General features: G+C 37.2%; 2 protein-coding genes and 2 pseudogenes across 3 annotated transcripts; all 4 read left to right on the plus strand.

Moving 5' to 3' along the window:
• The first annotated feature begins 2,779 nt into the window (after nucleotides 1-2,779).
• On the plus strand, nucleotides 2,780-4,596 carry LOC143573116 (protein LIFEGUARD 2 pseudogene; annotated as a pseudogene).
• Nucleotides 4,597-23,575: 18,979 nt separating this feature from the next.
• Nucleotides 23,576-27,534, plus strand: LOC143573117 (protein LIFEGUARD 4-like). Its single transcript, XM_077058081.1, has 5 exons — nucleotides 23,576-23,702; nucleotides 25,318-25,434; nucleotides 25,519-25,676; nucleotides 26,546-26,695; nucleotides 27,505-27,534. Exons 1-5 carry the CDS (start codon nucleotides 23,576-23,578, stop codon nucleotides 27,532-27,534), a joined length of 582 nt encoding a protein of 193 aa, XP_076914196.1.
• Nucleotides 27,535-28,827: 1,293 nt separating this feature from the next.
• LOC143573103 (protein LIFEGUARD 2-like) lies at nucleotides 28,828-31,624 on the plus strand (annotated as a pseudogene). Its single transcript, XR_013142369.1, has 4 exons — nucleotides 28,828-29,337; nucleotides 30,337-30,450; nucleotides 31,097-31,254; nucleotides 31,336-31,624. The product of XR_013142369.1 is annotated as a protein LIFEGUARD 2-like (transcript).
• Nucleotides 31,625-33,221: 1,597 nt separating this feature from the next.
• Nucleotides 33,222-35,365, plus strand: LOC143573104 (protein LIFEGUARD 2-like). Its single transcript, XM_077058073.1, has 4 exons — nucleotides 33,222-33,534; nucleotides 34,558-34,671; nucleotides 34,865-35,022; nucleotides 35,108-35,365. Exons 1-4 carry the CDS (start codon nucleotides 33,288-33,290, stop codon nucleotides 35,312-35,314), a joined length of 726 nt encoding a protein of 241 aa, XP_076914188.1. The 5' UTR covers nucleotides 33,222-33,287; the 3' UTR covers nucleotides 35,315-35,365.
• The last annotated feature ends 36,724 nt before the right edge of the window (nucleotides 35,366-72,089 follow it).

The following is a 72,089-nucleotide window of genomic DNA, read 5'->3' on the forward strand; positions in this document are numbered from 1 at the left end:
CATTGACTTATGTCGAAAGTCATAAGTAGGTAAAATAAGGAATTTCAAACACCGGTGATGTAAACGGGCCAGATCTAACTCGATCCAAGCATCCTGAAGCCCATATCTACAAGCCCATCCATTGCCTTTTGTGCTTCCATGCTCTAAGCCCAATCTCTTATAACACCAGCTCGGGTTTGCATAATAAATAAACACAAAAAATAAATAAATTAATATTCCATTAGAGTATTGAATTGTAAGACAAATAATACAATCACATGTTTTAACACCCCTCCACATCAATGCTAAGAAATATCAACCAACCATAAACTTACACAAATCATAACGTGGTAGTAACTTGTAACAACATGAGTTTTAGAAAATGTGTACGTTCAAATATGAAGCATAGAACTGACCAATGTAAGCTAGCTTGTTTAAGTGTGCATTTCAGGAGGTATGAGGCCTCAACTAGCGAAGGCGTGCAAGGTCGTGCTTGATCAGTGACACTATAGCTTGTTTAAGTGTGCATTTCAGGAGGTATGAGGCCTCAACTAGCGAAGGCGTGCAAGGTCGTGCTTGACCAGTGACACTAGATCGGCTATGACATTTGGTGAAGACTTGGCATAGACTATTATAAACATTTGTTTCATATTTCGTTTAGGTGGTTGAGATCCAATAGTTTGGTTTTGTATTTACTTTAAAACTTCTATTGTTCGTGTAATTGGTTTTGGATAATGGTTTGTTGTGTAATTTCTTCAAAGTCATATGCCCGGATCTTGAGACGTGACACTATTCTATAATATGTATGATGATCTATTATAATTGTGAAGTACATCCCAACAAAAATATTTTTTTTTTGTCTCCCCAAGTTATTTTTCAAATCTAGTTCTCATCTTGCCAGATTCATAAACTGAAACAATTGATTAGTTCCTTTTAGCAAGTTATTATCTAATTAAGTTGAGCACCAAATAAATATAAACTCGAACTCTATATAGAGTTCATGATGAGAGAGTGAAGAATAAAAAAATGATCAGCATAACTCGTAGTTAAAGAAAAAAAACTTAAGATGATTCAAAGTTGAGATGAGTCATGATGATTGATGAACACGATTAAAGAGGATGATGATGATTCGATGCCTCTTTGTCAATTTTGTGAACACGTTTAAAAAGTTACTTTTTTTACATGATTCGATGCCTCTTTGTCAATTTTGTGAACATGTTTAAAGAGGTTACTATTTTTACAATACAAACGAAATGCGAGCGATGCGCCATGGATGACACCCCACTCCGCAAAGTATTATAAAAGCAAGTCATATCATATAGATGGCTTGAAGAGTAATGGTGTACCATGTAGGTATGCTATCAAGTAATTGCAAGAATTGACCTCTCTTTCTAAAGTCTTAACATGAAACAATACTTCCAATAATTTTCATATTTTCCACATTATATTTCAAAACTAAAACTAATGTAGAAGTAGAACCATGTATTATATTTAAGCATAACTACTACTAATAATATTATTATATATAACAATTTAGAAGTTTGGTGTCGCAAAGTTTTCATTGGGCCCTTTATAGCATCATATTGGTGGTATTTTTGTTTTGTTTTGGTTTATTGTGTTCTATTTTAGTTTCGGCATTAATGAATTTAACGAAAACTGATCGAGTGTCAATTTTATTTTTGTTCCTTTTTATTTTCTCTTTGATTTAGTTACCTTACCATGACGCACGTGACAGAAACCGACCGATTCGCGTAGATTCACTGCGTTTTATTTTAGTTCTCTTACCGTAACTAAAGCCGACCGAATGTAGATTTTTTTTGTTTTAGTTCGGTACCGTAACGAATACGACGAAAACCGACCGAATTCACGTAGACTCACTGCCTCAACATCCGGGATCGATAACCGTTGGATTTTATCAATGATCGAGTTTTACCGACCGACGCAACACCATTGGTCCACCCCAACTTTTATAATTTTTTTTGTCTTAGTTCTAGTACAATAACACACGTAACCGAAACCCCAAATTCATATCGACTTACCACATCAATGCTAGGGTTTTACCATTATCTGGGTTAAACACTAGCTTATTAACATTATTCAATAACACAAACTTTATAAACTGAAATGATATATTTTTTTGAATGACCAACTAAAATATGTATATATATAAACAGAGTTCGGAGACCCAAAGATACACCCAACAAAACACCAACTCACCAAAAAAACACCAAACAAACATTATACGAAACTACAAATGAAACCTCGTCCAATCTTCCCACGAAATGTTAAGCTTTTTTGAGCGGTTCTTAATCCAAAGAAAACTAAGAGATTTGATTTCCCCCATCACCCTCGCAAGTTGAATCGGCTTCCCATTAAACACCGCATCGTTTCTCAACTTCCAAATACTCCACATAGTTATAAGATAAACCGCGTGGAACGCCTTCTTGTTAGGAAAAGTAAACCCCGAATATTTAAATAGATCTAGCTGATCTTGTATACAAAACGCGTAAACTGAAATGATATTGAACTAATATTTTTATTTACAACATTAATTTAAGAAATATATATATATATATTAAAGGTATTTTGCATGCCATTTTTAGACCACCTTACAAACACTCATCTTACAAACTTCACCAAAAACAGAAACAACCATCATCATTATTATTATTATTATTATTATTATTATTATTATTATTATTATTATTATTATTATTATTATTATCATCACAAGAATCCAATTTCTTTACCTTCTCATCACTTCAATCACAACCCTTACTTTCTCACTTTCATCAAGAAGATGCCAAACAAACCGCGGTTTGCGAAGACCGACGTGGAGACCGGACAAGCTCAACCACTGTACCCGAAGATGTCCAAGTCTGCTGACCTCCGTTGGTCGTTTATTCGAAGGGTCTACTCGATCATTGCGATGCAATTACTTCTCACCTTCGCTTTCGGTGCTGTTATCGCCTTGTGTCATCCGATCAACGCTTTCTTGACGACTACTAGAGTCGGATCCATTTGTTGTCTACTTGCCTTCATCACTCAATTGATCAGTATGTGCTTTATTCCAAGGATGTAAATGAGCCAAGCTGATGAGTCTAGCTCATTGTCTCAAGCTCGGCTTGTTTTGACTTATGAGAGCAAGAGCTCGAGCTTATATATATTTATTAACTATTATATATATATATATATATATGTTATTAGTATTTTTATATCAACTTGAGAAAACCTTAAATGTGGCTGCTTTGTTCATTCATTTCTGAATGAACCTCTGTCCCATTCAACAACAACAATATGTCTGAATGATTCAGACCTAATTTAAACCATTCAGATATTTTTCTGTTTGGAACCAAACAATCTGAAGTCTGAATGAATCAGATGGAAACATCTGAATGGTTCCATTAAGATGTAAACAAACAACCCCTAAGATTGGATTTAGCTCAAATAGATCTTAAATGAGCCAAAGTTTGGCTCGAGCTTTGTTGTGCATTAGAAACCGATCCGAAACTGAAAACCCAAAAAAATAGCAAACTGAATAAATGAATCGAAACAAAAACCAACAGTTTGGTCTTGTGTTTTGGTAAAATACCAATCTTACGGAGTTACGGTTCAGTTTTGGTTTTAGATGTAATAAAAATCGGAAAAATCAAACTAAACCTAAACTTCTGGATTTTCATTTTCTATTATAAAAAATTTATAAGAATCTGATAAATGTGTAACTCAATTATTTTAGCCCAAACGTATATAATAATCAGTTACTTATTAATCAACAAAATGATATAGGCCAATAATTATTTTTGGGCCAAATTTTTTTAAAAAAATGTCAAAACTGAAACCAAATCTAAACAAAAATGAAAACTGAACGGTTTCAAAAATCCAAGAACCAAAGTTTTGGCCTTTGGTTCGGTCTTAGGCAACTAACCTAAGACTAATCATGCACATCCCTAGGGCATTGTGAAATTAATACATAGATGTCCAAGAGATATAAAAGTTGAAAATACACAAGACTTGTGTTAAGGCTCGATTAGATTAAACGAGCTTCCCATACAAGGCTCGAGCTCAGGCTCAATACCTAAACGAGCTTTATTGAAGGGTCAAGCTCGAAAACACTTGGCTCATTTCGAGCTTTTGATCAATGTGATCTCGAGTAACTCCTTAACAGCTCGGCTGGTTTGCACCCCTACTTGATTCATATGAATTGATGATAATACTAATTTTGTGTCATTAACTAATGTGTTTGTACAGTCGCGTACCCGTTGTATTACTATCGTCAGCGTCGTCCTGTGAATTATGTGCTTCTAGCGATCCTCACCGTCTGTGTGGCCTTTTTTGTCGGGCCGGCATGCGCTATCGCTAGCCGTAATATTCCTACTCTCCATCAGTTCATGTTTACTTTCAAATTTTCAAAAGAAAATAAACTATTGAAGAATAAGTTGTTTAATGTTTGTAGGTAAGGTGATACTTGAAGCTGCTATTTTGACTACAGTAGTGGTTGTAAGTCTCACTTGGTTCACATTTTGGGCTGCAAAGAGAGGTTATGACTTCGGTTTCTTTGGTCCATTTTCGCTCATGGTGGTTCACGTCTTCTGGCCTCATTCTGGTTCGTGTGTTTAAGTCAGTTTTAGGTCCAACCCTCAAATGTGTTTAGCTAAATTGGTTGTGTTCGTGTCGGCTGGAGTGTTTGTGGGCTGACCTCTTAGCCCATCTATTTTTAAAATAATAAAGAATATTTTTTTGACATAACTTAAACCATTTAGATAGTGTTTATGCCAACATTTATAAAATATGATATAAATTAGTACCATGTTTTATAGTTTAAAATTTGTAAACGAATCAAACTCGATCTAGCCTAAGCTCGAGCTCAGCTCATAATTTTGCTCGGCTCGACTTGGTTGTTATATATATATATAATATAAGTTTTATGCCTTTATAGTTATTTTTATGTATGATTTAACTATAAATTTTTATGACAATTTTATAAATAATAACAGTTATATAAATATATGTTTAATGTTTTAAATCAAAGTTGTATAATAACAGGTTCGTTTATATATGCTCGCCAGCTTGAGCTAGATAGGTGAAGCTCGAGCTCTGACTCGTTTATTAGAAACAATTTATTTTTAGGCTTGAGCTTGTTAAGCTCGGTTTGATTCGAGCTTTTAGTGAGTCCATCTTGTAAAGAAGAAGATGGTTGTAGTGAAAGTAATGTTTATTACTTGAATGTGTGAATAATATAAAGACAACTACATCTATTTATACACAAACAAACCCTAGCTTTCAACCCATAAAGGCCCATGGGCTTTAACCAACTACATGGGCTAAAACCCTAATTATAACTAAATACAACTAACACTCCTCCTCAAGTTGGAGCATAGATGTTAATCATGCCCAACTTGTTACAAATAAAATCTATCTGAGCTTTCCGGAGCGGCTTAGTTAGAATGTCTGCTAGCTGAAAATTTGTCTTCACATGAACTGGTTGAATAGATGGAGGATCAGTTTGTGTGCCTACTACTCGATCTCTGATAAGGTGGCAGTCGACCTCAATATGTTTTGTCCTCTCATGAAATACTTGATTCTTGGCTATGTGAATGGCTGATTGACTATCACAGTATAACCGCATCAAGTCATTAGAAACAACCCCGAGTTCTATGAGAAGACGACGTACCCATGTCATCTCTGATGTTACATCTGCCATGGCTCTATACTCCGATTCGGCACTCGACCGGGAAACCGTGTGTTGCTTCTTACTCTTCCATGATACAAGATTTCCTCCAACAAACACACAATATCCGGTGGTAGATCGTCGAGAAATCGGACAACCTGCCCAATCTGCATCTGAGAACCCTGATATCCGACCATCTCCTTCTTCCGTGAAGGCACCCACACGACAATGACCCTGATCAGAGTATAATATACCCAAACCAGGTGAGGTCTTAAGATATCTTAAGACACGAATGACAGCATCCCAGTGACCGGTGTATAGCGCAACCATAAATTGGCTCAGAACACTAACAGTAAAGGAGATATCCGGTCGTGTGACGGTTAAATAATTAAGTTTACCAACCAACCGTCTGTATCGCTCAGGATCTTTCATTGGATCTCCTTCCTTTGGGAGGAGTTTCTTTGTAGGAAGCATCGGGGTATCAACATGTTTACAACCCAGTAAGCCACATTCAGTCAACATATCAAGGACATACTTTCATTGGGAGAGAAGTATTCCTTGTGGAGATGTAACATCCTAAAATATTCTAATATTAAATAAAGAAAGTCGTGTTTAGTTATCGTGTGTTAATAGTTAACTTATGCCTAATAAAGAAAGGACCATGGACTTGGATTAATTAAGATGGATTAAGGGTAATGGGCCTTAGGTCCATGGGCTTTAAGGGATATAAATATCCCCTTAAACCATCCAAAAACCCTAACTATCATTCCATCTTTCATAAATCTCTACACACTCCAAAACACACACACCACACACCACCTCCTATACGGACGAGAGAGAGAGAGACGTCCGAGACCAAAATTAAGCCAACCATTATTAGATCTTCGATATACGAGCTGGATACGAGATAACCACGCAAACCGAACACATAAAGGTAAGATTTCGATCTTAAAGTTCATGTTTTTATAGACGGTTTGCCATGAAACTTGAAACGATAATAGATCGGATCTAAACGAAGCGTAAAGTAGCGAACTTGATGCTAGGACGAACCTAATAAACCCATAAACATGTACGGTTCGTTTAAGATAACTTGTATTGAACGTTCCTGAAATTAAAGGTCCAAAATTTACGTATTTTCGGGTCAAATCTTAACAAAAAACGACTATAGGAATAGTCGCGGGTTAGTTAAATACCATATTCCTGGATTTTGTGTTAAACGATTATGATTAAGAGGTTTTAGAGCGAACAGTAACCACTGCTGAACAACTTCGCCTGCAAGCTTAACCTCGCCTGCAAGCTAAGTTCGCCAAGCCTTAACTTCGCCTGGTGATAAGTTCGTTCAAATGCTAACTTCGCCTGAGTTAAGTTCGCTGAATGCTTAACTTCGCTGAAAGATAAGTTCGCTTAGATAATAAGTTCTCTTAATGTTAAGTTCGTTTAATGTTAAGTTCGCTTACAGTAAGTTCGCTTAATGTTAAGTTCGCTTATTGTTAAGTTCGCTTAATGATAAGTTCGCTGGAGTTAGCAAATTAGAAAATAAATTAAAAACCTAACGGAAAAATGTATTAAGACAGTTAATGGAAATAAAATTTTTCCAAGCTGACCTGGCAGCTCGACCCCAGCCAGGGGCTCTGCCCCTTGGACCCTGCTAGGGGCTGCCGCCCCTAGACCCCGCTGCCAGGGGCGCTGCCCCCGGACCCCCGTTCGTTGTGGGTTATATAAAGATAGAAAATACAACATGAGTAGTAGTAGTTAATTGATACATATAAATATTATACAGTTAGCCGTGCACAGTTCAAGAAGGGAATAACGATTAACGGAGAGCGTAACAGGATTCAGGTGAGTTTCTAGCCTCATTTATGTGTTATGTTTTCGGGGCTGTGTGCATACTCAATATGTTTGTTAATACGCTTATCCTAAGAGATAAGTGTATGCCTTATGTGAATAATGTGAAATGTATGAATGATTGCTTGATGGTACGTGAACGATCTTCGGATATTGCACGTACTGTCAGGTTGTAACGCTATATATATAAGGTAAGTATGATATGTATGCTTATGTGTATGAACGTGATAAAGTTAATAAAAGAAGGAAAGGATGGTTGTATGGTTGTATGGTCACGAAAAGGGTACCGAGCCCTAATAATACTCGAGGTATGATGTATGGTTGTATGGTAACGAAGAGGGAATCGAACCCTACTAATACTCAAGAACTAGGGAATCGAACCCTACTAATATTCGAGGAAAGAGGGTACCGAGCCCTAATAATACTCGAGGAATATAAATTATGTGAACAGTTTTAAGTAAATTTCATAAATATAAACAGTTTTATTGGTAACATTTTTGTTTGATGTTGTGTAAATAATTATGTTTCAAAATGCATCATAAACATATAAAGGGTGAAAATGAAGATAAAGAGGGAAAAAACAAAAAAGAATGGTCTGTATAATAACAGCCATATTTCTATAGTTATACCATATTTCCTTTTTGGATGAAAGATAGATCAATTGTTACCATAAGAGATGTGTTGACTCTTTGATAGTCAAACTTGTGTTGAAATATTGGTTCGAATAAAAAAGTATTATTGAACACTTTTGATTTTATGGATCATGGTTTGAGACGGTATGCACATAATTTATAACATGTATTTTTTATTTTAGTTTAACTTAAAATATAATAGTAAAAACGTAACTTTTATTTCTTTTCCTTCCAAACTTGGAAACATTTAAAATGTTTATATCCTTTCCTTTGTTTTCATTAAACTCGGGAACACGAAATAAGTTCACAACTTTTCCTCTCTTTTCTCTCTTAATAATATTTCCTTCCCCTTCCCTCATTAAATGAGACTCGGGAACACAACGGTAGTAAAGACTTGGTATAGGGTATTATAAACATGTGTTTCATGTTTTTGTTTAGCTGGTTGATATATATGCATTGTTTTCTAGTGTAAACATCCATGCTATATTTAGTTGTTTTTCATGCAAACACTCATATTCCAAGCTTAACAAAAAAGAGTATATAACATCACCTATACACCAATATCATTCATTAGAATCTTTCACATTTCTTCAATTTCAAGCTCAAATGGGTCACCGGAAGATGTCGCCGGAGCTCACGCGGTGTAGGGTGTACTCGATCGTAACCCTTCAGTTAATTCTAACTATCTTTACTGCTGCTGTTAGCGCTTTATCTTATCATCAGATTGCTGCTCCCTTGATCGGCGGATTCAATTGTTTTCTACTCCCCTCCTTAACTGCCATATTCGGTATGTGTTTGATTTTAGCTATGTAAACGAACCGAGCAATGCAAGCTTGAGTCATGGGTTGTTTTTTTAAGCTCGTGCTTGGCTCGGGCACAATTGATTTTCAAACTAATTTGTACATGGTTTTTAGTAACTTTTATATATTTTAAGAAAACCTTAAACAAGCAAAAGCTCGGCTCGAGCTTGGTCGTGAGTTGTGAAACTAATACATAGAGTTCCAAAAGAGAAAAAACTTAAAATTACACAAGATCGGTAAGGCTTGATGAGCATAAACGATCTTTACCAAACAAGGCTCGACAAAAACAAGAGAATAAACGCATGATTTAGTGACCAAATAATATTATTATGGTTCGAGAGAAAATACAGTTGAGTTGTGTTAAATCAACAGTAAGCGTCTTTTGTATGATAACTAAACGAGCTTTTTCGAGCTTGGAAAAGTTATGCTTGTTTCGAGCTTTTTATCGATCTGATCTCAAGTAGCGTGCAAGCAGCTTGGCTCATATGCAAATTGCACCCCTACTTGATTTATTCATGTGAATTGATGATCCTAATATTGTGTAATAATCTCTGCATAACAATTATTTCGTAAATATATTATCATCAATTCGGTTTGTATTATTATTTAGTTTGGTTTGATCACATATATATTTTTTGAATTGATGTGTTTGAACAGCCGTATACCCGTTGTATTGCTACCGTCAGCGTCATCCTGTGAACTATGTGCTTCTGGTGCTCTTCACCGTTTCTATGGCTTTGGTAGTCGGATTCTCATGCGCTGTCTTAGCTAGCCGTAATCCTACTCTTCATCAACTCATGTTTAATTTCAAAATTTTATAACAAGATTGTTGAATTCTTGGAGGATTTTGCAGATAAGGTACAAGTAGTAATCCTGGAAGCTGGTATCTTGACAACAGTGATGGTTGTGAGTCTCACTTTGTTCACATTTTGGGCTGCCAACAGAGGTTATGACTTCAATTTCCTCACCCTATTATGGTTCGGTTTGGTTTTGTTATTTCTCGTCTTCGTCCTCATTCAGGTTCGTGTGCTTAAGTTTAGTCTAAACAGTTTTAAGGCAGTTTTGTATCAAACCCTCAAATGTGTTCTGTTAAATTGGTTATGTTTTTATGTCATAACTTGAACCAATGAGATAGTTTATGCCAACGTTTTAAAAATAAAACGAGCCCATTAGTATCATATTTTATAGTTTTAACGAGCCAAGCACGAGCTCGGCTCATGTACCTTACAAGGGCTCGACGTCGGCTCGATTGTTAGATATTATATATAATTTTGAACACTCTTTTATACATATTTATAACTATAGTATTTACATATGGCATAATGTATATTATTTAGTCATTGTTATCATAATTTTATATTTTATGTGAAAATGGTAATTACATAAACATGTATTTACTATTTCATAACAAAAGTAATATGAATAACATGCTCGTTTATGCTTTTGAGCCAGCTCAAGGTCAATAATTGAAGCTTGGCTCGTGTGTATCGCCTCATTTATTTAATAAGTATTAATGTAGAGTACTATAATAATAATAATATAATAATAGGCTAATTTTATGCTCACGAGCCAACTTGAGTTTGATAAGTGAAGATTGAGCTCGGGCTCGTATATCAAACAAACTGATTTTGTGGCTTGAGCTTGTGTGTAAGCTCTGCTCGATAAGTCAGTCTCGAGTAAATGAGTAATCAACTTGCTGCTTAAGTCGTTTACACCTTGTTTAAACATGACTATTTTCTATATATTTGGTTTTTTGTTCTAAATATGTAATTTTAGAGTGTTCGTGTGCACCAACCCATAAATTAACAATGTTTATGCGTTTATAAATTTTATTTGTTTTTCAGATAATCTTTCCTCTGGGTGAAACTTCGGTTATGATATGGGGGTGTTTCTACGCTATAATCTTCTGTGTTTGCATACTCCTCAACGGTGAGGTGATCACGGGGTCCACATATGACGAGTACGTCTGGGCTGCGTGGGTTTGTATGATGACGTCCTCAGGCGTTACATGGATTTTCATACCGCTGCTGGAAATCGTTGATGTAATTTGATTTGATACTAAGATGTCGCATATGGGATATATATAATAACTTTAATAAAGGTCCAAAGTAGTAGTTTGGGCTGGTATTCAGACTTCCAAGTTTGTAAGCTGTTTGATTTATGAGTTATGACAGTTTATATGATTATGTAAGACTTTATTTATATTAATTGGTAGCATATGGAATTATATATATATTTATGTTTGTAGAAGATGAAATAGAAGCCTGAAACAGGAATCAACCCAAGGTTTAACATTTTATACAAAATTGTTGTTACTATTATTGGTAAAATGTTAGCTGTACGTCAAATATGGTTGAAAAAGATATAAAAGATTGTCATAGTGATAATCTAATAAGCTATGACTTGTAACCGGAGCGTCCACATTGGCCAATTGAGTGTAGAAGAATTTTAGGGTTTTGACAATAAGTAGAGGTGTTGCGAAAATTGTTTAGTCGGGCATTGGAAAAGTTCAAGATAAACCACATAAGGGTTACGGTTATCTTGAAAGACGTTGGCAAGGGCATCCCATGCCCGATTGGCTATGAATCCGCAATGACATTTAGTGAAGACTTGGCATAGGGTATTAACGTATTATAAACATTTGTTTCATGTTTTATTTAGGTGGTTGATATAAAATGGTTTCTAGTGTAATTTCTCTAAAGTCATTTGCCCGGATCTTGTTTGGACTTTTGCCTGTTTGGACAAAACCTGCCGAAAACGAATACTGTTATATTAATCCTTGGGCAACGACTAAGACGTCAGGTTGGTCTCTACTTGGGTCGATTCGGTCTTGGGTTTGATACACATAATACATTCTTAAAATCACATCACATCCTTTCATATGTATAGGTGAATAACTTGGTAGGTCGGCCATCAATTAATTGGAAAAAAATGGTCCCGCTTAAAGTTAAAGATCATGTGTAATGGAGTAACTAAATAAACTAAATAATATAAAAAGAATTGGACACTGGTTAACTTTTCATCAAAATACGTGTAGCGTAAAGATAAAGTAAAACTTTAACTTTACAGTTATACATATATTTGAAATGTATACATCCCATGCTGTTTTTAGATGTCCTTCATGCAAAGACTCAAATTCCAAGCTTAACCAAAAACAGAAAACCACCATCATCTATACACCAATATTATTCATATTATTAAGAATCTTATACCATTACTTTCACGTTTCTTCTATCACAATCTCTACTTTCTCAACTTCATCAAGATGCTGAACCAACCGCCGGTTGCGAACACTGACATGGAGACCGGTCCAACTCCAACAGTGCACTCGAAGATGTCAGAGACTCCGGAGCTCAGGTGGTCGTTTATTCGTAGGGTCTACTCCATTGTCATCCAACAGTTGCTTCTCACCATCGCTTTTGGTGCCATTAGCGCCTTGTATCTTCATCCGATTGTCGCCCCCTTGATAGGTGGATTCGCTTGTTTTCTACTTCCCACCTTGACTTCGATACTCGGTATGTTATTGATTTTAGGGATGTAAACGAACTGAGCAGAGCTCGAGCTTGAGTCATGGGTCCTTTTTTGGCTTGACTTGTTATTGATTTTCAAACTAATCTGTATATTGTTTTAGTTACTTTTATATATTTTAAGAAAACCCTAAACGATTTTGCTCGCCTCAAGCTCGGTTGTGCATTGTGAAATTAATACATTGAATTCCAAAAGAGAGAAAACTTAAAATTACACAAGATCATGAAGGCTTGACAAAAACAAGAGAATAAATGCATGATTCAATGACCAAATAATATTATTATGGTTCGAGAGAAAATAAGAGTATCCACTCGGACACTACAGTTGCATTGTGTTGAATCAATAGTAACCGTCTTTTGTATGATACTAAACGATCTTTTTCGAGCTTGGAAAAATTATGCTTGTTTTGAGCTTTTTATCGATCTGATCTCAAGCAGCTCGCAAGCAACTTGGCTCATATGCAAATTGCAACCCTACTTGATTTATTCTTTTGAATTGATGATCCTAATTTTGTGTAATAATCTATGCCTAATAATTATTTCATAAATATATTATCATTAGTTTGCTAGAGTTTTTGTGTCATTATTATTAGTGTAATCTTGCGTAAGTGCGGGAACCTAGTTGTCGTACTTATAAACCTAGGGGGTTTTTGAGTTAGTTTTTCTCCTATTATTGTCTAACAAGTAATTGTATGGTTATAAATAGGGGTTATTTGTAATCAAGTAATCACACCAACAACTTATTAATCAATACAATAAAGGTTTAGACTTGAATCTTATTGTCTTCAATTGGCATCAGAGCCTAAATATCGATCAAGAAGTTCCGGCGGCACAAGGCATCTCCGATCGTAGGCGAGTCCGGCAAGGAAGGCAATCACATCTAGTTGCAAGACCTCTACGACAGGTTCTAAGATCGATCGAAGATCAAGAGCGGCAACCGGAAAGAAAGATTCGGAGTTCGTCTGATTTCCAGCAAGGTTGGAGTTTAGTCTCCGACGTGGTTCGCATCTAATCACCAACGAACACTGATCGATCGGTCGGTAGGTTTCAAGAAATTTGTTTCGGGTTCTTGAACGTGAAGCGTCGTAAACAACCCCGTCACGGCGAAAGTGTTTTTGTTGGTCGGCAGAAAGCAAAAGACGTATTTGTAGACTGTAGTTTGTGATTCAATTGATTTAATTGGTCACAAAAGTCAAAGGATAATATATCCAGTTTGGTTTCTTTGGCAGAAGCAATCTTTTTGTTTCGGTTTCCTTTTGTTCCTTTGGAATTTTGTTGGTGGACAGGAGGCTACGAAAAGAGAAATTATTATTTCTATTCTTGAAGCAATTAAAAGGGTTAAGATTAAACCCAACAATTTTCTTTTGTTTTTAGAAAATTGAATCAAGATTTTAATTTAAGTGCCAACGAACAAGATAGAAAAGATGGGTGATCAACCAAATAATCAAGTTGGAGGGTCTAGTAATCAAGTCGGTTTTCCCAAAGAACCGAGTTCCATGTCGATTCAGTTTTCGATTCTTACGGCCACTAATTACACGATTTGGACGGTAAAAATCAAGGCCATCTTCATGGTTCAAGGGTTGTTGGAGGCTATCGAACCAAGAACGGGAACGGTGGTTGACTCGAAGATAGACGGGTTGGCGATTGTGTATCTTTATCAAGGCATGCCGGAGACTTTGGTGATGCAAGTGGCTCACCTTTCCACCGCTAAAGAGATATGGGATGCACTTAAAACTCGTTTCGTTGGGGTTGATAGGGTTCGAGAAGCACGTATTGAGTCTCTTCAACATGAGTTCGATGTACTCAAGATGAAAGAAACGGACACGATTGATGACTTCTCGACCAAGATTAGCCAAATAGCTTCCAAAGCAAGCAATCTTGGAGAACCGTTTGAAGAAAAGACCCTTGTGAGAAAGCTTTTGAAGTCCGTTCCAAGAAATAGGTATATAGCGATTGTTGCTACTATTGAACAATTTGCCGACATAAAGACCATGACGTTCCATGAAGCCGTTGGACGCCTAAAAGCGTCTGAGGAACGATCTGGAGATGAAGACAAACCCGTGTCCGGTAAGCAAGAACAACTCCTATATACGTATGAAGAATGGAAAGCTAAAAGCAATCAAGAAAGGCGTCATGGGAAAGGCAAGATTGGAACTGAATCAAGTCAAAAGAACAAGGGAAAGGGTAAGGTTGTGGATCGGGAAAAGAAAGAACCCCGAGTGAAGAAGGATCGGTCAAAGATTAAATGTTATCGGTGTGATGAACTAGGACACTTTGCCACATCATGTACTAACCGAAACAAGGAGACGGACGATCAAAGTAACCTCGCTCAAGATGGCGGATCGGTTCTAAACATGATGACGGTAGCTCGGAGTAAGGAAGATGTCGTTTTTCTAAAAGAAGACCGGGTTGATCCGAAGCAATATGCTTCAGCCCCATGTGATAAAAACACATGGATTCTTGATAATGGGGCGAGCAACCACATGATGGGAAATCCGGAATGGTTTTCCAACATCGATCGTAACAAGACCGGTAAAGTAAGTTTCGGTGATGGTTCGTGTGTCGAAATCGAAGGTCGGGGCACGATAATAGTAGAAGGTCAAAGGGGAGAACAACGAGCCTTGAGTGACGTTTATTTTATTCCATCTCTCAAAAATAATATTATAAGTCTCGGGCAATTAGACGAAGGAGGATGCAAGATCGCGATCCAAGACGGTATCTTATGGATATTCGAACAAGATGGACGACTTATAATCAAGGTACCGCGTTCCTTTAACCGGGTTTATAAAATTAATTTAAAGGTTGTTTCTCCGGTTTGCTTACAAGTCAATTTGCATAATGTTGCATGGATATGGCATGCTCGGTTGGGGCATTTGAATTTCGATGCCCTTCGGGGTCTCTCGAAACTCGCGGATGGAGTGCCAAGAATTGAACACCCGATGCAAATTTGTGATGCATGTATGCTAGGCAAACAAACAAGATCGGATATCCCGAAAGAATCTAATTATCGTGCAAAGTTACCGCTCGAGCTCGTTTATGCCGATGTTTGTGGCGTGATTACTACCGAAACACATGGTGGCAACCTGTATTTTTTGCTTGTTGTTGACGATTACACCCGCCATACGTGGGTTTTCACGATAAAGACGAAAGACCAAGTTGCGGGTTTACTCATAGATTTCGTGAAAATGGTGGAAAACGAAACGGGCAAGAAACTTAAAACCATACGAACCGACAATGGGGGTGAGTTTACATCCCATGTGTTGGAAGATTACTTATCAAGTATAGGTGTGGTATATCAGTTTACGGCCCCGTACACCCCACATCAAAACGGGGTGGTTGAAAGAAGAAATCGAACCATACTTGGTACGACTCGAAGTTTGTTAAAGGCGATGTTACTACCACAAGATCTATGGGGAGAAGCGGTTCATCACTCGGTTTATTTACTAAACCGGTCACCAACAAAATCTTTGAAGGATTCGACTCCGTACGAGCGTTTTAAAGGAAGAAAACCGAACCTTTCACACGTCAAAGTGTTCGGATGCACGGGGTATGTAAAAGTCTTTGGTACCGGTCAAAAGAAATTGGACGACCGAAGTATTGTGATGATTCACTTAGGTACTCAACCTGGAACAAAAGCCTACCGTATGTTTGATCCGATCAAAATGCAAGTACACGTTACGCGGGATGTCAAGTTTGACGAGTGTAAAAGGTACGCGTGGGCTGATCTTGACAAACAAGAGGGCGAAAAGGGTCCTGAATGGACTGAGTTTATTGTAAGGTGCGATATTGAACCCGAATCGGAGCAGGTGACATCCGGGTTTGACACCGAGTCTGCAGATCGTCATGATACCGGTGAGTTGGTTCGTATCAGAAACGGAAGTGAGTCGTCAAATTCAGAAGGTGGCAGCCCACCTGTAAGCCCGACTAGGCCGAACATTAGCCTAAACGAAGAACCGTTACAAGTCATTCAGCCGCGTCGAACTACTCGAAAGACTGTTTTACCCAAGAAATTTAGCGACTTTCCGTTTGGACCAAACTTGCCAAAACGATTACTATTACATAAATCCTCGGGCAACGACTAAGAAGACTTGAGACATCAGGTTGGTCTAGGCTAGATCAGGTCGGTCCGGTCTTGGGTTTCTCAGGTTGTCAAGTATGATGAGTATGATGCTCACATTATATAAACTCTTTGAAGCACAACCTTCCATATGGATGGCTAGGTGAGTAAAGTATATATGGTGGATCAGTAGGTAGGCTATCAATTAATCGAAAAGAAAACGAATGGTAAAAATTATATAGCGGAGTAACTAAATAATGTAAAGAGTACCGTCAATTAGACATGTGGATACTTGTTAACTTTTTCACTCAAAAATGTTATAGTTTAATTAAAAAATTAATTATTATTTATTTATTATTATTTTTTTTGTAAGTGTGTTACTAGGAATATATATCCAACTACAATATATAGAAACATAGATATTACATTAATATAGCAGGTAGGCGGGCAACAAGCTGCGCCGCCACCCATTTCTGAATTGCAAACCCTAACCTGCTAAAGACATACCCCTGCCCCTTTGGAATCGACACATTGCTATGCACAACCTGTTGGACCCTGGTTAGGAAACGGATAGCTTCCGGTGCCAAGGAGCCAAATGTATCAAAAGCCAGAGGGACAAAAACATGTTGGTTCTCTTCGCAGGCTTTAGCATGTTTCTCCACCTTCTTCATTTCAGCCCTTTTCATTGCTTGCCCAGCTACAAACCCATTATCCCTCAAACCAGCTAAGGGAGATACCCCTGTGAGGTCAACACAAAGCGTGTTTTCCCCCGGCCCAACCAAAGACGAGCAAATCTGCCGGTCGTAGGGTGGATCTCCCATCTGTGGGGTCTGTAAGGAAGTTTACGGGGGCTTTCTTTTTAGCTGATATCCCAGCTCGCCTTAAGATGTCCCAAAGAACGTCCCGCACCCAATCATGTCGGTATTTGAACCTAGGCATCTCCTTGCAATGAACCGCATGCTCTCCGAATTTATCCAGGCAAGCCTTACGGCAGATCGGGCATGTTTCGTCTTCTGGGTACATTGGGATCATCAAACGGTACTTAATTATGGCCCTATACTCGACCGCAGACATGTTTTGGCCCAAGTCATCAATCGGGATAACGGTCAGAAAATCTTAAGCATGAGGACCTTGTAAGCATTCAATAACCGCCTTCTGTCGGTGGGACAATCCAAAAACTTCACCCAGGCTCTGAGCGATTTTGCCAAAAAGGGCATTCGGCAAAGTTTTTTGAGGCTTTGGTGGGGCGGTGTCCATATTAGAGAAACCGCCAACGTCAAAGTCTGGGAGAGCGCCATTTAGGCGTTCCAGGGCCTACACGTAGTCTGAGTCCAGGTCAACAACTCCGCTATTCCTTAAGATGTGATTCTGTAGCTTCCAAGACTGAGCCCTCGACGCTGCAAAAGCGTAAACCCCAACATCATGAGCCGAAATAAGGCCTAAACCCCCTAAGCGCATCGGTAAAGATGCAAGTCGCCACTGAAGATCACCAAAGAACGGGCCTCCACATACAACTATGTCTTCGATGGCTTCTCGTAGCCCCTTATTAAAACAGGATACCGCATCATCCATCATATGGGGGTGGCATGTTCGTAACCCAAAAAGCAACTTAGCAACCCCCATGCAAGACCTAAGCAGGAGGAGTTCGCTCTGGGATCCCTAAGGCAATGTAAGAGTTTCATAAGATCAACCGCTCGAGATGCTCTCCGCCTCGCCAACTCCTTAATAAAGTAGGGATCTCGACTAACAGCCCCTCCAATGAGCTTTACCCCTCTCTCTGGTCTACCAATCCCACTAGGGAAGAGCCCATCTTTGACTTTCACCCCATTACATGCTGACCAAAAAACCTCGGTTTTCTTAATATTAAGTTGCAGCCCCAATGATGGCCATTCCGAGTTGATAATGTCCAGGGCTTTAGCGACTTCGTTGGCACCACCAATAATAGTCCCATCATCCAAGTACCAAGCATGAAATGGGAGGTTACAGTCATTTTGTACCCGGAGAACAAGAGGGTGTAATGCTAAGGCAAAGAGGAGGGGCCCAAGGGGGTCTCCCTGCTGAACCCCAGTAGTAGCCCCTATACAGTCATCACCAACATACAACCTAGCCGGCTGGGCATAAAGGAACTGGACCCATAGATAGATAGACGGGCAATGATGATGAACCTCCCAGAGAAGGGCTGTGCGGTCGACCATATTGAAGGCGTTGGAGAAGTCCACGGTAAGCATAGCTAAAGAGCCGTCCGCGTGAAATGAGTTAAGAAACCGATTCGCGCTGTGAAGCACCACCTCTGCCCCATTAGGGGTCCCCACCCCAAACTGAAAGTCCTATAAATACTGAGTCATTTCCTTCCCAACCATCTTCATAGCCACTTTAGAAACCAACCTACGCCAGATAGCCCCCACAGCAATGGGCCGAATCCCATTATCCGGCTTTAATAAAGGGGTAAGGGGGCCGAAGCAATAAACTCAGCGAGCACCTTGGGGCACAGACCCCCTAGCCATAAGTTGCCGACTTCAATGATGGCTGAGAGCAGACCCATGGAAGTCACTGATCCCTCACCACTAAGAGCGTCCAACAAGTGTTGCGCCTGCATCCCGTCTCTCCCGCATGAGGTCCCTTTAGGAAATGATCGGATACATCTAAGCACACAGTCCCCATCCACAGAGAGAGTAGGCGGGGCGACAGAGCTAGAAGGCAATGACGGAGGCGGCACCACTGGGTGTTTATCAATGAGGGCTTTCATGGTTGAATCTCCGAGAGGGGCAACCCCACTTGAGCATAATACCTTGACTGCAGCTGTGAAATGACCATCCCTGACTTTCCTGAGACATTGTTTAATATTGAGGCTATTTTCAGAACCCTCCTCCACTCCCACCTCTCTTTTAGAAAAAGTGATCCCCCCCACGTTATCAAAGAGAGAAAGAACCAAGTCAGCAAAACCAGATCCATCTTTCCACACCGCAAGTGCTTGCTGAATGCTACTACATTGCAAAGACTTTCGATTCCCTGACCTGCGTTCCTGCCTAGTGGAAGGTTTCACCACCTTTAAAGTACAACGCAGCAACAATAGTTGTAAGGCCCCGAACCCGGTAGCCTTACTTTAGCGTCGGATTTACTCATAAACACAGTTCTTACAAATCAGAGTTCATTAAAACTTTCGCGGAATATAAAAACTTTCATGAAACGTTACAGCAATCCAAAACTTGCCTTAATTAAACATTCTTGTCTTTCAAAATAAACGTCAATTACATTAAAACATCTTGAGTCTTCAGATGCCAGTCTCCTATTCGCCCACCATGTGCCCGCTCTTTCTTGTCTTTCAAAATAAACGTCAATTACATTAAAACATCTTGAGTCTTCAGATGCCAGTCTCCTATTCGCCCACCATGTGCCCGCTCAAGCTAGCTGTCTCATTCTACTCACCTGCGTGCATACTAAAAGTCAGCTACGCTGAGTGAGTTCTAGTTAATCGGACGCCATACAATACATACACATACATACATATCCGAAGATACATATCCATACTTAACTAGTTACCCTTCTGTTCTACATACATACTTACTACCATACATACATACATATCTACAATCACTAACCTCAGTCTACCGAGAGTACGTTCATAGTCCGCCGTCTATACCTGTACTCAAGGTCGTGAACACGTAAAAGGTCCGCAGTCCTTACCTATGTTCACCGTTTAGGGTACGTGCAAGGTCCGCAGTCCTTCCCTATACCATCCTACATCCACAACACGTACAAGGTCCACAGTCCTTCCCTATGTTGCAACCTAATTCATAGCACGTACGAGGTCCGCAGTCCTCCCCTACGCTACCACAACACAAATACAGCATGTATAAGGTCCACAGTCCTTTCCTATGCTGATGCCTATCTGAAGTACGTATAAGGTCCACAGTCCTTAACTACGTACTCAGCTATCATCTATAACACGTATAAGGCCCACCGTCCCTATCTACGTTTACATCTATCATCTACATTACGTATAAGGCCCGCAGTCCTTAACTACGCCATCACCAGCAGAGTCTATGTCCGACAGAAGCTAGAGGGATTTGCCATCCTAACTTACTATGTCGAACGTAGAACTCACATACCATTCGTGTACCTGTATACACATACTTCACATATACAATAATTACATTATAGCATAAGAACACTCTAGGCGTTCTTTACATCATTCATTTAACAACCATACCCCTTGTCGATACGTGCAATATCCGAAGATCGTTCACGCCCCGACAAGTATTCATTTGTAATGTTCATACATCTTCGATATATAATATTTGTACCTTTATTTTTAACCTGACAGTACGCGCAATATCCGAAGATCGTTCGCGTACCGACAAGCAATCATTCATACCCATCACATATATCACATATGGCATACACTTATCACTTAGGATAAATGTATTAACAAATACATCGAGTATGCACACAGCCCCGAAAACATAACAAGGAATGGGGCTAGAAACTCACCTGAAGCCTGTTACGCCCTCCGTTAATAGTTATTCCCTTCTTGAGCTGTGCACGGCTAACTGTATAATATTTACACGTATCAATTAACTACTACTACTCATGTTGTATTTCTATCTTTATATGACCCACAACGAACAGGGGTCCGGGGACAGCGCCCCTGGCAGCGGGGTCTAGGGGCGGCAGCCCCTAGCAGGGTCCAAGGGGCAGAGCCCCTGACTGGGGTCGAGCTGCCAGGTCAGCTTGGAAAAATTTTATTTACATTAACTGTCTTAACACATTTTCCATTAGGTTTTTAATTTATTTTCTAATCGAACTTGACTTTAGGCGAAGTTAAACCTTAAGCGAACTTAGCTTTAGGCGAAGTTAAACCTTAAGCGAACTTAGCTTTAGGCGAAGTTAAACCTTAGGCGAACTTAGCCGTAGGCGAAGTTATCAGTTAGGCGAACTTGGCCGTAGGCGAAGTTATCAATTAGGCGAACTTGGCCGTAGGCGAAGTTAAGCTTTGAAGGCGAAGTTAAGCTTTTGCAGGCGAAATTACCCAGTTCGCAGGCGAAGTTGCCCAGTTCGCTACTGGTTTGGTTTTTATCACGCATTTTGGCGATTTTAATACCCTTGTTATGGTTCGGCATCACCCCCTAACGTTCCCTAACCATTTCGTTCGTATATATATCCCGTATATACTATAAAGCTTGGATCTTTAAGCTTAAGGACATTCAATAAAACATAAACTTTAAAGGTCAAGAACATACCTTTTGTGCTCGTTTGGATCTCGTTTAACTTGTTTAATCACAACTAATCGTTTACTCTCTCTCGGATCTTGCTCGTTTCTCTCCCTCGGCCGTCGGCCGTATATGGCGGTGTGTGGTGTGTGTGTTTTGGAGTGTGTAGAGATTATGATGGAAATGAAATGAGGGTTTAGGGTTTTAGGTTGGTTTAGGGGATATTTATATCCCTTAAAGCCCATGGACCTAGAGCCCATTCTTATTTAACTCATCTCAATTAATCTAAATCCATGATCCGTTCTTTACTCGATATTAATTAATTAATAACGCGAAATCACTAAACGTAACTTTCTTTATTCAACATTATAAATTTTAGGATGTTACAATAGTAATTTGACCCAATTCTCAATCGAGCCTGGTGAATCCACTATCTTGCGTAAAGCGCATGCCAAAGTCTGAGCAAACGCCAAACGACAACTTGGGGGGATGCTCTTAACAGTTTGAATGGGAAGGGAGAAAACCCGTTCCAAAAGGGATACATCCCAACCACTCCTACAGATGGACCTGGGTCCCTATCCACAGACACACGATTAGGTTTCTGGATCCCAACGATGAATTCTCCAGCATCTCCAGAATCCACAGAAAAAGAATAGACACCATCAGCATGCTTGCACCCCCTGCTAAGGGCATGCAACGTCATGCACCTCCCACATAACCATTTATCCCCCGCCCGAAGGGCTTTCCCAACATCTATAAAAGGTCCAAATCCTTAGAGATAGCGTCTTTTAAAAGGTTCTTCCGAGTATCCGTTTTGAAATGGGTACTTTGCATGTGCTCAAGTAGGCGGAAAAACCCCGAGGACCCAGGTCTACCATCCTTACACTCGTGGAAATGCTTAAAGGGGCATGGCCTTAAACCGTAAGTGGAGCTAGGACCAAGCCCTCCTGTAGTTACGTTTCGAATTCTTTTTATGGTAGCCATGTATACACGAGAATAGAAAACAAACAAATCACAAAAGACACCGGACCCCTAAAGACCCCGACTTGAGATGAGTTAGAGCAAGAATCAAAGACCAAACCCCTCACACTCGAAGGAGGGGAGCAACTACGGGTTGCTCACCCCCCATCTAGCACCCCACAACAACCGCTAAGGCATAGGAGGAGGAAGGTAAAACTCCAAAACAAAGCAAAATTGGTAGAACTCCAACTCAAAATACCCCCTTAAGCACCAAAAAGAAAAATAGAAAGAACAAGAGTGAAAAATCAAGAAGTTTGGTTGAGGCAAAAGGTCAAACAGTTGGTGTGCATGACAGAAAAAAAGTAATTTAAGTTAGATTTTGAGGGTTTCAGTAAGATCAGGAAACTGATGAGAGATTAATATTTGTGTCAACTTTGCAATCTCTTTTATGTGAGCTTCGTAGTGAGCTAGAACGTGCCCAACATAAAATTAAGATGAATAATAATATAATATGTTGAAATGAAATTTGTTTGTGAAGAATTGTGAAAGTGATGGTGAAGAAGAAGAGGACATGTGAATATTATTATATAAAAGAATTTTGAAAATGGTCCCTCATATGTGATGGAGTAACTTAATAATGTAAAAAAACTCAAAAATACTGTCATGTGATACTCTAACTTCCCACTCAAAAACGAGTATACTTTTTCATTAAAGACTTTTAGTACTTTACCAACGACAGGACAGCATGAAATGATATGAACCTAATAGTATTAGTTTAACTCTACAGTCATACATGTTATAATGCATATACATCACATGCTGTTTTTAGTTGCCTTGCCAAAAACTCATGCTTACCTTACAATAGAAAACCACCATTATTATGATATCAATTTCATCATGATGAAGAACCAACCGGCGGTTGCGAACACTGACATGGAGACCGGACCAATTACTCAAGCGTTGTACCCGAAGATGTTTGAGCCAGAGCTGATCTGGTGGTCGTTTATTCCATCATCACCATACAGTTACTTCTCACCGTTGCTTTTGGTGTCGTGATCCGAATATTGTCACTTCCTTGTTGAGTACCAGAGGCGGAGTCGCTTATTTTCTACTTCTTGGGTGCACTCCACTAATCAGTATGTGCTTGGAGCTCAGATTGTTTGTTATTTTTATTAACTAGTTTATATATGTTTTTGTTACTTTTATAAGTTTTGGAAAAAGCTTAAACGAGCCTAATTTATATATGTTTTTAGTCATTTTTATAGCTTTTTATCGATCCGATCATCCGATCTTGGCTCGTTTGCACCCATACTTATTTCTAGGGGTGTTCTTCGGGTTCGGGTTGGGTTAATCAGGTTTCAAGTATCCTTGAAAACAAAACAAAAAACAAAAAAAATTAATAAACAAAAATGCTAAATATAAACAACATATTATTCTTTGCTCGTAAGCAAATAATCAAATAATAAACCAACATAACTTGATAAAACAATCCAAAAGAAGAGTAAAGCTAACTCGAACTATAATCGTCTTCAATCGAGCTTGATTTGGTTGTTCGATTACGGTTGCTATTAGTAATAAACGGAAAACATACATTAACAATAAACAATCGATCTATAATAGTTGTAATGACAACAATCGATTAAGACTAGATTCTAGTAACATTAGTGGCTAAGACTAAGCCTATTATACCTAAAAATATATTTAATTTCAAAACTAAAGGTTTATTCAGGTTATTCGGGTTGACCCGAAAACTTATAAACCAAACCCGAGAACCAACCTGAATTACTTCGGTTCGGGTTCGGGTTAGTCTTTTCTCGAGTTCGGGTTTTACGGGTCGGGTTAGTTCGGGTTCGGGTATGTTTTTTCTCGGGTTGGGTTTCGGGTTATGGGTAAAAGTGACAGCCCTACTTATTTCTGCTCGGTGTGCATGAAACTGAAAAACTGATCATAAACAAAAACCTACGGTTTGTTTTATGTTTTTGTAAAAACGGTTTTGGTTTTTATTTAAGAAAATTATGTAAATTTAACAAATACGCAACTCAAAATATTTTAGCCCATAAGTATATTTTTTGGCCAAATGAAATTTTTTCGACTTAAAAATTTCAAGTACAAATGGCAAAACTGAAAAAAAAAACCAAAACCAAACCAAAATAAAAAGTGAAACGGTTTTAAAGTTCGAAAACCAAAGTTTCGGTTTTGGTTCGATTTTAGCCCAGATTCGACCCAAACCGAACCGTGCACATCCGTAATGCATTGTGAAAATTATTCTTATAGAAGTCAAAAGAGACAGACCTTAAAAATGCACAAAACTCGTTAAGACTTAACTAGCCTAAACGAGCTTCTCATATTTACAAGGCTTGATAACTAAACGAGCTTTTTTAAGGCTCGAGCTCAAACTCCGAAACTACTCGGCTCATTTTAACCTTTTCTTTTCGATCTGATCTCAAGTAGACCATGGGCGGCTAGGCTCGTTTGCACCCCAACTTGATTATGTGAATTGATGATAGTAATAATCACTGCCTAACAATTATTTCATAAATATATTATCATCAATTCGCTATAATTTTATAAATTTGTATCATTAGTTAGTTTGGTTGGATCATATCTTTATTAAATTGATGTGTTTGTACTTTGTACAGCCTTGTGCTTGGTGTTTTATTATTGGCATTGTCATCCTGTTAACTATGTGCTTCTAGTGATCTCCGGCATCTCTTTACCATTTGTAGACGGCTTAGCATGCGCTGATCTCGCTACGGGTAGTCCTACTCTCCATCAATTCATGTTTAATTTCAAAATCTTAAAAGAAAGTTGTTGAATTCTTAGGGGATTAATTTTTACAGGTAATGTGATACTGGAAGCTGGTATATTGTCAATAGTGATGGCTGTGAGTCTCACTTTATTCACATTTTGGGCTGCCAAGAGAGGTTATCACTACACTTTCTTCGGCCCGTTCTTGCTCGGTTCCATGATGGTGATTCTCATCTTCGGCCTCATTCAGGTTCGCGTGTTTAAGTTAGTCTAAACAGTTTTGAGTCAGTTTTGGGTCAAACCCTCAAACGTGTTTAGCTAAATTGGTTATGTTCGTGTCGGCCAACACTTTAACCCATTTATTTTTAAAAATAATAAAATATTTTAATGTCATAATTTGAACCCATGAGATAGTTTATGCCAACATTTTTTAAATAAAACGAGCTCCATAGTATCATGTTTTATAGTTTAAACTAGGGGTGTAACGAGCCAAGAACGAGCTTGGCTCATGTAACTTCCAAGAGCTCGAACTCTGCTCGATTATTATATATAACATAATTTTATTCCATTTGTAATTATTTTTATACATATTTATAATTTATAACTATAGTTTTTATATATAGCATAATGTATATTATATAGTGATTTTTATCATATGTTTATATTCTATATGTTAAAATGTAGTTATTGCATAAACATATATAAGTAATAGGCTAGTTTATGCTTTTTAGCCAGCTCAAGGTCAATAAGTGTATTTGTTAATATAATAATTATTGTAGACATATATTTTAAATATATAAAAATAACATGCTACTTTTAAGCTCGTGAGCCAGTCTGAGTTTAAATAGTGAAACTCGAGCTCGGGCTCGCATATAAAACAAACTGATTTTTCGTCTTGAACTTGTGTAAGCTTTGCTCGATAAGTCAATCTCGAGTAGCCATTAACGAACAGCTTAACTCGTTTACACACCTTGTTTAAACATAATTGTTTTTTTTGGTTCTAAATTTGTAATTTTAGAGTGTTAATATGAAGAAATTTGCGGGGCTAAATGGGTTGTGTTCGTGTGCGCCAACCCATAAATTACGATGCTTATGTGTTAAATTTTATTTGTTTTTCAGATATTCTTTCCGCTGGGTAAAATTTCGGTCATGATATACGGGTGTTTCCCTGCTATAATCTTCTGTGCATGCCTAGCCTACAAAACTGATTTTCTGATCAAGCTCTACACATATGACAAGAACGCCTACGCCGTGTGGTTGTGTATTACGGTATCATCAAACTATTCATTGGCTTGCTTATGCGCTTCGCTGCTGCTGCCAAAAGCTTAAATCAGTAAATCACCATATGAAAATATATATATAAGTTTTATTATTTAAAGGTCCAAAGTAGGAGTTTTGGGCTGGTATCAACTTTTTAAGCTATTTGGATTATGAGTCATGACAGTATATATAATTATCTAAGATGTTATCTATACTAATTTGTTGCATATGGAATATATATTTATATATATATTTTTAGATAATGAAATAAGACCCTGAAACAGGAATCAACCCATTAGAATCCTAAGAGCCGGTCGGGCCTAGGTTTGAACTATGTTTGAGATCTTTATGTTGGTTTGACGGGTTTGGTTCGTTATGGCGTAGTTCACTCAAATGGTTGGTTTGACACACATGTTTTATAAAATTGATATTATTTAGTTCACTCAAATGGTTGGTTTTGTCATTCAAAATGGGGGTGGCGGCGCGGTTTTTTGCCCGCTTACATTCCAATTTGGTTGAAAAGATAAAAAGATTGTGATAGACTAATAGTGATAGTCTAATAAGCTATGACTTGTAACTGGAGCATATATCGACATTGGACAATTGATCGGAGAGGAATTTTTGGGCTTTGACAATAAGTAGAGGTGTTGCGAAAATTGTTTAGTCGGATATTGGAAAAGTTCAAGATAAACCGCACAAAGGTTACGGTTATCTTGAAAGATGTTGGCAAGGGCATCCGGCTATATGGATAGACTATGACATTTAGTAAAAGACTTGGCATAGGGTGTTATAAACATTTTTTTTCATGTTTTGTTTAGGTGGTTGATATACAACGGTTTCTTGTGTAATTTCTGTAAATTCATATGCCTGGATCTTGATATGTGACAATGTTTTATAATATGTATGATGATTTAATATAAGTGCGAAGTCTAACAAAGATATATATATATATATATATATATATATCCTTTCAACAATCTATTATCTAAGTCGATACCAATAAGATTAAACCGATATCTATATATAGAGCTCCCGAAGAGAATGAACCACAAAGAGTAATCAACTGAACTCGCAAAATGAAGAAAATAGTCGAGTTTGGATATTGAGAATTATTTGTTCAAGATAAAGTGCACGAGAGTTAATGTTATCTTGAAAGATGTTGGCAATGGAATCGGGTTGAAGGATTGTATGAAGTATATGGTTGAAGGATGCATTGGATTGTATCTTCCCCGTGGTTTCATCTTCTTCGCCTAAACCAGTTTTATCTTTACGCGAATCGTTGGTGCTAGTGGAAGAACAAGCAACGAGTTGCGGTACAGGAGATAGACAATCAAGTACGTGGATAGCTCGACAATAGATTCTAAATGCATACATTCAAGAATAATATCGGCTATTCTCCATCTCTAAAATTACGAGGATGAAGTTTTAGATGTAGAGAAGATTGGGTTGTTGTATTTTTAGATTTAAATATAAAAAGGCAAAAAAAAAATGTTTTCACAAAAATATCATTAATATTCATCATGCTACTAAAAGAATATCATTAATATTCATCATACAACAAAAAGAATATCATCAAAATTCAAACATCATTTGACAATACGATATAATATTATAATGTTCAAAACTCAAACTATAATCCAAATCTTAATATTACGAAAAACAAATACTACAAACCCAAACGTCTATAAAGTTCTCACCTTATAGTTTAGTTGGTTAAATGGGCGGGACGTAGACTTGGAACAATAACCTAGAAGTTGTGGGTTCAAAACCGATCCTAAGCACTAAACACCTTGCCGTAGAATGAGGCTGATTTACCTATCACATGATAGGTCTAGAACGGTGTGGTGTGGCGTGGTCCGGTTTGCATTTGTGGAACAACTCGTTTTTTTTAAACAAAGCACGTCTATAAAAAAATTAATAAATGTTGAGGTTTTTCTTCAGTTTTTTTTTCTATAAAAAGTGGATCGATAAACGACTCATTTAAGATTCGGATTTCGGTTTTTCCGGTATTTTCGAATTCAAGTTCTTACAGGGTTTCAAGTAAATTTCACAAATCATATATTCATATTCAGTTACAAAACCGTTTTCATAAAACCGGATTCAAACCGGTTCATAAATAAACTCGAGTCAGCGAGAGAAATCTAGACACATTAACAGCTAATATTCCAACACGTGTCATGTAACTAAACCTATACGTCAAGACACCTCACGAACATTCTCAATACCTCCAAATATAAAATTATAAAAAAACCACTAATAATAATAATCACTTATATAAATCCAACCGAGCATCTTATTTCTTCATAACCAAGTTCCGAACATATTCTTCTGTCACACCTTCTTGTTCATTGTTCATCCTTACCAAAATTTTGTAACCATAACATATTTCATAACCATGTGGAACCAACCGCAGTTCGGGAAGACTGACTTGGAGTCGGGTCCAACCCGAACGTTGTACCCGATGATGTTGGAGTCTCCCGAACTCCGGTGGTCATTTATTTGAAAGATTTACTCTATTGTTGCCGTCCAACTGCTTCTAACGGTTGCGGTGGGCGCTATTGTTGTCTCGTATCATCCTATTGTCACGTTTATGACGACTACTAGCGGTGGATTGGCGTGTTATATTATTCTCATCATCGCACCGTTTATTAGTAAGTTATGGAATCAGTTTTGTTTTGTTTCAGTTTGGTTTGAGTCGGTTTTGGGCTTAAACTGAACAAAAACCAAAAATTCGGTTTCTGAATTTTGGAAACAGTTTGTTTCGGTTTTTATGGTGTTGCAATTTGACTTAAAAGAAAACGTTTGGCCTGTAATAAATTTGGGCTAAGCATTTTGTTTGTTAATTTATATTAAATTATTATTAATTTTATACATTTGGATAAATAAATATTTTAGTGTTACATATTTATAAATTTATAAAACTCTTATATATTACTTAAAAATAGGAAATAAAATTTTGTTTAGGTTTTTATTATTACATTTATTTAAAACCAAAGCATTTAGTTAATTAACAAATAAATGATTATTAATTTTATACATAGGGATAAAAAAATATTCTAGTGTTACATATTTATTAAACTTCTATAAATTACTTATAGTAGAAAAAAAAACAAAATTTTGTTTCGGTTTTTATTACATTATTTAAAACCAAAGCATTTATTTAATTAGCAAATAAATGATTATTAATATTATACATAGGGATAAATTAAATATTCTAGTGTTACACATTTATAAAACTTCTATAAATTACCTAAAAAGTAGAAAAAAAAGTAACAAAAAAAATAAGAGAATATATAAATTTGTTTAGGTTTTTATTACATTTATTTGATACTTAAAAAAAACAAAAATCGGTGGTTTGGTTTCAAGTTTTTGTACCGAACCAAACTTAATATTCGGTTCGGTTTTACATTTTAGACTAATGTAACAAAATTTTATATTCTCTTATTTTATTATCGGTTTCAAGTAATTATAAAAGTTTTGAAACAACCGGTCGATTTTTGTTTTGGATATGTTTTTTCGGTTTAATGTGCATCCCTAGATTCTAGATTCTGGATTAATAAAATGTGTATTAAATTTGCTAAGTTTTGGTGTTGTAATTGTGTTTGATTTCATTACATCTTTGGTGAATTGATGTTGTTTTTGTTGTACAGCTTTATGTCCCTTGTATTACTATCACCAACGTCATCCTATCAATTATGTGCTTCTTGGCATCTTCACCGTTACTCTGGCCTTTGCAATCGGTTTGACATGCGCTTTCACAAGCGGTAAGCCAACTCTCTTTCGGGTGTTAAACAAGTTGTGTTCGCGGGTTGGAAGGTCCAACCTGACACGAACCCGAATATTTGACTGAACATGAGCACGACCTAAAAAATCGTGTCAGACGTGAAGCCAAAAAAACATTTTATTATATTTTTTTAAATATAATTGTCTAATATAAAATTGTACTTTTTTCCTATAAATTTAAAATAGTAATATGTAAAAATTTACTACTTTAAATGTACTTTTATAGGAAAAAAGTACAATTTTATGTACAAGACAATTCTATATTACTTACAAAATATTTTATTTTGTCAATTTCTTTTAGTTTTAAATATTGGTTTAAAATACCAAATTTTAATTTATTGGATAACACACATTTTAAAAAAATAAAATTAAAAACAAATGGGTTACACGTCAACCTGCGAAACCTGTCAGGTTGACCTGAACTTGACCCACTTAGCTATAACTGGTTTGCGGGTTCTTTAACCCGTTTATGCTAAACCCAAACATACGAGTTTCTATTAGGTTCGTGTTGAGTTAGAAATCCACGCCCGTACCATCAATTCATGTTTTGTGTTCGTTAATATATTGAAATGAATGTGATTGATAGAACAAATTGCTCAATTGGACAATTGTTGGATAATATTACAGGTAAGGTGATACTAGAAGCGGCTATTTTGACCGCGGTGGTGGTTGTGAGTCTCACTTTGTTCACATTTTGGGCTGCGAAAAGAGGTTATGACTTCAATTTCTTGGGTCCATTCTTGTTCGGTGCGATTATGGTTCTTTTCATCTTCGCCCTCATTCAGGTTCGTGTCACCTTCCTCCTCGTACGCTTTTAATCAAACTCAATAGTCACTAAACCGGTCACGTTTTTTTTTTTGTCGCAGATATTCTTTCCTTTGGGTAGAATTTTGGTCATGATCTACGGGTGTTTAGCTGCCATAATATTCTGCGGATACATAGTGTACGACACTGATAATCTGATCAAACGCTACACGTACGACGAGTACATTTGGGCTGCGGTTGCTTTGTATCTTGACGTCATCAATCTTTTCATGGCGTTGCTTACTGTGTTTAGAGCCGCGGATAGTTGAATCGTTTTGATGGATTACTTGCACGTATCATTTTGATGAATTTGTGAATAGGTGTTATGTATACTTAATACAAATTGGTTGCATTTGGTCTTTTGTCTAATAATGGGATCTTTGAATCGTGTGGTAAATGTGTATACTACAAAATAGATAACAAGTTGATTTTTTGGTACCATTAATGGGAGTAAATACACCAGACGTTATTACCTAAAGTGAGAAAATTGTACAGCTAAACAAACCGCACTTAATATACAAGTGATTAATGTCCACATGGTCATATTTGTGGTTTTATATTTAAAAAGTTTTAAACATTGTTTGTAGTTGAAAATTGACATGGAAAATATGCAAACCAAAGTAACCACATATAAGCATTGGGTTTATGATTTCACAACTAAATAAAATAAAAGGTTATGATAAATAGGAGAGAGGTTAGGATAGAAAACCCGTTGAATATTTGTTGGTTCTTGATAACACACTAAATAAAAGGTTACGATATGTAGAGGTTAGGATAGAAAAAACCGTTGAACATTTGTTGGTTCTTGATAACACACTAAATAAAAGGTTACGATATGTAGAGGTTAGGATAGAAAAAACCGTTGAACATTTGTTGGTTCTTGATAACACACTAAATAAAAGGTTACGATATGTAGAGGTTAGGATAGAAAAAACCGTTGAACATTTGTTGGTTCTTGATAACACACTAAATAAAAGGTTACGATATGTGATAGAACTAAATAAAAGGTTGCGATATATAGGAGAGATGTTAGAATAGAAAACCCGTTGAACATTCGTTTTTTGATGACAAAACTGAATAAAGTGGGAGAGGTTGTGATAGTAAACATGTTAAACATTAAGTTCTTGATAACAAGACTAAATAAAGTGAGAGGTTACCACCTTCTCATAACATATACATACGTACACACACATATTTTCACTGAACTAGACGAGCATCGACTATCGAGCTTTTGTTTCACTGAACGAGGCAATCAGGGACTCGTGGGATGGATAAGGAAGCAAATCGCTCATTCTACTCTACTCTACTTTTTACTTGTGAATTCCATGCGTTCGCTTGGGCTTCCATTTGTTCGTTGGAAAAATATCATTTCTGTTTTCAATAAACTGGGCCAGCAGCGACTGGCGGGTTTTTGTATTCACTAAACAGGACTACCAGGGACTCGTCAAATGAATAAGCAGGCGAGTCAATCATTCTGCTCTACTTTTACTTTTAATTTTCCATTTGTTCATTTGAGCTTCCATTTGTTCTTTTGAAAAACAAATCTTATTTTTTCACTAAATAGGGCTACCAATGACCGGTGAACTTTTATTTTCATTTAACGGGGCAATCAAGGAGTCATGAGATGATCAAGGAGGGAAGTCACTCATTTTAGTCATCTTTTTCTCTTTATGGTTTCCATTTGTTCATTTAAACTTCCATTCGTTCATTTCGGATTCCATTTATACTTTTATTTTTATTTATAATAAAAAGATAAACAATAATAATTATGAAATGATTGAAACAACTTTACTATTTACAAAACGAGACGTCACGCGTCAGACACTATCCGACGCGTGACATTATAAAAAGGAATCCAAAGCCACCTTCTTCGAAACCACCATTACCACCTTCTCACAACATATACATACACACATACATATATTCATCATCTATCAACATTAACAACTTCTCATAATAACCAACCAACCAACCAATCACAAACCCTAACTTCACAACCATCTTATTAATCACAATGTTCGCAAAATCCGACGTGGAAGCCGGACCTACTCCGGCACCGTTGTACCCGACGATGACGGAGTCGCCGGAGCTGCGGTGGTCATTTGTTCGGAAAGTATACTCCATTGTTGCCGTACAGTTGCTTCCGACAGTTGCAGTTGGCGCTGTTGTCGTCACGTTTCGTCATCCGATCGTCACGTTTTTCACTACTACTAACGGCGGATTGGCTTGTTATATCGTTATCCTCTTAACGCCGTTTGTTAGTAAGTAGTTATTGAATCAATTTCGTATATTATGTGCAGTATGTGTAGTTATATGTATATTATGTTATATTATGTTGTTTATTTGAGAATTAATTTCGTTTTATTATAGTGAAATCGCTTTCGGTTGATTTTCGGTAAATTTAAGTTGAAATGATGTGTAACATCTGTAATTGTGAACTTGCTAGGGTGTATGTGTTCTAATATCTGCATGTGTACTCTATGTTAGTTCATTATGTTCGTGAATATTAGTTTACGTTCGTTCATTTATGCTTGATTATGTTCGTTTGATTACGTTCTTATATCGGTGTAATTTCGTTTGATTATGTTAGTTTTGGTTAAAGTTTCGTTAGTTTTATTACGTTCGCGTTTGTTGGAGTTTAGTTTGATTACTTTCGTTTTCGTTGTAATTTCGTTTGATTTGATCGAATTGTGCCTGAATTGATGTGCAGCAGCATCTGTAATCAATTAATCATGAAATTTCTACAGTTTTTGTGTTCTAATTTCTGCATGTGTCTCGTGCGTTCATTTATGTTCGTGAACATTTGTTAACATTTGTTTATTTATGCTTGTTTATGTTTTTTTGTTGTAATTTCGTCTGTATTCAACAAATTTTGGGTAAAACGATGTTCAACATGTGTAATCGTGAAATTGCTTGTGTTTTGATGTTCTAATTTCTGGATGTGTTCGTTCGGGGGCGTTCATTTATGTTTGTGAATATTCATTACAATCGTTTATTTTTGCTCGTTTGTGTTCATGAGTTTACGTTCTTTTTGGTTGTAGTTTTATTTGATTTCATCAAATTTTGGTTGAATTGATGTGCAGCAGCATCTGTAATCATGAAATTTCCACAATTTTTGTGTTCTAATTTCTGCATTTGTCTTGTTCGTTCATTTATAATTATGAACATCTGTTTACATCCGTTTCTTTAAACTCGTTTATGTTTGTTTATGCACTTTTTCGTTGTAATTTTGTTTGATATCTTCAAATTTATCGTTGAATTGATGTATTTATTTTGTTTTACAGCCTTAATCCCTTTGTTCTGCTGTCACCAGCGTCATCCGATCAACTATGTGCTTCTAGGAATCTTCACCATCTCTCTGTCTTTTGCAGTCGGTTTGTCATGCGCTTTCAGCCGAGGTAATCCTGTTTATTGTATATGACAAATTTCATTTATCATATAATGAATTAGTTCATGACAACAACAACAAAATTCTATTGATAATAATAATAATAATAATAATAATAATAATAATAATAATTTCTAGGCATAAAAATTAATTGAAATGAAACTATTAATAGTACAAATTACTATACTGTTGTAATATTACAGGTAAGGTAATACTGGAAGCAACAATCTTGACAGCAGTGGTGGTTGTGAGTCTCACTTTGTTTACATTTTGGGCTGCAAAGAAAGGCTATGACTTCAATTTCTTGGGCCCGTTCTTGTTCGGTGCACTTATGATGCTTATCGTCTTCGGTTTCATTCAGGTTTGCGGGTCATTCTTCTCATTACAGGAGTTTATATAATTATATTTACACCTTATTTACGCGTTAATTGTTATTTGTTTTGCACATATTATTTCCTATGGGTAAGTTTTCGGTTATGATATACGGGTGTTTGGCTGCCTTAATCTTCTGTGGATACATAGTTTTCGACACTGATAATCTCATCAAACGGTACACATACGATGAGTACATTTTGGCTGCGATTTCTTTGTATCTTGATATCATCAATCTTTTCCTGGCGTTGCTTACCATCTTCGGTGGTGCTGACAGCTGATTGTCGTTGACATGTGTTAATACTTTCGTGCATTTTTTTGGGATTTGTTAGTAGACGTTAGACGCTCGCTATCTACATATTAACACGTATATCATTAGTAAGGAGTAATCTGTGATCATGGGTATCTTTGATTTTGCTCTTTTCATTAAATGGAAGATATGACCAGAACCCAAAATGATAATCTGGGCTGCTAGTTGGGTTGGTCCATTGTGAAAATAATTACAAAGATTTCTAAATTTAGATTATGCAGCAGAATTGCAGGCTTAATTATACTTCTAAGTTCTAAATCATGTTATCGCTTTCGTATAAAGTATTTTAACGGGTCATTCGAATTTTAGTTAGATAACTTAGAGAAGTCAAGATATAAGATCAGTTGTATATTAATTATGTTAATTGGTAATTAAATGTTTAGTACTTAGGCCATCCATAGTGGGACGACAAAAGGGGCTACAAGGGTCGATTTTTTGGTGAACACCGCCCCCTAGGATACAAAGGGGCAATTTGTTTGGGGGGGGGGGGGAGGAATATTTGTCGCCCTTCATCCTTTTCTTTTATTATTATTATTATGCTCAAATGTGTGTGTGATATATATATAGCAGCTACAACATCACTACACCCCTAAAACAAAAACTCGCTCTTTGCTGACTGGACGCCACATGGCACAAAACGCTTCATTTTGTAACCCCTCCGCTACACATAGCCTTAGCACTTTTGGTTTATTGGTTATAACCAAGCTATGGATGCACAATGCATACCTGGCCCGAAACCTGTCAAGGCCGTGGCCCCTTGACCTCTGTTTATTAAAGCCGTAATGAGGCAAATTCGAATTTTCTCTTTGGTGTTAAGTAGATCTTGATAATTTTAAATGAACTGATAAGACTGAAATCATTTTATCCTTACTACATGAAATTATTTAACTAAGTTTTATATACTACTATAAATCAGAATAGATGTACCTTCACTCCATGTATACAGGATTGTCACACTCAACCTCAACTTCATTCATACTTTCTGAGATGCATTTTGTATGGCTATAATTTAATTCAATAACCAAACAGTGCTAAAAAAGAAAATAAAAAAATGTTGTGATTCATGCTAAATGAAAAGATTGGAATCAAAGAAAAGACACAAAAGTGTTGGTTGTAGACATGAAAAGATCGCTCGCAGACACTTTGAGACTTGGCTGGTATAGACGGTGCCCTCTACTCCGCTACAAATAAACGCATGCTTTAATTTGATTCGCGTAAAAATTTCTAATAAATTCGTTAGTTACAGGCTATGTAGATAAGACATGTTACTTTAGGAGTGCTTACAAGTTTTGATCCTTGCATTTACCTACACAAAAGTTGCTACTCATTTTTGGAAATATTAAATGGGCATTAAAATGTTTCAAAATTTGTTAAGTGTATCTAACGTTGTTACATACACTTTATATGCTAGACTATAGACTAGAGACGTATCTTTTCGTTGGGCCTCTAATGTTTGAGCCCAAATCTTAGTAGATTCGACGTATTGGACCTTACCGGGTCCTAAACTTTAAGCATGTTCTCTAACAAAAATGACTTGATACGTCATTGTCACGTAGGTGAAAAATACCCTACAAAAGAATATGTAATGGATTCACTAACCATATTAATTATAATAATAATATTTAAATAAAATAAATATATGAAAACAGATGGTGGTTTTTTAGTTGGTTCACAAAATAAAAAGAGAAAGAGAAGTGGAGAAAAACGACCCTAGTTCTCGTGCTTCCTTCCACACCACAACGGGAAACACCCAAGTTTTTGAAATGTTGTAATGGTGTAGGGGGGCATGCTTAAAATGAGTTGGCATTGGGGCAACGCCCGACACACGTGCCAAAGGAAATAAATCCGCTATAAGAGGACTCTTTTACTTTTTTTCGACAACTTTTCATATATTATATCATACCTCTTTCTTTTAACTCTCTTATGTGTTGCAAACGTTCACACACATATAACATTCTCCATGTTAAAAAAAATAGTGCATTATATGGGTTAACTAAACAAACACCAAATAAAGAATTATTTTAAAATTTTGCAAGTTATAAATTTATATATGAATGAAAGGTAAAATAAGAAAAGCGTGGAAAAGCAGGTTGGAATTACAAAATTGTGACACGTAACAGTCTTTTATTGTGAGATGGTGTTCTTAAATCTCTAGACTCTCTTGCGGGTTCTTTAAATATATTACCACTTGACTATAAGCCAAAGAAGTACTAGCTAGAACCATAAATGTTTGAGCATGTACCAAATCACCTAAAAAGATATATAGACAAATCAACTTATGGTTAAAAAATAATAGGCACCCAACATTTTGTGAGCACAAGTCTTGCCTTTTTCAATTACATCACATGGTCCGGCTTCCCACTTTCTTTGGTCTTTCATTTTCAACAAATTGTTTGCTTCATTATTCATGTACCTTTTTGTATATATATTTATATAAAATACTTGTATAATGTGTGAAGAATTGACGTAGTATGGATCTCACTCGTAAGTCAACTTAATTCACTACTTTTTGGAGATGCATTGTATTTATGTTTGGTCCACAATTTATTTCATAATATGAGGAAGCCAACTAATATAATTGTGTGATTCATATTCAAATAATTTTATTTCATTCCAACCTTGTTGGGTTATAACTTATAAATGTTCTCGCCTTTTGGAAAAGATCACGGTTCAAATTATAGCATTAGGGGGCGTTTAGCCTAGTTTATATTTTTATGCTTATATTTATATCTTTTTAAAGCTTATAGCTTATTTTATATCATTTGATAAGCTTTTTTTAAATGTTTGGATTAGCTTATATTCTACAAGTTAATTATACATCTAAATAAGTTGTTAAATACATCATTTTTAATTTGTTATAGTAATAAGTTACTTCAATATTATTAATCCATCACCATTTGAAGGCAAATGAGTAATTTACAGCTTCTTCAAATAAGCTAAAAAACCATCTTCAAATAAACTTTTACAAATTAGCTTATATAAGCTTATAAGCCTAAGCTAAACCAAACACCAAATGAAAGCTTATTTTTATAAAAAAAAAAAAAAAAACTATAAGCTTTGCTAAAAAAGCTAGGCCAAACACCCCCTTAGTGTGGATTAAGTTCTTGAAGTAGTTTAGAAGTAAAATAGATGTGCGAGTCGTTGATGAAAAAAAATGTAGGTTTTGACCCCTTGGACCTATCCGGTTAACATCCCCTCTTTTATAAAGGCAGCCATTTGATATGAAAGACACTTTTCTCTCCATAGGGAAGGGGTGGGGGGGATGGCTTTAACCTGGCAATTGAGACTTTAAACCATAACAAGGTTTTAAAGGAAATTGCTTGTTAAGACCTCACTTTCTTAGCTTATACACTTACACAAATACATATATAATGTTTAGATTTAACTTCCCTTAAGACATACACAAATTGGTGACTTGATTATTAGAGGGTGTTTCCCATACAATGGCTTCGGGTAAATTTCTAACGGTTTCAGCTACATGTTGCAACTCAAATACGAACTTGAGAATGATTCAAGAATACTAGACACAGTCCAACCCGACAACGAAGCTCAACCTAGTTTTCAATGTAACAACTGGCCCCTTGTGTCATATTTTTGTAGTTTCTTACAATAAAGTTAGTCATAAATTAGGGAAGAAAATAAGAACATGTGATTTTTGAGATTTATACACCACTACAAGTGATGTTTTGTCCTTTATGTTTATAAAATATGTAATCAACAATTCAATAAAAATATTTTGTGTAAGTTAGAACACAACTAAAACATTATACGAACAACGAATTATTATATATTGATCAACGATTTATACGATTTATAGAAGTATAGTGCGGATGACGTTTCACAAACTATTATGGACATCATCACATGACCTTGGTTGAAGATGGGACCAAAAATTTTACAAACTTCCTATCGTCCATTTAATTTTCTAGAAAGGAAGATCACGATTAGAATATGACAAGACCTAGAGCTTTTGGAATGTTACAAGAAATTGGAATTTTGGTGGTCAATTATGATGATGTAAGACTAAAGTTGATGGGGGAATGAGATAACATTAGTTTTTGAAGATTAAAAAATTTCAAATGTTATTTGTTCTTTAAAAGCTATTTAAGTCAATTTTAATTATCAGATAAATTTAATATTTTAGAAACCAATCAAGTTTATTATTATTAATTTTTAGATTATTGTACCTTATAGATACAAGTAATATTTGGAGAGAAAAAAACACACTTTCACCTTGATGAATTAGAGACTACCAAGGTTTGATAAATTTACTACGTACGTAAACAGTATTATAATATATGTTTTCGTGTATATGAGAATTTAAAGTAATTGAGTTCATGCATGTTTTAAGGCAATATAATTATTTGAGGCTTCAGACCGGCAAAGTGTAAATCTAATAAGTAATAACGAGTGAGTTTAAAGTTTAAGGAGTCATTAGAGTTTTATTAGTTTTATGTTCATCAAGTTAAGGTGCGTCTATAAATATATATTTATCAAGTTATGGTTGTTCATATGACAACACAATCATCACCGTTGTCACAAACAGAAAACCAGGCACTAACACATTCACCTTGTCTCTCTCACCATTGTTGTTGTCGTCACCAGTGGCAATGGTGGACCTAGTATATAACTACGCTACCCCTCAACTTTTCGCCAGTAGTACAAATTTGTATATGTTTTGGTCGGTTTTCGTATTTCGTTACCCATGAAAAATTACGCTACCCCTGTTTGTTTAAAGTCCAACCAAATTAAAAGCCGAAACCAATTAAAGCCCAACCAAATTTAAGCACAAACTAAATAAAACCAACGTTTGTTTTACCCTTATGCTTATAAAACGTTGGTTTAGGCCAGGCATCATCATTCAATAAAACAAAGTTCCATTCAATCATGGCTTACACCCCACACTGCCTCGACCCACTGCATGTTGCAACCGAGTAGCCAACGTTCGGTGCTCCTTCAGTCCCTCACTCCCTCGTCCACAGTTTGAATTCTATATGTTTAATTTAGGTATTCTTCTACTTCTACTTAAAATTGCAATTGTTTATTTGTTTATATAAATTGTTGATTTGGAATTGTTTATGGGCAATTAAATAATTTTTTTAAGAGATAACTTCTTTTAGTTTTTGTTATCTATAGGATTTGAACCCAAGACCTATCCCTCCAAACCTAGTTGTTTTTAAGGTTTTGTCTTTGGCAATGGAGCATCACCCCTTCGGTAGTAATTGAATAATTGATTGTGGTCTGTTGGATATTCGGATAATATAAATTGAAAACTGTAATTGATTAGGGATTTAAGGTTTACGTGTAAATTGAAATTATTTATGGATTTGTGGTTTAAATTTTGTCCTTTCAAATACTAGGGAACTTAGAAGATGAAATAACAAAGTCTTATTAGCAATATTTTGAAACGGAAATTACAAGAAATGAATGATATTGGTCAAATGCAAGTTAAACAAAAAAAAAACTATTGCATGAAATATCTTTAAAAAAATCTGGATATTGTATGAAAAAAATCCGGTTACATTGTATAAAATATAGTAAAAAAATATTTTTGAATGTTACACCTAAAATTATAGTCTAGATCCGCCACTGGTCGAAAACGGATAAATTTACACTACTACGCAAAAAAACCGGGGAAGGGGGGGTGGGGCCATCTTCGGCCCTAATTAACCTTCGCCAGTGGTCGTCACCACCACCGAGGCGCCGCCACAATCTATATACACCGAGGCGCCGCCACAATCTATATCGTCGTAACGATCACCCTCGCCCCCACAACTAGCAATCAAACCAATTTTGATATATTCTTTTATAAACCGACTCATTTCAACCTAATTAATTACTTCACTATGGTAAGAACCCATTTTTATCCAAACCAAATTATTACTTTTTTTATAAAAATTGTATTTTGATCCGAACTTGTTTTTGCTAATAACCCATACTGACCCAACACAAACTAACAAGAACCCTTTTTAACCTGTCGAGTATCTCCTTTGGTTTGCCGAATTTAATTTTAACTAACTTCAAACTTATTTAACATAAAAACTTATACATATATGAATTATATGGAGAGTGGAAGAAGGATGTTTATATAATGTAACACATGACACCTAAAGCCTAAAAGTAAAAGGACATATAACTATGAGCATGAGATGGTGGTATGGTCGATACTTGTCCACACGATAAATATTATGCCATATTTGGACCACCAAAGATAAGACCATGTACATTGATGGGTCATAAGCGTGTTACAAGTCAAATTAGAGTCATGTGTCGAGTTTGTTTAGTCGTTTAAACAATCATTGCTTCTACCTTCTTAAACACCCTTTCATGATCACCTTTCGTTAATCGATAACAATACCGAAAATTCATAATACAATACAAAATTGTGAATCAAACATGATTCTTTTAGGTTATATATTTATGTAAAGGTTTGGTCATTTTGTTTGTACGTTTGAATTTGGTGTACAAAAGTACAATAGTCTAGGGTTTTCTAAATCTAAAAGGAATATTAGGTGAAAATATTAAAGATATACTCCAAGACTTTAATAATTTCAAAAACAAGTGGACAAATATATTCAATACATAGAAACAAAACACTTGAAGCAAGGAATTGAACGTTCTTGTTGCGTAATTTGGATTAATCTTGGATAGTATAATTTATGGTACAATGATTGCTTTGTTACAGTTATCTTGTAGGAAACTTACCCTAAGTCTGAGGGGTGTGGGGGCTCCAGCAGAGCCAAGAACCAATAATATTATGATGTGTGGCAGAGAGAGAAACTGGATAAGGGGGGTGTTGTAGCCCCTGGTGGAGCCCCTTGGCCCTGGTGTGGAGGGGCTCCAGCGAAATTTTTTTTATATTTTTTATAAATATATTCAAACAACATATTATTAAAAAAACACATAAATTATTAAAAAAAACACACATTAATAAAAAAACACATTAATATCTAAAAATAAAATAAAAATTAAAGTACTAAAAAGAAACATTCTTCTTATTCTTCGGCTTGGTCTTCTTCGATCAACCTATTTCGGATACGTTTCTTTTGCTTTTCCATTAGCATTTGATCGACCGGACGGAGGTTACTGAAGTCTGTAGTAAGAAAGTCCAAATCTCTCATTCGAGTTTTTTCCTTTTTGTCATAAGAGACCACCTCCATGGTTTTTTTGAATTTATTGAGGGATTCAACAAGATTGGCGATGTTTACGGCTTCCCCCTCAGCCGGTTTTTCCCCTTTGCGTCCCTTCCCAATGGCCGCCTCCTCGGTGGTGAAGACGTTTCCTCCTCCGCAATGTTTAGGTCGAATCTAACGCGGCAATCCCACCTGGTTGAAGTGTTATACGCTACAGACGAACTAGTTTTAGTCCGTTTCGGCCCTACTTCCGCATCAAAGTCCGGCGCCACCAGCTCAACCCACTTGGAACACTTTTTCAACCTGTCCCACAACTTTAAATCGTCCCACGTCTTCACCACCCCATACCTCCGCAAACACTCATGCTTCCACTCTTCGACCGTGAAATTGTAAACCGCCAAATCATCACTGCCACTTGGTCTCATACGACTGCTGTTCCTGTTGAAAAGATTAGTAAAAAAGCCGACAAATTTTCTGATTTCGGACCACCGACCCGAAATCATATCAGCGTTCCGCTCTATACTCCCAACGAGCATGTGGAACGTCTCCCTAACCTTTGTCCAAAAAATCTTTCTCTGTTGGTAGTCGGCTGCAAAATGAATAAATAAATTAGATTTCCATTTAACTTTTTTATTAAAAATCTAAAATAAAAACGTTAAAACAATTACCGCAATGCCGATCCTCATAAATGACTATCCAAGCCCGACACAAGGCTTCCTTCTCATCCGATGACCACGGAGTGGTTTTCCGTTTCGTCCTCGGAGTCGGAGCCGGTTCCGACACGTCCGTTGCAACTGGTTTTTTCCGGTGAACGCGTCTTTTAGGTTCCGGAGCTTCACCTTGTGATTCTTGTGTCTCCGGAACAACAAAGTTAGGAGACGGTTGTGTGTTGGATGGTTGAAAGCCGGATGATTCTTGCGGCTCCGAATAAAACATCGGTTGGTGCGGTGAGAAACCCATAAACGTGTTCAATGAATCGTCGTCAAGATAATCTGAATCAAGGTTTGGGAACCAATTTCCAGCCATTTTTTTTAAAAAAAGTTGAGAAGATGAATTGATTTTGGGTGAAGATTTGAAGTTTTGGTATAAAAATGGGTGAAATGGAGTATAGTTTATATAGAAAATATTTTTTTTTTAAATTATTAATGAGCCAACGGCTCTTTTTTTGGGCCCTCCTCTCTCTCTTCTCCCGCTACCATGCTCACGCCTCCCTCTAGCCTCCCTCTAGTGCCCCTCTAGCGCCCTTGGTGGTGTGGTGTTAGCGCCTGGGGGTGCGAGCGGAATTATTAATGAGCCAACGGCTCTTTTTTTGGGCCCTCCTCTCTCTCTTCTCCCGCTACCATGCTCACGCCTCCCTCTAGCCTCCCTCTAGTGCCCCTCTAGCGCCCTTGGTGGTGTGGTGTTAGCGCCTGGGGGTGCGAGCGGAGGGGCTCTAGCGCCCCCGCTAAAACCCCCACACCCCTCAGTCTAATTTGGTTATATTAAACTCCTCTTAGTCATTAGCGTTTTCTAAAAGAATGATTAATTTTCAAATGCGTGTATGGAATTTTTAGGGTAATAAATCTAATATTTAATTATCGGTGTATTTAGCATAAGATGGAAGCGACACATATATGAAAATGAAAGATTGTTCACATGAAATGTGATTTAGTGTTATATTTTCGTTTAATTTTTAGAAAAATATTTCAATATAGACTCGATTTTGTCTATACTTGGTTCGATTAAAATTTGTTGACGAGCTGACCTCGATTAGCAAACGAGCAACTTAACTCTTTTAAGCCACTACAAATATGCAACTCATAAGGAAAAGAAGAAGACAAAAAGAATAGTAGCTTAATCTCGCCTAATAGAAACAAGCTAGAAAGAAAAGGAATAATCTAAAAAAATGACATAATATTCAATGCCTACTATATCAAACTCTTTTATAACGCAGATATAAATTTGGTTGGTCGGGCTAGATTTTATAAAAAATCGAAATTGACTACCTAGCTAGTAATAAAATTAACGTGTACATTACTTTCAACAAATATTTATTTATTTTGACATAGAAAGGAAAACAAGTTACAATCATAAATTTATTTGTGGGAAAATCCGTCAATGTATAACTCATGGGCTATGTATGATGGACTAGGGTCTCACATTTAGGACAAACGGTGCTTTTGCTATATGATCACGCGAGAAGTTCTTGTACATTACTTACGGGCTCTGTAACTTATAGCGAAAGTTATCTCCATAAGTTGACCCTTCTCACTTAAAGCTTCGATAGAAAGTCAAATACTTTTATCCATTCGTTTAGTTTTTCATCACAAATTCATACGACTTTTCGATTAGCATTTCATCGACTTCAAGTTCTCTGGATCTTCTACTTCTAAGTTCTAATTGCTTATTTTCCTACTAATTCTAAGAATTTTTCCCTTTAAAGTTTCTCTTAAACAACAATTCTACATGTTTTTGTTCGATTGATTCAAGTTCATTCAACTCTACATCTACAGGTGTTCGATCAGTTTTTGTTCATTCGCATCCATCTTGTTTCTCAATCCCCGGTTTAACATTTATCTTTTATTTATTTAGTTTACAGGCCAAATGCTCGAAGCCTGATAAAACCTTAACCCGAATAACATGAACCCGAAAAAGTGGAAAGAGGTTAAGGTCAGGTTTTCGTTCTAGTTTTAAAATTCTCTCAAACCTTAGAAACCCAACCCGAGAAACGAAAATCACCCATAGTACTCTAGGCAACTAACCAAGGTCAACCTTAGAGCCCATACCCCCCATCCCACCAATCAAGTTCAAGAGAAATGGTTAATATGGGTGTGGAGAATGATATGACCAAGGGACCCTATGCTGTAGCCACCAAGCTCACCCATGTTCACTAACAACCACTCTTGTTTTGTGGGTCATTTCAATATTTATGGTTGTCTAATTTCCAAATTATGTAAAACTATTTGAAGCTATTTGTTGAAATATGTAAACAACATATAGATGCAACAAGTGAAGTCAAACAAAATCCGACAATACATATGTGCAAAAAAGCAAAAGAATAATATTATTCCAATGACCCATCAAACCCTAAGCTCAATTATTCATCGTTATAACTTATAACTACCACCACTTTATCATATGGTGAAATGAAAATGCCTTCAATAACTTTGAAATATAGTGATCCCACTAATGCAAGTCAACGAATGAAAGTCAGTAGTTGAATAGATATAAAAATGAAACATAGTGAAAACGTTATAATGTGATACACACATAAATAGATGGATGCATAGATAATGGGAAATTATGCAACCTTTAATCATGGTAATCTATTCCAACAGTATAACAACATTGTAGAGTCCTTTTTATGTCAAAAAGAAAATTACTGATGCTCAATGGACATGTAAATAATGGAACAACCTTTATATAACCTTCATTTCGGACTATGAAATTATTGAGTAATTTATCGGAAACAAAAATAATTGCCTTCAAGTGACATTCCGGTGGTAAGGTTTCAAATCCTACGAGGTATACATATAAATGATTCATATGAGTAATCTATGATCCGTTTTTGAAAAAAGATTCTTAAAACATATACGTATATACTCAAATATTGGGAAATCTCATTCTTAATAATTTGTACGAAACATTATAACACCATTCATAGAAAACATATTACAATTAGTATGATATATGCAAGATGTTGTTAAGAGTAGTGATAAATATTGAATTGATTACCTCTCATTCCATTCAATGATACAATATATAGATACAAGGTTTATCCCATATTTTCAGAAGGGATTTGCATAATCACGAGGAGATCAATATCAATTATAAAACAAGATAAATATAGACAATATATATTCTATCACACCCCCGCAGTCTAGGCGGGAGGTTGCCGAACGCTTAGACTGGATCGAAAATCATCGAAAAGTAACTTTGGAAGCCCTTTGGTGAAGATGTCAGCAATCTGGAATCTTGTAGGAACGTGAAGAATCCGAACGTTGCCTCGACGAACCTGTTCTCGAACGAAGTGAATGTCTAGCTCAATGTGTTTAGTTCTTTGATGTTGAACTGGATTACCAGACAAATAGATTGCACTGATGTTGTCACAGTAGACTAGCGTGGCAGCAGACAAAGGGCGATGTAATTCCAATGATAAATTTCTTAACCAGCAAATTTCGGCCACCACGTTTGCCACTCCCCGATACTCGGCTTCAGCACTAGATCGAGATATCGTGGATTGTCGTTTAGACGACCACGACAGTAGGTTGTCCCCAAGATATACACAATACTCGGGTGTTGATCTACGCGTGTCCGGGCAACCGGCCCAATCCACGTCGGTGTACGCACGAAGACCCGAGCCTGTGTTCGGTCCAAGATGTAGGCCAAGATTGGAAGTTCCTCGTAAGTACCGTAGTATTCGTTGAAGAGCATTCTAGTGAGATGTTTTCGGCGAGTGCATATGCATGCAAACCTGTTGGACCGCATACGTGATATCAGGTCTGGTAAATGTTAGATATTGAAGAGCACCGACTAAGCTTCGAAATAGTGTTGGGTCTTCAAAATCCGATCCATCCGAAGCACTCAGTTTCGGTTTTGTGTTAACCAGAGTTGGTACCGATTTGCTAGCAGTCATTCCCGCGCGTTCCAATATATCGGACACGTAATTCTGTTGAGACAAAAACATGACATTGCCTTGTCGTTTAACCGAGATACCAAGAAAGAAGCTAAGAGGACCAAGATCCTTCATGGCGAATTCAGCTGCAAGTGTATCCATGAGACCGAGACGGAGTATGTCCGACGATGTGGTGAAGATTATGTCATCAACATAGATAAGCAAATAAGTTGTGTCATTACCGTGTTGATAGACGAAAAGAGAGTTGTCATAACGACTCTGAGTAAACCCTATCGTGCAGACAAAATCCGTGAAGCGTTGGTACCATGCACGAGGGGCCTGTTTTAAACCGTAAAGAGACTTCTTAAGGTGGCATACATGATCGGGATAGTCTTTATGGTGAAACCCCATAGGTTGGTACATGTATACGGTCTCATTAAGGTTCCCGTGTAGAAAAGCATTAGATACATCCAACTGATGTATGGACCAAGATTGTGAAAGTGCAAGAGAAAGAACAGTCCATATGGTTGCCGGCTTAACTACGGGACTAAAAGTTTCACCACAGTCGATACCCAGTTGTTGGTTACGCCCATCTCATACCAACCGTGCTTTATATTGCTCCAATGAACCGTCAGATTTAAATTTGTGACGAAATAACCACATACTACGCATAATATTCATATGTGGTGTGTGTGGTACCAATTCCCATGTACCGTTTTTAATAAGCGCATTAAATTCCACATTCATTGCATGGCGTCATTCAGGTGTGGACAAGGCGGTTTTTGGGTTTCGGGGGATGGGTACAGCGGATGCGGCGCTTAGGTTAAACGGTTGTTTAGGTTTAACAATATCGTCCATGGAGCGAGTGCGAATTGTTCTAGGTGCGGGTTAGGTTTCTTGGGCCTGAGCCGCGGGTTGTTGGGTACTGGAATGGGCTGGATGAGCTGTAAGGGTGGGGTTTTTGGTCATGGGTCTTGGAATGGCAATATTAAGTGTGGAGTTTAGGCTAGGTAGTGGAGTCATGGATGGTGAGGGCTGGTGGGGGAAGAGTGGGCCGTGGGTTTGGGGTAGGGAAGCAGAGGTAGGTTGATTGAGTTGAGTGGTAGTGTTTGTTGGTTTTGTCCGTCAGGTATACACTTGTAGTGTTGGGTCGGTTGGGCGGGTAGATTGACTGGTGTTGATAGGATCGGGTGGAGGGTAGGAGTCAAGAAAGTTGGAAAGAAAATAGGGATGAATATTATCGGTAAGGAAGTTGTATTTTTGTAGGACGGGTGAGTGTATATTTTTGAACGGGAATACGGATTCGTCAAATCGAACGTGACGACTGGTTATGATCTTTTGAGTGGAAAGGTCAAGACACTTGTACCCGCGGTGTTGTGTGGGGTAGCCAAGAAAGACGCAAGGTGTGGAACGGAAATTTAATTTGTGAATTGAGGTGGGAGGAAGAAGTGGATAGCAAGACAACCGAACACACGAAGGTGGTCGTATGACGGGGAACGATTGTAAAGGAGGTGAGTGGGGGTTTTAAAATTGTGATTTTTACTAGGTAGGATGTTGATAAGGTAAGTGGCAACTTCCAGCGCGTGGTGCCAAAAAGTATTTGGGAGATATGATTGGGCTAGAAGAGTACGTATGATGTTGTTAATCGAGCGGATTTTGCGTTCCGCTTTCCCGTTTTGAGATGATGTGTATGGGCACGAGAAACGGGACATCATACCATGTTGTTGACAAAAAGATTTAAAAGAATTGTTTGAATATTCCTTTCCATTGTCACATTGGAATTGTTTGATTTTTCGTTCAAACTGTGTCTCAATTAGTTTATAGAATATAGTAAATGTAGGGTAGGTTTGGGATTTTTGGCATAAGGGGTAAGTCCAAAGAAAATTAGAGAAATCATCAACAAATAATATGTAATAACGATGACCACCCGTGCTAATGATCGGTGAAGTCTATAAATCGCTATGAACTAAATCAAATGGTAAATAAATAGGAGTATTAGAAACATTAAATGGAAGTCTAATACTTTTACCAAAAACACAAGGTTCACACAATTTGGAAACATCTTTATTACATTTAATTGAACTAGACGAATTAAGAAATTTTAATAGGTTCGATCCCGGGTGGCCCAAGCGTTGATGCCATAACTCTTGAGAAAGGGCAGCAAAGGTGGTAGGAGAATGAATCTTGGATAGTATTTGAGTTGTGAGCGGATATAGATCCCCAGAGCTATTGCTGCGTAGGATACGAGCCTTGGTCTTGAGGTCCTCCACAAGAAAACCAAATGGGTCAATTTAATAGATATTTGATTATCAGTGGTGAGACGACGGACAGATAAAAGGTTTTTAATAATGTTTGGCGCAAGGAGGACATTGTTAAGTTGTAAAGGTGGGTACGGTGATGGTAAGGTTTGGTTGCCTTGTCCAATTACGGGAATGGTATTACCGTCACCAACAATTATGTTTCATGAATTACCCGTATAAAAAAGGATGAGAAGTTACCTGGATTGTTGGTCATATGATTCGTTGCTCCAGTATCCATGTACCACGGTTGCTCTAGAGGATTGAGAGCCATGGTGTGAAGTGCTTGTTCAATATCCGTAGGCGTGTACCCCGTATTATAAGCTTGTGCGGGTCGAGGTCCGAGAATTCCTTGACCCGACGTCCCCGGTGTGTTAGATGTTGGATACGGACAAGGTGGATTTGGGTTTCGCTACTGCCATGGAGATTGAAACATTCCAGAATTAGCCCACATTGGTGTTTGAAGCATTTTGGGATTAGCCCACATTCCCGGGAAGAGATTCCATGGTGAAAACTGTGAACCGTGACCCCGACCGAAGGTGCCACGGCCTCGAACACGTCCGCGACCATGAGTCACGGCATGCTGCTGCTTGAACCCGGGCTACCGTGATTGATTCCGAAAGCTCGAGCTGGGTGAATTGGTGCCGTCGGATTTACTGTTGTTAGAGGATGCATAGAGAGCGGTCCCAGCGGCTTGTGCGGAATGTAAGGCTTGAGATGCGAGTTGCGTTTCTTCGTGGCAGAGGGTTGACTGGGTCTCGTTAAAATCGGGAATGGGCTGTTTGTGGCGAATGATCGAAGGATCGTCTGGTATTGCTCAGTTAACCCGCCGAGAAGCTGCAGAACCAATTGAGTTTGACTCAGGGGTACATCAACATTATAAAGTTGATCCGCCAATAGTTTAACCTCTTGACAATATGCCGCCATATCTTTGAAGGATTCGAGTCTCGTGTGGGTGAGTTTTGTTTGAAGATGAAGAGCACGGGATGCTTTGTTGTCCTGAAACATGTTCTCAAGTGCACGCCACGCTTCGAAAGCCGTGGTGTCTTTCTTAATAATGGTTCGAAGAAGGTCCTGAGAGATCGTACCATAAATCCATTGCAAAACAATCGCGTCTAGTCGTTTCCATGACTTGCCGGTTGCACCGGAGCCGGAGGAGGCCGCAGCTTTGTTTTTACTGGTGGCGTATGGAGGGGTGACTGGAGCATATTGTTGTGGTGGTCCAAGGTGGTCTTCAATAAGGTAAGCTGTACAATCTATCTTAAACAATTCTGACCAGGTTATATATTGTGAGCCTTCATTGTTAAGGATGATTGGAATAAATGCTCGAATGTTGGAAACGGTTATAGCGGGATGGATCTTTGAGTCCATCGTTGTGTATCGGGAATGAGAGGAAGAAACAGGGAAGCGAAGAAGGATCGAGAAGGGAGGGAGGGTCACAGGAAAATAACTGGCGGCTAGGGTTGAGGAGAGAAGTTTTTTGCTCTGATACCATGATAAATATTGAATTGATTGCCTCTCATTCCATTCAATGATACAATATATAGATACAAGGTTTATCCCATATTTTCATAAGGGATTAGCATGATCACGAGGAGATCAATATCAATTATAAAACAAGATAAATATAGACAATATATATTCTATTAAGTAGTTATGACGTGTATGAATTGTCACACCCTGACCAAAGGCGGCGGAACATGCCGGGGTGCAACGATTGCTCATAAGCGCGTGACACTATTTAAAGCGACAATATTTAACAAACTCATTTCATTTCACAACATCGAAAATGTCACATAACCAAATATTCATAACTCAAATACAACAAAATATAACAAAATATAACAAATCAAATATTGTTCATTTTTGCTAATATCCTAACGGTATTTGTGATGTTTTCTGTAACACCCCGACCAAAGGCGGATTATACATCGGGGCGCCACATATTGTTTCATTACTCGTGACACTATTTGGGTGTCAATATTTAATAAATACATTCATTCGCGCACAGCGCAAGGTAAACACAAGATAACATAAATCATCATAAATCAATATATTATGAATCATAATATTCGAACAGCAATAACTTGTCTTGATACATTTTAATCTAGGTCCAAAAGTAAAAACGTCCTACGTGTCCACAAGCTCCAAAAAACAGATACAGCAAACCTGAACATGTGTTAAAATAAACGTCAAACACTTGCGTGTTGGTGAGAAATCAAGTTTAATAGATAATAATAGATAACAATAAATCTGCGCGCAACATGTGTATGTCTGGTTTTCAACAAGGGTGTAATCTGATCGGGATCAACTCTAAGATTCATAGACTGCCAGTGCTCACAATTGAGCTCACAAACAAGACAAACTGTGCATGTGCAAACAAAAGAGAAAATCATAAACGATAGTTCTCCCGTGTTCATCTAATGGTACCATGAGAACTGCGGAATAGACCGACAAGACGGTTAATGATCCACACATACAAATAAACAGCCAAGTCTACGTCCTCAACACATGGGATACTGCGCGACTAAAGTTCATAAACAAGTTTAAGACTCTAAGTTTGTATAAACACATGAACATCCCAAAACATTAAAAATAAAAAGGGATTAGGTACGAGATTACTCACTTGATAAACGATGCGGTGTAAGATAAAGCAAGAACCAACTTTAAACAAGCACAAGTTAACCTATAAATAAGATTATTGTTATAACGATTTGCTTTAAGTCTTGATTATAAGTTAGCATAATTAATAAGTAAATTATTATATATAATATATATTACCGGAAAAGCAGGGCAGAACAGGGAGGAAGACGGAGGCAGAGAGGAAGACGGCAGAGAGAGCAAGGAGCAAGAGAGAACAGGAGAGATTAAGTGTTTTGTGTGTGTAGTGTTAGGAAAATATTATTATTATTTATAGAGAAACCCTAGGAAACACAATCCCTAGAAAAAGGGGAAAAGATTCCAAGACAAACAGAACAAGACAAAACAAAAGATAACAAAAGATATCAAAAGATATGGCAGCAGGGAAAAAAGAGAAAAAGGCTGACAGGGAACAGTAAAAAGGCATGGGAGGGTCAGATAAAGGTACTGGTCAAGCATGGAAAAAGCAGATCTCCAAAGATAATGTCAGTCACTTTTTCTGCCAACCAATGGGGTTGGTGCGCATGCTGCGCCAAAAGTGGCTTTTCAGACATAAGGCAGATTAGGTCAACGGCTCAAAAGATAAGACATCACAAAAGCAAACGGCTAGATTAAACAGAAGAAAAGACTCAAGACATAGCGCGAGAAGGCTTGAGCGCACGCGCGAGGGCGAAGGCAGACAGAACAATCCTTAGCGCGCCGCGGGAAGGACTATTATCCTTAGCGCGCCGCGGGAAGAACTACCATTCTTAGTGCGCTGCGAGAAGAACTACAATTCTTAGGGCGTCGCGGGAAGAACTACCATTCTTAGCGCGCTGCGAGAACTACAATTCTTAGCGCGTCGCGGGAAGAACTACCGTTCTTAGCGCGCTGCGAGAAGAACTACAATTCTTAGCGCGTCGCGGGAAGAACCACCGTTCTTAGCGCGCTGCGAGAAGAACTTCAATTCTTAGCGCGTCGCGGGAAGAACCACCGTTCTTAGCGCGCTGCGAGAAGAACTTCAATTCTTAGCGCGCTGCGAGAACAGTTCGCCTCGCGTAACGCAGGAACAACTGGTTTTCACGCAGGCTTCCTTGTAAGGAGTCTGGCGCGTGGAGCTGCGCAGACAACCTTAGGCGGGAAGGAACAAAGGACAAGCAAAGAGTTGGAAGAAAAGAGGGAAACAAGGCGTAAGGGCGGGACGGCGACAAGAGGGAAAAGAAGGCGGAAATAGAGAAGAAGAGGGACGGGACGGCGGAAAGAAAGAGAGAGAAAGAGGCAGGAAGGAAAATATATTATTATTATTAAAAGTAAAATATAAGTATAAATAAATACTAAATCATAAAAGAAAGAGATCGGGTCAGAGAAACGGGTACCTGGGTCGGGTCGGATCGGGGCAGATGTTACATTTTCTTCACCGAACTCCATAATCAACCTAGATGCAAACCTGTAACATTTCATAAAATAAAGTTTATCAACACAAAGGTTGGTGAGCAATTCATAAGTTTGAACAATAGATATATAGTATGAAAAGCTACAAAACTAGTATACAAAACCATAAATAATAGCTATAAACTTGGATAAATAGTTATCGCTAACAAGTTAGCGACACCCAACTATAAGGGGTTGCCAAATAGTTTAGGATTTTATAGTTATCGTTAATTGCATTACGTTAACGACACCTTGCCATGAGGGGTTGCCAAATGGTCTAGGATTAATAGTTCCACCATCCAAAAGCGATAAACACATAGTCAAATAAGCATAGAACACCAAATCGAGCAATTATTCAAGTAAGGTATACAACAACGTTTGTGGTTTAAGACCCCAAGTATAAAACATTTAGTTTAGATAAGTTGAAATGTCACCCCCAAAATAAAAGATAGAAAACGGGGTATGAAGTTACTCACGTTCAAGAAATAAACTTGAAATATTGATTATTTGGAGATTTGCCGGAACGACGAGTTTAACATATGAAGCCTAAATAAAAGAAAGTCTTGGATTTAGAAAGGTTGTCTTGAAGATCTTTAAATAAAATAATTGTTGCAAAAACTAATCAATTAAAGTTCAAGGTTTAAAATGTAACTATTTAAGAATTTATAATAATAACCCTTTTAAAAAATGTAAGTTTGCTTAAAACCGGGTTAAAGTATCTAACCTTAATATTTACTTAACCAATGTTAAGTAATAAGGTGGGGAAAATGCTAAAATGCAAGTTCCATTAGGCTAAAGATACTAAAACGGGTTTTTAACGAGTGTTCGGGTTGTCGGTTCGGGTCTTGACAAATGATCGAACCCAAAGTCAACTTTCCAAAATATTAATTGTTATGAGATAACTCATTAAAACATACTAACACTTAACCAAGTACGTAGATCTATTGTTTAGAACTGACAACGCACGTTAAGCGAGTGTTCGGTTTTGTCGGTCCAAACTATGTTATGAGATCAAGTTGGATCCAACTATTCCAAGTACTTAAGAAAAATAATTAAAATCAGTTTGTAAACTATTTTTTTTAAAGAAATATACAAGTCTTGATAACTAAAAACACACTTGTGTGTCTTAAGCGAGTAAAAGTCGGTATAGTTCGGTCTCCATCTCACAAATAGTTCATAGATGGTTTTTACATGCCCAAATATCATAGAACTTGTATATTGGTTTATAAATGAAGAAAACTTAAATTTTACAACAAAAAAAGTTAACTACAAGTCTTTTAAGCAAAAGTTTCGGTTTAGTTCGGTTTCCATCTCCCAACGAGTTCATAGATGGATTCCATATGCTTAATATCAAAGAACTTGTAAAAATGATTTTTGAAACTCAAATCTAGCAATAAACATGTTTAAACAACTATTTTAACAAAACTAGTAAACAAAAGTTCGGTTTCTGGTTTGGACTAGTTTCGGTTAAACCGAGGTTAGTCTTATACAAACCCACACCATGGAACTTGTAAATAAGATGAACAAACTAAAGGGTTAGAAGTTAGTCATAAGTGATATGTATAATAAGTTATGTGTGTGTAAATATATATCAAGAACACGAAGTCCTCCATGAAGCCTTACCTTATGACATTCGAAACTTAACCAACCAAAGTCGGTGAAGTAACAAATAAAGGAAACAAGAGGTGTGTATTATATATATGTTGTACCACCATATTCAAGAGTTAGTAATGTTAGATGAACAAGTTAGAATGAAAGACTATAGTTAGTTTGACTTGAGAAGTCAAAACTTCAAAAAATACATAAGAAATAACAACCTTGAATCTATGGAGTTTGAGAGAGTTTTTTGGAGATGTAGCAAGAGTAAAATGAAGAAGATGGGTGTGTATATATAGGGAAGGAGTGAAGGGTTGGGTATAAAGATTCTTTTATGGTTTGCATAAAAATGGGTATGTTTAAATGGTCAAACAATGCATAATATAAAAAAATAATATTTTATATATTTTAAATGACAAGATCCAATATTTTATATATTTGAAATGTTCGGGTTACAAACGGGTCGGGTTTACATAACAAAAGTGACCCGAAATTGACGAATCTCACAGTATTCCCTACTTTAGAAAATTTCGCCCCGAAATTAAGATGAAGACGACGATGCAAACAAATGTGGATACTTCTCTTTCATTGCGTCTTCTCGCTCCCAAGTAAACTCCGCGCCACGCCGTGATTCCCAACGAACTTTTACTAACCGAATACGACTACGTTTGGTTTTCTTCTCGTTGCGATCCATAATCTCAATGGGTCGTTCAACCATAATCATAGACTCATCAACATGAACTTCATCGAGGGGTATATGAAGATTACCCTCGGCTAGGCACTTTTTGAGATTCGAAACATGAAATGTCGGATGAACACCGGCAAGTTCTTGCGGTAGTACAAGTCGATACGCTACTTTCCTAACACGCTCAAGAATTTTAAAAGGACCAACGAAACGAGGAGCTAGTTTACCCTTCTTTCCAAAACGGACTACCCCCTCCAAGGAGATACTTTTAGAAGGACAAGATCGTCAACATTAAATTCGATCGGTTTTCGCCGTTTGTCGGCGTAACTCTTTTGACGATTTCTAGCTGTTAGGAGATTTTTACGGATTTGATCAATGACGTCGGTGGCTTCTTGGACCATTTTGGGTCCCGTGATTTGAGCTTCACCGATTTCGTTCCAACAAATCGGGGAACGACATTTACGACCGTAAAGAGCTTGTAAAGGAGCCACATCAATGCTAGAGTGGTAGCTATTGTTGTAGGAGAACTCGATGAACGGAAGATGAGAATCCCAATTCCCACCGAAATCAAGAGCACATGCTCGTAGCATATCCTCGAGTGTTTAGATTGTACGTTCGGATTGACCGTCCGTTTGAGGATGATAAGCGGTGCTAAGATCGAGACGTGTTCCCAAAGCTTCTTGAAGTGAACGCCAAAAATGAGAGGTAAAACGGGCATCGCGGTCGGAGATGATAGACAATGGCAAACCGTGTCGGCACACGATTTCCCGAACATAGATTTGAGCTTCTCGCGGATCGGAATGAAATGAGCAGATTTGGTTAATCGATCGATGATCACCCAAATGCTATCGTTGCCTTTTTGGGTTTTGGGTAATTTGGTGATAAAGTCCATAGCAATGTCTTCCCATTTCCAAACGGGAATCGGTGGTTGCTCGAGTAGACCAAAAGGTCTTTGATGTTCGGCTTTGACTTTCGAGCAAGTAAGACATTTAGATACAAACAACGCTACGTCCTTTTTCATACCCGGCCACCAAAAGGTAGCACGAAGATCGAAGTACATCTTATCCGCACCGGGATGAACGGAATAGTGCGAATTATGAGCTTCGTCGAGAATACAAGTACGAAGGTCATCGCGATCGGGAACCCACAAACGATTGAGAAAATACAAAAGACCATCGGGTTTGGTTTCGAGTTGAAGTTCGGCTCCACATGACATTTCGTCATACATGTTACCTTCCTCAACGGAGGTGCGTTGAGCTTGAAGGATACGAATTTGAAGATCGGTTTGAACAATGACGCTTAGAAGCAGAACGGATTTAACATTAACCTTTCGACTTAGGGCGTCGGCGACAACATTCGCTTTACCGGGGTGGTAGCGAATCTCGCAGTCGTAATCACTAAGTAATTCTGCCCATCGTCGTTGTCTCATGTTGAGATCTTTTTGGTCAAAAATGTGTTGAAGGCTTTTATGATCGGTAAAAACCACACATTTTGTTCCATAAAGGTAATGTCTCCATATTTTGAGAGCGAAAACGACGGCACCAAGTTCGAGATCGTGAGTCATATAGTTCTTCTCGTTGACCTTAAGTTGCCTTGATGCGTATGCGATGACTTGACCTCGTTACATGAGAACACAACCAAGTCCTTGATGGGATGCATCACAAAATACAACAAAATCGTCGTTTCCATCGGGAAGAGTTAGAATAGGAGAATTGCAAAGCATGTCCTTGAGAGTACAAAAGGCTTCCTCTTGCTTCGAACCCCAATCGAAGGGTTGTCTCTTATGGGTGAGAGAGGTAAGAGGCAAAGAGATCTTGGAAAAATTCCAAATGAAACGCCGATAATATCCGGCCAAACCGAGGAAGGATCGAATTTCCGTGGGAGTCGTTGGAGTTTTCCAATCCTTAACAGCCTCAATTTTAGTATGATCAACATGAATACCTTTGTCGTTTACGATATGTCCCAAAAATTGAACTTCCTCGAGCCAAAATTCACATTTGGAAAATTTGGCATAGAGTTGTTCGTTTCTAAGGAGCTCGAGAATGGAACGCAAATGATGTTCATGTTCGGCTTTGGATTTAGAGAAGATAAGGATGTCATCAATAAAGACAATAACGAATTTATCAATGAATGGTTTACAAACGCGGTTCATGAGGTCCATAAACACCGCGGGTGCATTTGTTAACCCCGAAGGGCATAACCAAAAATTCGAAATGTCCATATCGAGTACGGAAAGCGGTTTTTGGAATGTCTTCTTCGCGAACACGCAATTGATGATAACCCGATAGAAGATCAATTTTGGAGAAACAAGTTGCGCCTTGAAGTTGGTCGAATAAGTCGTCGATACGTGGCAATGGATAACGATTTTTAATAGTAAGTTTGTTGAGTTCTCGATAATCGATGCACATACGAAACGAACCATCCTTCTTTTTCACTAAGAGAACAGGAGCGCCCCAAGGAGAAGAGCTTGGACGAATGAAGCCTTTATCGGAAAGTTCTTCGAGTTGGTTTGATAGTTCTTGCATTTCCGACGGGGCTAGACGATAAGGAGCATTGGCCACGGGCATCGCGCCGGGCACAAGATCGATTTGGAATTCAATCGGACGAACGGGAGGAAGACCGGTAACATCATCGGGAAAGACATCAAGGAAATCACGAACAATAGGAATATCTTGGATCTTCCTTTCATTTTTGTCTTTTGTCACCGAGAGAGCTAAAAACGGAACGTACTTTTGGCGTAAGTACTTTTGCGATTGAGAACACGACATGAGATTTAGCCTTCGAGACGTTGTGTTTCCAAAGACCTTAAGAACCTTGCCGTTGACAAGCGGAATGCGAATTAATTTATCAAAACAAACGACTTCGGCACGGTGCGAAGACAACCAATCCATGCCTACTATGACATCTAAGCTACCCATTTGCATCGGGATGAGATCGATGGAGAATTTATGCTTAGAAAGAATAAGAGAGCAATCGCGGACGACGGAATTGATGGTAATAGAATTGCCATTGGCGACTTCAACAGAGAACGGTCGAAAAAGCTTAGTCGAGGCATCGCAAGTTTCGACTCAAATTTCAAAGAAATAAAATTTCTATCGGCACCGGTATCAAATAAAATAGAAGCCAAATGATAGTTCACCAAAAACATACCGTTCACAACATCATTTGCCACTTGAGCTTGATTTGCATTCATCATAAACGCCCGCCCTTGATTACCATGGTTGACTTGATGTGCTTGTTGTGGAGGTGGAGGTGGTGCTTGGATTGTTTGGATGGGTTGGATGAGTGGTGCATTGAGTTGGGGAATTTGGGGTTGGTAAGTTTGAACTTGGTAAGCTTGTGTTTGGTAGTATGGTATGGTTACGGTTTGAGCTTGGTTGGCAAAAGATAAACGTGGGCAATTTTGGCGGAAATGGTTGGGATCACCACAATTAAAGCAAGCTCGGGGTTGTTGGGGTTGGTATGATGGGTATGGTGCATAGCGGTTTTGGGCATTTTGGGGAAAGTTTCTCGGTTGGGTTGGTGGGTTAAGTTGGTTGGGTTGGTTTCGTTGGGTGGATCGGCATGTGTTGGGGAAGTGACCAAATCGATTACAAATTGTACAATGGCGACACGACGAGTTCGTTGGGTGGTGAAGTTGGCAAGTGTTACATAGTGGGGAGTTACCAATATAAGGTTTTCGGTTTTGGGGAAGAGTTTGGGCTTGTTGTGATGGTTGAGGTTGGGTGACGGCAAAGTTTCGGTAATTAGTCTTGGGTTTCTTGTTGTTGTTGTTGTTGTTGTGTCGGGAGGAGTTGGAGTAGTTTATAGCTTGTGGTGCGGGTTCAATCTTGGCTTAGGGAGCGGGCTCGGTTTTGGCTTTCTCGATTGTTTTCTTGAGGGTTAGGGTACCCTCCTTCACGTGATTTTCCGATAGCCAACCGGCTAACGTGATGGCTTCCTCAAGGTTCGCGGGTTTGCTACTCATGACTGAGTCCCGGATTTTCATCGGTAAACCCCCAATATATTTGTCAATTTCACGTTCGGTTGGGGTGACCAAGTGAGGTACAATAACGCTTAGCTCGTGGAAACGGAGCGAGTAAGCGGCGTTATCACCACCTTCTTGTTTTAGGTCCCAAAATTCTACCTCAAGCTTTTGGAGCTCGTGTTTAGGACAGAATTTCTTCTTCATCAACGCCTTGAGCTCGGCCCATGGAAGAGCCATGGCCATATCCGTACCTTGGAGGTGCATGACACTACCCCACCAAGTTAGGGCGGTTCCCCTAAACATGCTTGAAGCGAAGTTGTCTTTTTCGCTTCGGGGCATTCGCTGTGTAAAAACACATTCTCCACAGATTCGAACCACTGCAACAACGTAGTCGCACAGTTGGTTCCATAGAATTCAGACGGGTTGGCACTAGTAAATTGTTTAAGCAAGTAGGATGCGGGTTTGGGCTCAATAGGTGCAACAACGGGTGCGGGTTGGTTTGCTTGTATTTGGGTTATTTTTCGGGAATCACAGCGGCCATTTGCTTGGCGATGATGGCGGCCATACGTCGAGTGGAGTTCTTGCGCGGTTGGCGTCTTAGCGGAGGAATGCTAAAAAAATTATAAAGAAAATGGGATAAGTTTTTGGGTAAAAAATAAATGAATATAAAGGTGTATAAAATAAAATAAGATTTTGATTTTTGATTTGTGAATCCTAGAGTTAGTATGGAGAAGATGTTAGTGTTAGATAAAATATAAAACTTTGTTTATAAATAACAAAACCGAAAACAATAGTAAATGGTTTTTTTTTAGAATTTAAAGCTTAAAAATTTGAGATTTTGAGATTTATAGAGTTGGAAAAATCGTGCATGAACCACCATGACTTGATATTCCAACACTAAAAAGTTTTATAAAACAACATATTGGAGTCTAAACATGTGTACGAACCACCGAAACTTTTTCATGTTTTCGACTCAAATAACGATAATAACACAATAAATCGAGATACAACGTCATGTCAAAACACTAGTCCACGAAATCACCGTAGTTCTATTGTTTTAACACCGAAAATTAGGATGGCGACCGGAACGCTCGCATTCGACTACTTAAAGTATTGACATTTATAACACGATTTATGGCCTAGAAAACGAGCATTATAACTCAACCATCCCAGGTAAGTAAATCACCTTCGATTCTTGGAATCTTTTTGTCAGATGGTCATTTTATAATTTCTCGTTTCCTATGATGGCTACAAACCCGAAATAAACGCAACCTTTAAGGGATTTGAAACAACAGGATCCAAGTTAATCTTGTAATCCATAAAACACAATGAAAATCTACTTTTTGCGTTTTAAGGTAAGGATACCTTGGAAATACTATGAAAGTGTGTGTATGTGATCATTTAGGATATTGATGAATTTTAAACAAGTTAATAAATAAACATGCGATATGAACAATTAGATAGAGTAAACACGTATGAACACACGTATAGGACCCTAAGCATAACAATTCTAGGTCGTTACGTCTAACCACCTATCTTAATTGTCATGGCTCTGATACCAATCTGTCACACCCCGACCAAAGGCGGCGGAACATGCCGGGGTGCAACGATTGCTCATAAGCGCATGACACTATTTAAAGCGACAATATTTAACAAACTCATTTCATTTCACAACATCGAAAATGTCACATAACCAAATATTCATAACTCAAATACAACAAAATATAACAAAATATAGCAAATCAAATATTGTTCATTTTTGCTAATATCCTAACGGTATTTGTGATGTTTTCTTCACCGAACTCCATAATCAACCTAGATGCAAACCTGTAACATTTCATAAATTAAATTTTATCAACACAAAGGTTGGTGAGCAATTCATAAGTTTGAACAATAGATATATAGTATGAAAAGCCACAAAACTAGTATACAAAACCATAAATAATAGCTATAAACTTGGATAAATAGTTATCGCTAACAAGTTAGCGACACCCAACTATAAGGGGTTGCCAAATAGTTTAGGATTTTATAGTTATCGTTAATTGCATTACGTTAACGACACCTTGCCATGAGGGGTTGCCAAATGGTCTATGATTTATAGTTCCACCATCCAAAAGCGATAAACACATAGTCAAATAAGCATAGAACACCAAATCGAGCAATTATTCAAGTAAGGTATACAACAACGTTTGTGGTTTAAGACCCCAAGTATAAAACATTTAGTTTAGATAAGTTGAAATGTCACCCCCAAAATAAAAGATAGAAAACGGGGTATGAAGTTACTCACGTTCAAGTAATAAACTTAAAATATTGATTATTTGGAGATTTGCCGGAACGACGAGTTTAACGTATGAAGCCTAAATAAAAGAAAGTCTTGGATTTAGAAAGGTTGTCTTGAAGATCTTTAAATAAAATAATTGTTGCAAAAACTAATCAAATAAAGTTCAAGGTTTAAAATGTAACTATTTAAGAATTTATAATAATAACCCTTTTAAAAAATGTAAGTTTGCTCAAAACCGGGTTAAAGTATCTAACCTTAATATTTACTTAACCAATGTTAAGTAATAAGGTGGGGAAAATGCTAAAATGCAAGTTCCATTAGGCTAAAGATACTAAAACGGGTTTTTAACGAGTGTCCGGGTTGTCGGTTCGGGTCTTGACAAATGGTCGAACCCAAAGTCAACTTTCCAAAATATTAATTGTTATGAGATAACTCATTAAAACATACTAACACTTAACCAAGTACGTAGATCTATTGTTTAGAACTAACAACGCACGTTAAGCGAGTGTTCGGTTTTGTCAGTCCAAACTATGTTATGAGATCAAGTTGGATCCAACTATTCCAAGTACTTAAGAAAAATAATTAAAATCAGTTTGTAAACTATTTTTTTAAAGAAATATACAAGTCTTGATAACTAAAAACACACTTGTGTGTCTTAAGCGAGTAAAAGTCGGTATAGTTCGGTCTCCATCTCACAAATAGTTCATAGATGGTTTTTACATGCCCAAATATCATAGAACTTGTATATTGGTTTATAAATGAAGAAAACTTAAATTTTACAACAAAAAAAGTTAACTACAAGTCTTTTAAGCAAAAGTTTCGGTTTAGTTCGGTTTCCATCTCCCAACGAGTTCATAGATGGATTCCATATGCTTAATATCAAAGAACTTGTAAAAATGATTTTTGAAACTCAAATCTAGCAATAAACATGTTTAAACAACTATTTTAACAAAACTAGTAAACAAAAGTTCGGTTTCCGGTTTGGACTTGTTTCGGTTAAACCGAGGTTAGTCTTATACAAACCCACACCATGGAACTTGTAAATAAGATGAACAAACTAAAGGGTTAGAAGTTAGTCATAAGTGATATGTATAATAAGTTATGTGTGTGTAAATATATATCAAGAACACGAAGTCCTCCATGAAGCCTTACCTTATGACATTCGAAACTTAACCAACCAAAGTCGGTGAAGTAACAAATAAAGGAAACTAAGGGTGTGTATTATATATATGTTGTACCACCATATTCAAGAGTTAGTAATGTTATATGAACAAGTTAGAATGAAAGACTATAGTTAGTTTGACTTGAGAAGTCAAAACTTCAAAAAATACATAAGAAATAACAACCTTGAATCTATGGAGTTTGAGAGAGTTTTTTGAAGATGTAGCAAGAGTAAAATGAAGAAGATGGGTGTGTATATATAGGGAAGGAGTGAAGGGTTGGGTATAAAGATTCTTTTATGGTTTACATAAAAATGGGTATGTTTGAATGGTCAAACAATGCATAATATAAAAAAAATAATATTTTATATATTTTAAATGACAAGATCCAATATTTTATATATTTGAAATGTTCGGGTTACAAACGGGTCGGGTTTACATAACAAAAGTGACCCGAAATTGACGACTGTCACATGAATGAAAACAATCGGATTTGGCTAAGGTTATGTGTAAGAAACTTAGACATGTTTCTCTATAAAACACCTTTTACGTCTATTTATGTGTCTCTCAGTGTACAACAATTAGAGTAGTACTGTAACATCCTAATTTCGGTTTTATTAATAGAATAAATATCGTCTATTTTATAGCGGGTCGTTATCGGTTTAGAGAAATAGAATACGAGTTGGGCTAGTGTTGGGTTAAATGGATATGGATTATGGACTTGGATTATGAAAGAAAGAGGAAAGGACTATGGGCTTAAGCCCATGATCCATAATTATATAAACCATTAATCCCTCATTTAATTCATTCTCACACATTCCATACACCACCCAAAACACACACTTAAGATTTCTCTCTAGTTCTTCCTTATCTCTATCCGAAATCAAGAAGGAAACCGAGCACCGATCCGAGGTAACGATAGTTTAATATTGTATGAGCTTAACCCGTTAGATAAAGTTGCGAAACAACGAGCCGACACCGTTAAACCGTTTAAATCACGAGATTCGGGTAGAATCGGGTATAAACCGAACCTATGATGAGCTTAGGGATCACCCTAGCTCAGATCTGGATCGAACGGGGCGAAAAACGGTGAAAAACGAGTTAAAAATCGTTTTTCCGGTGAGTTCGCGTTTTTCCGGCGGCCTTCCGGCAATGACGGCGCCGGAAAGGCGGCGCCGGAAAAGTAGTACGAGGTTAAGGGTATGTCAGGGAATGTTCTGACATTCCCTGACCTAACCCTAGTTCGCTAACGGGAATTTAGCGAATTAAGGGTGATTCGTTAAGTAGATTCGTTGAGGAAAGATAACGAACTAGCCTTAGTTCGTGTCCCGATTCGTTAAGTAGATTCGCTGAGGAAAGATAACGAACTAGCCTTAGTTCGTGTCCCGATTCGTTAAGTAGATTCGCTGAGGAAAGATAACGAACTAGCCTTAGTTCGTGTCCGGATTCGTTAAGGAAAAAATAACGAATTAACCCCCCCCCCCCCCCCTTTCGTTATAGCCATTCGTTATAGCCATTCGTTAAAGGAGATAACGAATTAGAAGGTCCAATTCGTTACTTGAACTGATTCGCTATGTGGACTGGTTCGTACAAGGACGGATTCGTCAGAGGTCCAGTTCGCTAAAGGGCTCAGTTCGTTACAAATGACCAGTTCGCTAAGATAAGTCAATTCGTTAAAGATTGAATAACGAACTAGAAAGTTTAATAAAATGACAGAACTGTCCCTGGACTTAGAAAAAGAATGAATTAATTACAATTCATCCCTTGAACTTTTAAGTAACATATTATTCAATGATTCAAAATGCTAATGGAAAAATGTGTTAAGACAGTTAATGGAAATAAAATTTTTCCAAGCTGACCTGGCAGCTCGACCCCAGCCAGGGGCTCTGCCCCTTGGACCATGCTAGGGGCTGCCGCCCCTAGACCCCGCTGCCAGGGGCACTGCCCCCGGACCCCCATTCGTTGTGGGTAGTAGCTAAGACTAGAAAGATGATATGAGTAGTGGTAGTTAATTGATACATGTAAATATTATACAGTTAGCCGTGCACAGCTCAAGAAGGGAATAACGATTAACGGAGAGCGTAACAGGATTCATGTGAGTTTCTAGCCCCATTTATGTGTTATGTTTTCGGGGCTGTGTGCATACTCAATATGTTTGTTCATACGCTTATCCTAAGAGATAAGTGTATGTCTTATGTGAATAATGTGAAATGTATGAATGATTGCTTGATGGTACGTGAACGATCTTCGGATATTGCACGTACTGTCGGGTTGTAACGCTATGTATGAGGTAAGTATGATATGTATGCTTATATGTATGAACGTGATAAAGTTAATAAAAGAAGGAAATGATGGCTGTATGGTTGTATGGTTACGAAATGGGTACCGAGCCCTAATAATGCTCGAGGTATGATGTATGGTTGTATGGTAACGAAGAGGGAATCGAACCCTACTAATATTCAAGAACTAGGGAACCGAACCCTACTAATATTCGAGGAAAGAGGGTACCGAGCCCTAATAATACTTGAGGAAAGAGGGTACCGAGCCCTAATAATACTCGAGGAAGGAATGTACCGAGCCCTAATAATACTCGAGGAAGGAGGGTACCGAGCCCTAATAATACTCAAGGAATGTAGGGCGTAATGCTCTTTATAACGTAAGATATGAAAGTAAGTTAATACAAAAGAAAGTATGAAAGTATGAATGAAAGAATATAATTTATGTGTATTGTATAATGTATGATTAACTAGAACTCACTCAGCGTAGCTGACTTTTAGTATGCACGCAGGTGAGTAAGATGAGGCAGCTCGCTTGAGGAGACACGTGGCATTGAATAAGAGGCTGGCATCGGAAGACTTAAGACGTTTAAGTTTAATGTTTTGTTTATTTTGAAAGACAAGATGACGTTTTAAGACAAGATATGTTTTGTTATGAAATGTTTTATGAAAGCTTTTATATTCCGCGAATGTTTTAATTAACTCTGATATTTAGAACTGCGTTTATGAATAAATCCAACAGGAAAGTAGGGCTACCGGTAACGGGGCCTTACAAGTACGTGGTTGTACTCACCGATATGGTTGGCGAGTTTAAGAAATACACAAGGATTTTTGTGTTTAATCTTTCATTGAGCTAAATAAGTTTATCGTAGGTGTTTCGTAATGTGTATCAAGTATGAAACAGGAGAGAGCATAACTCTCATTGGATGGAACAAAGTAATAGTCGAAAGCAAAGAAAAGTCCTCATGTAATCTTAGCGATCTAGTAGTCCTCCATAAGATAGGTCGGTGTTAGATTATGAGCATTCCCTTATAAAATATTTTCCAAGTTCCCATTAAATGGATATATCTTTGAAATAGTTTGTTGTTTGTAGAGAAGAACATAAACTTCATAAGGAACGCTAGCTTCTTGACCTGGTAAGCTTTTCGTAGTAGTATAGATCATGGTACTAAACATTAGCATGACTTTGTGAGAATTTTTAGGAATTGCACCACCAATAATATCATTTGATATGCATCACTTCTCTCTCACGTAGGTGTCACGTAGGTGGTTCTTCCAAGTATGTTTAGTCTCATATCACAGTCTTTATAATAATAGAGTACAAAGAGTATTAACTCTCAAATAGATTAGGGAGTGTATAAAACTAGTTTACAAAATTATGTTTTCCTATTGACATTGGGATTTATAGCTTGCATGGTCGGTTTCCGTTTGTACATACCGTTTAGGGAGTCCTTTCACAAGTTAATATGCTTTCAGCCATGTAAGAGCATGCGTAATGGAGCAACACTCTAGCCACCCCGTCCTAAAAACGACTGTGGATCCATTACTTATATATTGAAAGCGCGGTGAGGGGGGACTATGCTATTTATTATAGGCGCAATTGATCACCAACATATTAAACCGACAACCTAAACAGTTACGACACAACTCCATCTTTTTAATTTAAAAAATGAACATGTATATTATGTTACCACATACGTCATTTCTTTCACTTTGCACACTTTATGAATTAAGTATATAATCCACTTAGTATGTTCTATTAATTGATTAAAAAATAATAATAAGACCTTTAAAATGTTTTAAATGTCCTTTTTAACCTTGAAAATTCACATTTCACTTGTCATCCCAATTCATCATTAATCATAATAAAGCAACAATTATTTGGATTAGTCATTCATGCATGATTGGATTATCCAAAAAAGAAGTTAATATCTAGGGTAGTTTCTTCATAAAATTTTGCAATTATTCTGCTCTTAGAAAAGTTTTCCACTATAATTACAATTAATGGCTTAAATTAATCCACATGCCCACTTCGGTTTTAGGAGGTCACTACTCACTAGCTAAATATTGGTGGATCAATGGGAAGTTCATGTAGCTGTGATTGAGGATGTTGCATGGAAAGTCCTTGTTTGCTACAGAAATATGATAAAAGCGTGTAAAACGTAGAAAAGAATAACATAATGATACATGTATTTAAGGTGATGGACATAAATGTTCATATACAATTATGTAACATGTTTCAAATTCACGTAACAATATATAATCATGTAATGTATATATTCTAATTAATTACTTAACTTGTATTTTCGTAACTGTGTATCCCGTATATATAATCATGTATAATCTATAGGCATAAGATTTCCATATATAATTACATACCACTTTATATATATAATCATCTATTATTATGCACCGCTTATATAACCATGTGACGGTAAAAAAATTTAAAGAAAAAAAACACAAAATGTACTCGAATTAAAGATAATAAAGTTCTCTATTTTATTATCTCAAGCCCAAATGGACGTTATATATTAAATAACTTAATATACAGTCTTTTCCCAATAAATAACTTACACAAACGTCTTTTAGTCAAAATTACGTTACAAAAATATCTTTGGTTCTTAACGTGTCATTGTTCTTTGATGTCCAAAACAAAAATAATCTAGTTTTCGAACCCATTCATAGGTTTAGTTTATCATATTTAGTAACTTTATAGTTTTCTAATCAAAACATAACGAATGCAGTTGATGAATCAGACGTTTTTATTCTTGTTAAAATAAATAATAACAACTTTTTCCTTTGTGAGTATATGATTCTTGTTTATCTAATTAGACATTTATTATTCTTTCTAGAATGTGTTATAAATTATTTAACAGTGCATCAAATATATTCTTTTTACTTTTTATAGAGAATAACATTTCACTTTTTTCCTTTTATGTTAATAGTGCCGGTTTTTTATTCTTTGTATATGGTAAGAGCTTATATTCATTAAAGTAGTTATTTATTGATAACATATCTTGTATAAGGATTATGCAATATGCACTTTAATCCTATGCTTTTCATTATTTAATGTATATTCCTATAATATCCCAACAATTTTGGACATTTCCATCAAAACCTTTTTTCTAAAAACATAAGTATAGATGTTGAATCAATTAAACATAGCATTTTACAAATCAATAACCTAAAATTTACTGTTTTGAAGGTTGGTTCATTCCGATTTCTTTTAGACACGATGATCATACAGCGAGTTGTGTCAGCGTGGTGTCATTTTGTACTTTCTAAAATGGTGGAGGGTGACAACATGTTTCATTAAGTTCTAGCGGTGTTTTTGGTCGCTTTTGTTAAAATCAGATAGCCTGTCGAAATTTAGAATGGCGCCTTTCTTGTAGTTAGGCTACTACACTCTTCAAATTTAAAGTGCTATGTTGTCACATTCTGGCCAGACTGTGTTGTTTTGACCAGGTCAACCATGGCTTTCAGTGTTTGGCTTAGCGGTCCCCTGAGAACCCATATCGTTCGTCGGTTGCCACTTGACAATCGTTATGTCACCACAAAAGTAGAATTCTCTTGTGTAACACGTGATGAGACGAAAACACGGGTGGACTCAGGGTTCAAACTGACAACCTTTGCACAAGTTGTAGCTCAAATTCTTCATTGTTAACATCCTCCCAAAGTGACACAAGTGGGAATCGATCTTAAGTCTTCACTAGAATACCCAAATCTCCTACTGCCATGCCACATTTAAAGAACGGGTACATACTCAAATACCAGTTATTAATTAACGTAAAAACTAAGAGAAGTTAGTGATAAAGATATAAACTTAAAAAAACCCGTAAATGATATCTGGTCTATATATTTTTTTGAACGATCAACGAATCCTTCAAATGGTTAATGGTTATATTTATCACATCGCGATACACTCGTCTTTCGATTCGGGAAAAACCCTCATCTAAGGCCAATCGTGAACACTCTCCCGAATACACGACAGTATGATGAGATAAAACTTGTTCAGTTCAATGATCCAATTAGTGGGAGTCACCTACTCGTCCAGTCTTCTATCTCCACCCTGATGTCTCTAAAACTAAATTTGTAATCGAACATGAATTACATGATAATCAAATCTTTTAAATGTGGAGAAAATCAAGTAGGTTTCGATGATGAGCGGCTGTGAATTGTGACCAAACCGACCTGAGACGCAGTGAATCATATCCAGGTTAACGCGTGCACGTGGCACAACATGGAGGCTGATGATCCACTATTAGTGCTGTTTCGACTTTATATAAAAATATTATTATTTGATGGTCATATTTTGTTATATACCTGTCAACCGCAATGTTTTGTGGGCCCCAGGAATCTAATAAAATAACAATTTACTACCAACATTTCAAAGCTTCTCAAATTTGACCCAAATTATCCTACCAGTTTTGTGTTGGATATTTTTGTGGTATTATTGGAAAACAAAATATTTTTCTTTTAGTTTGAGATTAAAACTTTTAAAATTAATAATTTCTTCATGTTCTTGAGTTTTTTAACCAATGAAAGGAAAAAAAAGGAGAGAGAATGATACGAAAAACAAGGGAATGGAAGAAAATTTTTTTTAATTAGGTGTGTTCTTGAGTTGGAAGGAAATTAGAGGAAAGAAAAGGGAAAAGGATAACTATGTTATCCTTTATAATCAGCCCATTTTTGAAAGGATAATTTATTGGGAAAAAACATCAATTTAATCTCTCCAAACTCCTCCTACTCATTTCCTTTCCATCATAAAAAAAACTCAAAAACACCCATTTTTTAACTATTATTAGTTTTCCTTTCTTTTCTCTCTTTTAAAAAAACTCAAGAACAGGACGTAATAGGAGGCTATGATAGAAGAATGATTAGTTTGTGAAGCATTAGATTGATTGATTGACCGTTAAATATGTAACGTTAATGTAGTCACAAAAGACTGTATGTGAAACAAATATATGAATGCAGAAGTTGCTATGTACATGTATAAGATATCAAAGAATACTCTAGATTGCAATCTCGTAGTGATTAATAGATAGTCTCCGAAAGTAAGTGGGAAGCCTTACTAACAACATAACTAATCTTTTGATAGTTGAGATAATATAGTGTGTAAAAATGTAGCATATAATAAAATTATTCAAAGGCACACTAGAATATTCGAAGTGTCTTTTGGGAGATACGTCTTCTCAGGGATACAAGACTATGTAGACGAGCTTTGCACATACTAAGAATTGTTTTTTTACTACTTGTCAGGAATTGATTTTTTTTTTTCAAAAAGATAAATTGTTAAGAGTTTGAGTTCTGAATAACAATTAACCATCCAATACATGAGCTTCGAACAATATAAATTATTCAGAGCTTGAGTTCTGAGAGCATTTATAAAGGTGTTCTTACGAGCGGTTTTTAAAAGTTTGTCCATATCGGTAATATTTTTATCTATTGTGAGAGAGATCATTTGGAAAGATTTTTCAAAGTTCTTTCATACAAACTAGAAAAAACGAGTTGTTTTGCAGGTGATGGGGCCGGGTGGTGAGGGTTTTGAATAAAATAAAACAATTGTTAAATCTAGATTTTGTTAGCACCCCCCCTCCCGTCACTTGAGCCTTTTGGGATATGCCACCCGTTAGCGCCCCCATCCCTTCACTTCAATCTCATTCGTGGCCGCTAGCCGGCTCACACTTGGCTCATCGTGCCCCCTTCGCTTAGCACCGTAGTGGTGTTCGTCAACGACGTGGCAGCGCCACCCCCTCTCGCACCAGACAACACATAGTCTTATTGGGTGAACTTTGGGTGCTTTAAAAAAAGATGTTTATATATTGGATGTTCTCAATGTGAAAAAAACATCTAGTGGTATCAAGTGTGTTTCTAGATTTAAATTTCATACGAGGTTAAAGTTAAAATTCACTTCATAACATGCTAAATTTAAGACATGTACTCATGTTCATATAGCGGCTAAAGTTTAGTCAAAACTCAAAAGTTATGACATTTTTTTTTTTTTTGTTGGTTGTTTGTTGATCATTTGTTTTAGGATCCTTTAACCGCCACTTTGCCTTCCAATACCTGCCAGATCTACTTTCACTACGTCATCATCAACCTTGAAGATGCATCTTTCTGGCTTCCATAAAGTTAATCCACTTTGTTTTAAAAAAACTATTTTTCAAATCAACATTTACTACACGTTTCATTAGATTTTTTATATCTTTATTTCTTTTTATGAAATATGAAAGAAAAATCTGTTTTCATGTCCATTAAATAAAAACTAACCATTCATTAGAAAAAGATGCATTCTTTTATATCGAATGTTATCTATTACACTATACAATGTTATGGCTTTTTAAGTAGTTTGCAAGTTCATTCGGTTGATTGTACTATCAATACTTTCCGTCATATGTGTTTTTGGTAGCCTCGATGAAGATTTCCTAGGAATTATGAACATGTTTAAATGTGGAATTCTGATATGATCATTCGTTATAAGATTGCCTAGGGTGTTACAATCGCCTAATGTGGGCCCCACCCCGTGTACACATTGCCCTCGATGAAGTTTGCTCCAAGTCCCAAATGGCACAAAAAGTGGCTCACATATCATTTGTGGCATTTGATTTCTCATATTACCAATAGTGTTTATTTATCTATTGGGAGCTTACGAATTTTATTTTTTTTGGTTGAACCTCTCAAAGGTTGTAACAGACATTAAAGAGATC

The sequence above is a fragment of the Bidens hawaiensis genome, unplaced genomic scaffold (genome assembly GCF_021521415.1).
Source record: "Bidens hawaiensis isolate Kalapana, Puna unplaced genomic scaffold, B.hawaiensis_p1.1 tig00026205_1, whole genome shotgun sequence".
NCBI classification, from domain to species: Eukaryota; Viridiplantae; Streptophyta; class Magnoliopsida; order Asterales; family Asteraceae; genus Bidens; species Bidens hawaiensis.

Coding starts and splice junctions, on each gene's coding strand:
- LOC143573117 (XM_077058081.1), top strand. CDS start 23,576: ATGATGAAGAACCAACCGGCGGTTGCGAACACTGACATGGAGACCGGA. Junction 23,703..25,317: donor TATTCCATCATCACCATACA/GTTACTTCTCAC, acceptor TACTTTGTACAG/CCTTGTGCTTGGTGTTTTAT. Junction 25,435..25,518: donor ATGCGCTGATCTCGCTACGG/GTAGTCCTACTC, acceptor TAATTTTTACAG/GTAATGTGATACTGGAAGCT.
- LOC143573104 (XM_077058073.1), top strand. CDS start 33,288: ATGTTCGCAAAATCCGACGTGGAAGCCGGACCTACTCCGGCACCGTTG. Junction 34,672..34,864: donor GTCATGCGCTTTCAGCCGAG/GTAATCCTGTTT, acceptor GTAATATTACAG/GTAAGGTAATACTGGAAGCA. Junction 35,023..35,107: donor TCGTCTTCGGTTTCATTCAG/GTTTGCGGGTCA, acceptor TTTGTTTTGCAC/ATATTATTTCCTATGGGTAA.